Here is a 72,089-nt window from a genome sequence, read left to right as displayed (position 1 = left end):
CCCGCAGGACCGTATTACAAACTCAGATTACATGCTGAAAAAGTTCCCACATTGCTTAAAACGCGACTATCAAACCCCAGCTGCGACACCCTTGTTATATTTTAAACAAGTGCGGCGTCAAGATATTTCCTTTAAACGTTATATTCAGCCGCCCATGTGTGTTGATGGCCTTGGAATGGATGTAAAAACGTGATTTTATTAAACCATTAATACACTAACGGTAAACTGCATTCAGCTACCAGGGAATCAAATTTCGCGCCGTTCCGCTGCGCAGGGGTTACCGAACCCATAGACTGTGGCCGAACCACATATATAAGTTCAAACTTATACAAATACTATGTGTACATATTTTTCATTTTTCAGAACTGTGACCTCAACTTTACACATGAAACGTTTGTAAAAAGACATAATTTGAGCTAAGAGAGTGCCGAAACTAGCTAAATTGCTAATATACGTTAAGCTAGGCTAAACCAATAATTAGTAATTACGCTACATTTTTCTTTAAATAAAACTTACCTCTGAAACGCTGAGCTTCAGCTTCGGTGACATCTAAGCCCCACTCTTGTATTTTTGTTAAGAGTTCCTCGGTTGAAAGTGAACAGAGCACACCAGGACTTGCAAGTTCGTAATCCATCTCCGTCCGTTGATAAAACAAAATGGCACCTGCTGCATTTACAGAAAGTTCTAGAATCCACCAGCTATTCGTTGAGTTTCTTCTTCTACTTTTTGTTTGATGTTGTGAGGATGGGCTCAACTCGCACTCCGAGTTCAATAAGGGTGCTTTTTTGCGATTCATCCAAATAGTTATACTTTAAAAAAAAACCACTCTCTTAAAAAAATGTTTAAATGCATTTTTACTTTTTTTTCTTTCAAATAAATTCATTGTTCTTAAAGCAGCTTAAAAATAAGGGGGGTTCAGGAAATACAAAAACAACAACAGCAATGAAAATAATAAAAACACTAAAATAAAAACACTAAAATATATGCTTAAATCAATACAGTTGCAAATAAATTACTGTCAAAAAGAATTTTAAAAAAAACCTCTAATCAAAAGGAGCTTAATCAACCTGTACTTTATCTTTTGAAAGAATGGGTACAAATAAGTACTTTTCACAATTAAGGAACATGTATGTACCTTTCAGACGCTAAAAAAGGTACAGATAGTTACCCCGAGGTCCAATATTTGTCCTTAGACTGTATTAATGTCATTTTTGTACCTTGGGGCACAGTAATGTACCCCTTCCGTACCCCTATTTCTGACTGTGTAGACCGATCAATTTATCCTTACCATCTGGCTCTTTCTGTGGTCATACAACATCTGGATGGTGGACGCCAGACTCAGTAGTATTGTAAAATTATTTGATTTGAAACAATAAATAAACATTAGAGAAAAATCACAGCACCACCTTCGCCCTGAGGCATTTTTAGAAGGGTTATGAACAAACCAACACAAATGATTTATTTGCTGAAGAAAACCAGAGCTACAACATTTAATTATTGAGTAAAAGAAAACCAAACCCTGTCAAGTGGGAATTGTTGAATTGCAGTATCTAGTGGTTATTTTGTTCTTCCTTACATAAAAAAACAGATACTGGTCCAGATACCAGGACCAGTATCTGCTTTTGGATCTACTAAAGCCCTGTCCAACTCTCCTAGTCGCACTGTCTATCTCTTGGAATCTCCTCCATGCTCTTGAAACTGTACTGGGAGACACAGAAAATCTTCTGGCCATGGCCTTAATGTACCATTCAGGAGGCGTTGGACTAGTGTTGCAAGTTTTGTGTGGTCTGGGTATCACCTCATACTATGAGTAGTGACGTGGACCCTTGCCAAATGCAAAACTAGTGGGAACAAGTATTTTGAAAAGATGAGGAGGAGAAAAAATATCTATGGCCTCCACATATAAAAACCTATTTTGGGGTTGTCTTGTTGTTGCCCCTTTAGTGCACCCAGTGTTAATTTCTTTAACACAAAAGCAGATAAAATTGATTAACAACCCCCTCTGCTGCTTAACTGACCAGATCAAAATCACAGCACAGTCAACTCCAACGTAGCTCCAACATTATTGTTCATCACTTCAAAATTTGTTGCAGCATGCTTGATGCAAGCATTTCCATGAGGTGAGTGGAAACATTTCTCCAAGTGGTGAAGACGGCCACATAAAGGGCATCTACTGTCTGGAACTGTTGTCCATTTTTGTAAACTTCCCCTGCCATCCATCCCTAAAGGTTCTCAATTGGATTCAGATCAGGGGAACACGCAGGATGGTCCAAACAAGTGATGTTATTCTCCTGGAAGAAGTCCCTTGTCCTGTGGGCATTATGTGTTGTAGCGTTGTTCTATTGAAAAACCCAGTCGTTACCACATGGACGAGGGCCCTCAGTCGTGAGTGATGCTCTCTGCAACATCTCGACATAGACAGTGGCCGTTTGATGCCCCTGCACCTCCTGAAGCTCCATTGTTCCATTGAAGGAAAAAGCACCCCAGACAATTATGGCGCCCCCTCCACTGTGGCGAATAAAAAACATAAAAAAAATTGCATGCTCAAAAAATGCTTTCTCTCACTCCCATTTCCTCTTGTTGCATGTTGAAGCTCTATTTAGGACCGTCTTAAGATCCAACCATGCAAAATAGGATTTTTTTTTTGCCATTTTTCAAGTGGTGTTAAACTTTTGATTGGAAGTGTATATAGTATATAGTGTGCTGACATTCAGTGATTCTCACATTGCATGGCTTGTTCAGAACAATAGTCTTTGCTGAATTTGTGACATAATTCCAGAAATAGTATTTAACTGAACATGTGTTGAAGAAGGCAATCTGACATAAAAATAAAATAAGAATTCTTTTTCTGGTCTATAGTAAATTAACTGGCACTACCCACACCTTATGACATATATTTATGTAATCTTTGATAGGGATCCACAAATTAAATTGGGAAGGCCAGCCTAACCATACTAACTTTTTCCATCCCACTTTTTTTCTGGAAAATGTTTTTAAAAATTTAAAGGTACTGTTTTTGTCAGTAATGTTGTAATTCTGGCTCATAAAATATGAGTTTAACTGCCTCGCCTCTGAGATCAACCAGTCTGTATGGGGTAGGTGCTGGCTCTCTTGCAAAGAACTCATCTATGTAGGTTTGTTCATAATCCATTCTAAACATGCCTGGGTGTGGGTGATAGAGCACACCCATCCCCAGTGTTGGGGAGTAACGGAATACATGTACCGCCGTTACGTATTTAAAATACAAAATATGAGTAACTGTATTCCGTTACAGTTACCGTTTAAAAAGGTGTTATTTAGAATACAGTTACTTTGTTGAAATAAATGGATTACACTGCGGTACTTCCCTGTTTCATATTGTGGCGGGTCAGGCCTGTTTGGGTTTTGTTTGACAGCTATGTTCTGTTGTTCCAGGTGGCAGCATTACGGTTGCCATGGTTACAGGGTGATGCTCTCTCTCCCTGCGTGTTTCCTGGGTGAGAGAGGCCTTTTTGTTGTTGTTGTGCTAAACTAATAGGCAGAATGCTACTGGTATAGCTCTAAAGAATGTAGCATTATAGGCAGTGTAGTCCGTGCTGCAGGGAGAATGGACTGCCATACACGTTATGTGTCTGTGAGCGCAAGGAGGGAGAAAAAGGAAAAGTACGAGCTGTCATCGAGCAAAAACGGGAGCTGGATACATGTAAATATAATAATAACCACTGCAGCCAAGAAGAGTGCCTGACGAGCCCAGTTGTAAGTAAGCTATTAAGACTCGACTGTACACCGTGTTCGTGTTTTCCTTCGAAACAATAAGTTCCGTTGGAGCAGCCTTTCAACGCCTCTCTCTGTCTCTCGCTAGCAAAGTTGACCCACACAACAAAGTAAAGCTATTTTTCAGCTACGAGCCGACACAGAACCCACCATATTAGCCAGAGGTCCCTTTACTACGGTTCGGAGCCGCGGACCTTCAGTAACAGTAATAAATCACAGCAATAGTACATTCATGTAGTTGTAAACAGCATGATAATATATTAAGTAATCCAAAGTATTCAGAATACGTTACTCTCATTGAGTAATGTAACGGAATACATTACAGAATACATTTTGGGGCATGTATTCTGTATTCTGTAATGGAATACATTTTAAAAGTAACCTTCCCAACACTGCCCATCCCTATATTCTAACTGAAATCCAGTCTCTCTGGATGTCACATCTCTTTTTGCGAGCAGAATAACTGAGGCATTTATGAGATCCTGACTGGATGTCAGGGTCACTTTTTTCAGTGCTCCAGGAACAGTGAATATAAGTATCTCTCCTGCCCAAAAAGTACTGTAAAAATTTGTTAGTTTTTTGCATATTTGTCACTGTCACATATGATGCTGTGGTAATGCCAGTTAAATTAATTATTGCGTAATTACTAATAATTACTAATAAATAATTCACACAGGGACAGGTAGGTTGAGACAGCTTTTCGATATAAAACGGCATTTAGTATTTATTAGGGTTATCTTTGTCTAATATAAAAAATTGGTTAATGATCTAAAACTTGTATGACAAATGTTTTTGATTAGTCTTTGTAAGAGAATTTCTAGACTAATTTTTTGATGTCGACAAAATATTGCAACAGGAGTAAAAGGAGAAAATGTCATGTTATAAAAATGACACTATATTACAGCACATGATGTTTCATATTGGTTAAAGAAACTGTAATATACTGAGATATACTCTGTCAAACAGAAAATGATAAAGAATGAAAAACAGTTTTTACAACTGCATGGCAGAAAAAGTCATCATGCTAATTTTAGTGAAAGGTTGTTGTGACTCACATCACTTCGCTGCTCCATTGCTTCCTTCATCAACACTGCCTCAAAAACATAATGAGCACCTCAACAATTAGCTTAGTAAAAACTGCAGCAGAGTTCAAACCATTGTTGCCAAAGCAATGTGACAGGGTCAGAGTTCACTCACACAGACTCATTGTGTGTGTGACAACTGATGAGTTAGGTGGCCTTTGCTTCTTAGACGTGACCCTTGCAGTGATTCCTATTTTCTGAATTTGGAATTGTGTCCTCACAAGTGAATGTTAACGCACATTGTGACTTTGCCATAGCACACGTTTGTAAATGTAATGAGATGCCTTAACAGGCACTGCAATTCCAGGCAGACCCTTCAAGCCACATGCACACATATCTAATTTATACACGTCCTTTCTGTGCCATATGTTAGGATATGCTTCTGTGAGCAATACAGGTCAAGAGCTCATTGGCAGGCCAGGAACATTTACCACACATATTTGCTCGGCACATCCATCCTCTGCTACGCTTGGAGACTCCTTTGTCAATCCAATTATTCCTCATATTGCTGCAGGGAACGTTTGGTTTCCTTATCACAAGCAAACACGTGCATTGAATTTGCAGAAAGTTAAAGGCAGGAGCAGGAAGAATGTAAATATATAGAAACAATGGGCTTAGTAGCAAACCTCAGGCTAAGCTTTGGTTCAATTTGAGATGAACCATCGAGGATTACATGGTTTAATTTGTGGGATTGTGTGTGAGTTTTGCTGAAGGCTGTGAGTGCAGACCAGGTGGTCCAGCTTAATCCAAGGTTTCTTAACACACAGACTCACATAAATATTATAAAATAATCTATGATCTAGATCTTGAGTATATTATTTTTTCAGTGCCTCTGAGTTTGTTAGTCTCATCTCCATGTTCTGTCTTCAGCATCTTTGTGTCTGTTTACCTTCAGTCTCCCAAGTCCGTCCATGTCTGTTTCTCCAGTTGTGTACCCGTGTCTGGTTTGTTTGTGTTTCTGTATTTTCAGTCTTTGTCTCTGTCATTGCCTGGTTCTAGGGACCCAGGGCTCATGTATTTTAGTGTATGTTGTTTATGTTTATATTTTCCGTGTGGTGTTTTGGCTTTCTCTCCTTTTTTCTCCTGGTTTCTCCATGTGAGCTTCCGGAGGTTTTGGTTCGCTGAGGAGACTGAAGTGAAGTGTTTCTGCACTAGAGACAGCCACACCTGCCGCTCGTCCTCCTCTGCCAGCTGCAGCAGATTACGCTCTAAGCGGTATTAAAGACTGCAGCTGAGCTGAGGCCGACGCTGGACTTTTGTATAAACCTTCGAGATAATAGATTTCCTGCTAACCTTAATGTGTTTGTGTTACCAGGAATCTGGAGCGGAGTGTGTTTTGAAGTCACGGTGTGGGAATAGGAGTTTTTTGGAGTCGCCACTTTTCATCTTTCACGGACATCTGCACTGTGTGGGATTCAGGGAGAATCGCCACAGGACCACAGTGCCTGGATTTTGTATATAGTTGTGTGTTTTCCACCCCCTGTCAATAAATCCACTGTCCTTCAGTAAGAGTCTTGTTTGGGCCCTACTTTCACTGCAACTCCACGGTCTGCCGTCGCAGCCCGTGACAGTCTCAGTGTTGGCTTACCTTTAGTTTATAGTTTCATCTTAAGTTTGTAGTCAGTAATCTGTTTATATCTTGATCTATATTCATAGTTTTTAACATTTTGTAGTAACACATTTGTTTGTAACACTCCCCCCACCCCCCGCTTTTTTTTACCATCCAATTTATCCAACCTATCTCTGCAGCCTATCACAGGGATCATGGGATGAAAGGGAAATCTAGGACAGCTCCACTAAACTAACTAACATTTTGTTTTAATCAAATTTGTATTTTTATAGAACAAAACAATAACTGACACAAGAGGAGAAAAGAAGAAACACATACACAAATTCTTGTATGTATGCTCATTATGACCAATTTTTGAGACTCTCGTCACTGGTGACTGCATGACAAATACTCCTCCAGTATTCCTCATCTTAGGCTTTGACTTCCTCGACACCACAGTCCTAACTGCTTTATAATTATATACATATTGTCACAGATTAGTAGGCAGAGGACTCACTCGCAGGACTCTGAAGTTTAGAGAGAAGGTGAGGGTTTATTTGCAATGTGACACCAAGTGAGAATATATACATATATACAGTGGAACAGATAACACGGGGCTCCAGGGAGTAGGGCAGGGTCCGAAGGGAAGGTCCAAGACGGGGGTACACACACGCTCTTCTTCAACTTGATCCGTAACTCACTCCAAATGCCCACACCAAAAAGCTCACGCTCACTCACACACATCCACAGAAATCCAGACGGCAGGGAAGACGGGCAGGGAGTCTAGAAGGCCTGTACACAGAGAAAAAACAATGTCAGGAGGAAACTCTAGGAGATCAAAGGGAACACTTTCATGGGCTAGGCTACACTGACGCTAGGTAGTGTGACGATCCAGCGATGAAGCAGCCTCTCTTGCCATCTTAAGTAGTCTGCCAGGATCAGTGTGAATGAGCCACAGGTGCGTGTTCAGGGCGGGTTCAGAGGTGGGGAATCAAGGTCCAGTTCCGCCCTGGTGGGAGAGGCTAAGACAAAAAATACACACACCACGACCTCTCCAGATCTTGAGAACCATGACACATATATAGATATGAGAAAGGAAATGCACTTCATAATGCCAGAAGGTTTGCTGTTCTAAGATGCTTTTCAGAACAGGAAAGACCACTTTGCTTCTTTGTTAAAAAAAAACAACAAAACAAAAACTAAAACAAAAAACCAGTAAATTATTAACATAGTGCAAAACTAATGAGCCCAGTTCTTTCATTTGAGTGAGAGAGTGGTGGTTTGAGAACAGACTCACATGGATACTGAGAGAAGCTTTTTTAAATGTAAAAAAGCTGCTTTGTTACCTTGTCTCTATTTTTACTCATCTCTCGTTCCCATCTGTCTTTCTTTATTTAAGCTGTCCTCAGTTCTTCTTCACTCAGTTTTTGTTTCTTTATTTTTTATCTTATTTTTTTTTTATCATTTAGCATTTTCAAATTAACGAGACAGCTACTCTTCCTATCACACACACATACACAGACACAAAATATATCCTCCTATGGAGAAGAATTTGGATGTGAGGAATATTTCACAGTAAAAGCAAAAGATATTTTCCATTCAAGACACATGCGATGCACAATAAACGCATACACACGTACATATGGAACAGACTGATAACAAGGATGTATGCAGTGAAGCGGCAATGCTGATGCTCTTATCTCTGACAGGAAAATGCTAAAGGAACTTGAAAAGTGCTCGTGGGCTTGGTGAAGAAAGCCATGTATTCCATGCAATTAGTGAAAGGAATGCACATTTAGTACATAAACACCATCCACATTTCACAGTGTTCTTTCTTTTTAATGGCACCAACCTTGATTTAAAATACGAAATGAGAGGTGACACTGGAATGCCTACATGTACTACATGTTCACCATGCTTTTAGGATGTGAGAGTCATGAGAAATTAATGACAGACAAGCCAGGAGAGGAGAGGGAGGTCGATGTCATAGAGCACAGGTGTAGTGCTGGTACAGTGTTGCTGAGTACAGAGGCTGGCCTAATATTTTCCAGAATATTTTTTCTCTCTTTATCCTTTACTCTCCCCCATTTATCATTCAAGCACTTTCCCCAGTCTGTGCCACAAACCTCCCTAGCAAAAGAAAAATTAAACCTGCAGACGAAAGAAAAAGATGAGGAGTGACATCACTATGGATCAGTGGATCACTGCACTGTGATGCTGCAGTCATCACAGAGGTACATTATTGCAAGAAAACACTCTACTTCATTCAATATCTGCATGCTGGGCTTTATTGTTTCATTTGCATTAGAAGTATCACCTCAAAAATCTCTTAAATCACATTACACTGCACAGAAATTAAATCAGAGGCCACATGTTGCTATTTGCCCCTTTTGTGTTATTGTGTGAGGAAGCTGAGTGATAACCTCAGTGAATACAGCCATAAATAAAGTGAAGATGGCCTTAGGTACACTAAATTGAGATAAATGGAAAGATTAGAATGACACTAAATTTGAGAAGAGGAAAAATACGGAGGAAAGACGAAGTTTGTCAAATGTTTAGGCTTTTGGTTTATGTATTTGATAAAGCTCTCCATAAATTTACCAACCAATTTATCAACACGCTTCCAAAAACCTTTTTACTTTGAAGGCAAACTTTCTCTGCTTTCAGCTCTCAGTGTTCTTTTTAACTTTTACTTTAGTTGTTGGTGAACAAGATACTGATTTGCAGTGTTGAATTTCATTACATATCTTCATTCAATATGGCAAAGAACACAGCAGCTGCAGTGCTGCATAGATCCTTCCAGACAGTTGTGTGATTATATATTTTGTTTAGTACTGTGAATCAATTAATATTGTATAGTCATAATGAAAGGATGTGTTTACATATACAGATGTATATCCAGTACATGTAGTGGGGGGTGTTAGTGCATCTCAGTTTCAGGGGGAGAGCTAATCTGGGCAACAACTGTAAAATTACAGCATACAGTAAAAAATAATAACAGAACCACTTAAGCCTGTATAAATGATGTTCCTGATACAGCATTAAAGCATCCACATCAATATCATGTTAAGTGCATCTATATCACTCACTGAACATCCATCTATTTTCTTACTTGCTTCCAACTTAAGACATAGACAGGCATGGGACAGGGAACACCCTGGAAAGGTCTCTAGTCCATCACAGGGCTAACATGGAAAGATAGACGATGACTTCTTAGAGATGGCATTAGATTTTCAGCTGTGTCCTACACACAACAACATCAACCTCAGGACCCAGCATGTTTAATATAGGGGAGGTGTGATGAGCTGATCGAGCTCAGGTGTGTCAGCCTCCCCCGCAGCCTCGCTACAAACCACGCCCCGCCACAGTTATTGAAGAATCTACCAGTTTTAAATACTTTCTTATAAAATACCCTTAATGGCTTTAAAATAAACTTTATAACCGATGTCTGAATGAATTGAAGCTCGAAGTTACCCACAGTTTACCCATTTTTAGTCAGGCAAGCACTCTACCAGCAGCGCAGTGTAGCACACCACTCTGCAAAAACTGCTCATGACCAGTTTAAGCAACATGACAAAGAACTACAGCTCAGATTCCACACACCTGCGATTCCAGTCTTATTAGGTATCCAAAAGATTTTCAATAGCAAGTCTGTTCCATAGGGGCCTCACAGGGTCCAGATAACTTACAGTACCTTTTATTAAGTGTTGTTCGGTGTTTTGACTTTATATTGTAAGTAAATGTTTAATCCAAGAAGCATTTTTCACTAGCTGGGCCCAAGTCCTCATTTTATGTTTGGCAGCGTTTTGGAGATTAAGTATTGGAATTTCAGGAAAGGGACCACGCCTCCATACATGCTCTTTCTGGTTCTCATCTATACAGGTTCCCCCAGCCCTACAAGCTGTTCATTCTCATTTACGTGCCCCACCTTACCTCCCCTTTTCAATTCTTTAACTTCTTCACTTCTATTTAGTACATGGGGATCTGCAAGGCCTGGGAGCCGCCACCAGTCCCATTCGAGGCTTTCCTCAAACCGCAGCTCAATTAATGTCCAAGCCATTCACCTTTACCTACTAAAACGCTGTCAAACATAAAATTAGGGTGTGGGCCCAGCTAGTGGATTAGTACATAAAGGTGAAAGGCTTGGACGTGAATTGAGCTGTGGTTTGGGGAAGGCCTCGAAGGAGACTGGTGGCGGCACCCGGGCCTAGCAGATGCCCTTGTACCAAACAGAAGTGAAGAAGTTAAGTGTTTGGAGGCGTGGTCCCGCTCCTGAAATTCCAATACTTAATCTCCAATTATACTTGGAAAACCTCCTCAGAGCTCACAATTGAACCTGGTGGTGGAAACAGTCTGTTAGATGGGTCACATCACTCAAGGAAACCTGAAAACTGAAAGAACACCTTTCTGACCAGGTGAACATGGAACATGGAAAAATAATGTAGGGAATTAAATAGTAGAATATATCAAGATTTGCAACATTCTCACACTGCATCATCAAGTTGTAGTTCATAACATGCCAAAAGAGTGTAGTGTTAAAAGTTGAGTGCTTTTGAAATTTCATAGCAATTCCCTGATTAACTTCTACCCTGAACATGATTTATTAAAATCAACAGCTTTCATTTCGTGGGACCACGCATGCTTGAAGTAAAATCTGCAATCATTAAGCATCAAGAAAGTACTGAAACGTTTCACTGGATGAGTGTGAATTCAGCTGATGGCCCTAGACAGAAGAGCTCCAGAGTCCACCAGAGTAATCTTGGGCTCTCTTCCACAGGATGTCTTTTCTCTCACCCCAACCGGCCGCCCGTCCGGTTTCTTCCTGTTAAAAGGGAGTTTTTCCTTCGCACTGTCGCCAAAGTGCTTGCTCATCGGGGGCCATATGATTGTTGTTTTTTTTCCTCTGTATGTATTATTGTAGGGTCTACCTTACAATATAAAGAGCCTTGAGGCGACTGTTGTTGTGATTTGGTGCTGTATAAATACAACTGAATTGATTTGAAAGGTATTGATCATCAAGAAAACACATGTTTCTTAAAACAAACTAGTAAGGCAGTCAGTCCAGTTGTTGTGGAAATATTCAGTCTGGAACAAAGTGGTAAACATATTTCTATGAGGCCATGCTGCTACTGTTTAAACACAGAAACATGTTCAGGTTCACAAAACCACTGAGAAAACAAGCATGCCTAAGAAAATAAAGCTGCATGTGAACAGGAGATTGAAGAAGAGGCTTTGGTAACAGAATGATCCTGTACCAGGCTGGTAGTCATGTGACTGAGAGACTGAAGTCTTTGTGTGTATTTCTCTCTCTCTCTCCCTTTCTCTGAGCATGTGTCTGTGTCAGTTGCGATGAATAGCTGTGTCCTGCAGGGTGTTTCAGGGACAGACACTGTGATGATGGCAGAGCAGAAGTTGTTCAAATGAAAACTGACTGTGAGCCTAAAGTTCAGCAGCAGCACGGACTTCACAATGTATTTCACTTCAACATACTTAACTGTCACATTTATAAAAATACTATTAGTCAGTTAGTTATCTTCCCTTTAAAAAAAATTCCATCTCTTGAATTAGACTCAGCATTTAAGAAAATGCTTTCTCCCTTTGCTGTCCATGTGGATTGTCTCTTGCTTACATGGTTTTCTGGGAAAAGATTTGAAATTATTATTTTATATTTACAAATAGTCCCCAACAACCTCATGAAACTTAGATACTGTCATGAATTGTTAGGTGCGGGACTCAATCACATGACTCCAAAACTGGTAAAAAAAGTGAAGGGGTTTTCAGTTAATATCTCATCACTTTTCCCCCCTGCCTTTTTCCCTCTCCCTTCAAATGTGGAGCGTGTCAATTCAAATCAAGGCCGGCCCAGATCTTAGTCTAAAAATGCATACATCAGTAGATGTTAAGAAATAGCGATTCATGAGTTTCCAGCCTAGCGGATGGCAGTGTAAAATGTGAGCTTGACATTTAGATTACAAGTCAAGCATGAATTAAATCTCATTTGAAACACACGAGTCTCTATAGACCTACATGGTAATACCCATAAATATGAAGTTTTTGACCTTTCATGCTGCCATTTAGAGTACCTTATCATTAGTTAACAAAATCCTTGTCTACATTCCCCCCAGTGGGATTGCTTTATACTATTGTATTTTGCAAATTAAGGCTTTTTAATATAATATGCAAGAGATTGATGGAACAAAATGTTCATTGAGCACCATTTTGAAAATCAAATCAGTAACTTGAACAGCTGCTTTCTAGTAGGTGTCATGTAGGCATCTCCTGATCTTGAAGTCAAATGTTAAGAGGAGATTGTGCTCATTTCAGCCATGTGATCTCCATGAATTCATTAAAGTTCTGAATGAAATCTTTGTCAACTGTGTGACAAAGGGCTCACATTTTCAGTGTTGCTGGACAATCCTGTAGTGCTGCAATCTATGTACTGCATGTTACCAAATTATGTGGCTACAAACAAACAAAAACAAACAAACAAGCTTTATTCGTCACATACACAATCACGACAATGGATTGGTATTTATAAAAGAAGAGAAAAAATGTATTTATTTTTACCAGGCTGTGCTGGTAGTGCTTGTCAAGTGAACATAAAGGTATATCTGCAGTTTTGCCAGGAACACTATAGTCAAAAGAAGATTTAAAAAAAAAAGATCATGTTTATATTTTCAGTCATTTATATTTGGCAGTTTGGGTGCCAAATATAAATGTTTATGTGACAGACAAGTCTCTCAACTGAGAAACATTCTCCATCGCTTCTCTCATTCCCCTTTACCCCTTCCATCTTCACCCAATTAGATGGTATAGAGCAAGGATAGAAAGATGAGGCAATGAAAGGCTGAATAGATGGAGAGAGGAGGGAGGAGAGGCAAGGCGAGAGCACAGTAGGAGGTCAAGGGAAAAAGATCAAATGAAAGTGGAGCTCAGTATGGAGGGATTGATTAAAGAAGAGTAGGCTGCACATGAAAAAACATGTAATAAAACTGGACTGCATGGTCCTTTCACCAGCCTCCCATTTCAGCTGCCCCCTCCCTGCCTTTAAGCCTAAAATGATGCAACATGCAATCAATAATGAATGTGTAAATTTTACATTATTTATGCACCATCAGACTTATACATTCAGTTCTTTATATGAATCCTATATGGATGAATAACACACTCATTTACACCCAACAAAGAGCTAACATCATCTGAACATTAGGGTGAGGGGGTGAAAATAATTAAACACTGACTGAAATCGGCTCATATAGTAATTTACCAAGAGTAAGGGAGAAGAGACCTCCCCCACCCTCATTCAGATCTGGCGTTTGGAACTATTTTGGTCTTCATGTGAAGTATGAATTGATGGTAAGACAAAAGTAAAACAGTATGTTGGATGTGCCACGCAATGCTCAATTACATTGGTGGGAACTAGTGTGTTAGCGCAGTTAGCTCGTTAACGTGTTGACACTGTCCAGCCTCATGCACAGGGCGATCCGCGGTAGCTCGTTAACGGAGATTTGCCCTGTTGTGGTGTTAAAGTCATTTCAACGAGATTAACGCTGACAGCACTAGTGGGAACACGACGAATATAACTGCACATTTACGCCGACATCATCCTAGTGCAAAGACAAGTGGAAGCAGACAAAAACAACAAGCACGCATGCTACAAACTTTACCCGAGTCATTTAGACAGCCGTTAGCACATGATTCTCCTTATGGGAACCTGATATGTTTAATATGCTGCTGAGAATATAGCCCAGAAGAAGCGTATAGTATAGCTTTTATTTTGGAAAGAGCCATTTCTCTGTAATAAACTCTCTTTTCCAAAGATGAGTGATTTCTCGATCAGATAGATTTATTTTTTTTATTACTTTGTTGTTTCAGCAACATTACATTTAAAAACTGTACTTTTGAGTTAAAATATGAATGTATAATTTTAATAAATGACAATTAAAAAAGGCATGAACATTTTTTTGTATCGAAAAAATATCGAACCGTGACACCAAAGTATCGAACCGAACCGTGAATTTTGTGTATCGTTGCACCCCTAATATATATATGTGTGTGTGTGTGTGTATAGATAGATAGATAGATAGATAGATAGTGTAGAAATGTTTAGCTTATTTTAGCGTTTAGAAATGTGTTAACATAGAATGTAGAATTATTGTAGACATACTGACACTGCCCTCAATGTGATAAAGGCCTGACTGTCATGAACTTAGGAGTAGATTGTAGGAGACCCCTCCCCCAGTTGGACTGTGAAAGGTCTCAACATTTGACCTGGATAACTGTGGTCTGGAAGGGAAATGGGTTTTTTATGACCTCTAGGGAGTCACCTACACCCACAGTGTTTTAACTGTCACGCACACACATCCACACGCACACTCACTCATGTGCACACACATACATACAGGTATGCGTACACAGTCACACACGAGCACTCACATAGACACAGACACAGAGTTTGCAGCACACCGTAGGGGGGTTTTATGATGGGGACACCTCTATAAAGCTGGCTGTAACTAACAAAGGGGTGAAGATTTTGCAGAGGGACACACCGGCTTCGTCTTCCCTTCTAGAAGTGCATGCTTAAATGAAGATGAATAAAGATGAATAAAAGTTTTGTGAAAATGACTACTGAGTTCCGGTGCCGTCTCTGGAAGTTTCGACAAATAAAAGAACAGGGGTAAAACTGATTTCGTAACAATAGATAGATAGATGAGCAAGAACTAAACTCTAACCTTTTGAGATAAAGATCATCATTAGTTAAGGCTCTAATTCTAACTCAGCCCATGCTATACAATTGTTGTTTTTAACAAGTTTTATTCCAAATCTGAATAACTGGAGAACAAAAAAAAAATTAAAGGAACACTTTGAAAACACATCAGATCTCAATAGGAAAAATCATGCAGGCTATCTGTACTGATATGGACAGGGTAATGTGTGAACAAAAGGATGTCATATTGTTTGATGGAAATGAAAATGATCAACCTACAAAAGTTGAATTCAAAGACACTTTGAAAATAAAAGTGAAAAAATTATGTGGTGGGCTAGTCCATTTTTCTCACGTTTGCAGCAACTCAGAATTGTACTGAGTAGTCTGTATGCCCCCCAAGTAACTGTATGCATGGCTGACAACAATGGATGGAACATGTTTTCCACCTTCTAGCATACCTGAATAGATAAACCTGCTTTGTGTGTATCAAAAAATAATTCCACTACACATCAGTACATTTCTTCCTCATACTCTAATCCGTCATTGCAACCATGGCAGTGTTCCCAACTAATCCTGATTACTAAGTGCTCATTTTTGTGTTTATTTTGAAAATTAAACGACTAAAGCACTAAATGTTACAAAGGTATTAATTTATATAAATATGATTTGTGTGTGTGTGTACTGTCATGATACATACCATACTGTAATCCAAGGTGTCTTTTGAACAAATTGTAAGATGTAATGGTGCTATGATCTCCTAAACTGAGCAGCAAATGTATTTGGTTCCTGCCCACACTAGTAATTCCAAGTCTACCAAATACAAGCCAATTACACCTAAAACATCTCATATCTTCCAACAGACTGTATCTGCCATCACATTTGTGATTTATGTGAGGAAAATCCACAGCAGAATTCCAGAGAGATTCCAGTCATGACCAAAAGACAGTGGCATGAATTTGTGTTTCATGCTCTTTGTGTTTATTTGATATAGCAACAAATAATCACAAGTATTTCATATGTTTCAAAAACCTTTAGTGGCACAGAAATGAAAATTCAATTTTGGCATTCATGCCACAGGGAAAAATTTTGGCTATGGCTGTACATCAACCAGAGTGAATAGGGGAGGGGGAAAGTGGTTGAAAAACTGGTGTGTGTATTGATTGCACTCAACGAGAAGCACAAGACCGTCTGACCTGACAGAGGAGGAGGAGGAGAAGTCAAAGGCATCTCCTTTGCCTTCAGAACTCAATTCATGTCCTATCAACCTTAACCTGATATCATCAGCTACCTTCCTCAGTGGTGATTAAACATAGACATGATTGAGTATTTCCTCAAACAACAACACATGCTGTACAACTCTTCTGGAGATTTGCTGCAGTATCAATCAAAATACAATCTAAATATTAAATATAAGCCACTAAATAAATAAATAATTTTTGATTACTGTGTCTTCCCTGTCAGTGTCTATATGAAACCATATATACTATAAATTAGATTTTTTAAATTCAAAAATGACAATGTTGAGTAAAAAGAGCCATTAATAATCATTTTTCTAATTTCACAAAAATGGCTAAGTTGTGTTGGTTGGCCACACCTGTATCTGACGTCTCTGACTAACAACACAACTTGTTGTCCAAATGGGTGTAGAATGAAATTCAATATATTAAATTTGCCTCATAGTTTTTCTTCTTCACATAGTTCTCTAAAGGCTTACAGACACAAACTCACTCTTTACATGCACTTTTAACACACAGACATGCCTACACAAATACTCAAAGATGAGCACACACCAAATCTCATAGAAAGCACTTGTTTAGGAAAAGCATTAAAAAAGTGCTTTTGTGAATGGGGCAAGTTGTATACAGCACTTTGAGAGCTCAGTTATTGCAGTCAATTTACCATGATAGCTGCTTGGAATACAGTTTGAAGAAACATCAGATCATAACTTTACTATCATCAAAGAATATGATGAGAAACATTCCAATATAACTACAAACCCTAATATTGAGTCTCGGCAGCAGACAACATATCAGCAGATATCAGCAACATATTAGCAACAGCTCGACACAAAGATCTACACACTGCAACAATTATATAAATATGTCTCTAACAAAAATATTTCTCCTATATTGTTCTCACACGGTTGCATATTTCCTTTTTTTTTTTTTAAATCCTGTCCTTCCTGTCAGTTTTAGCAATTACAATTGTCATCTGAATGCATTGTGGTGCCAAACACACTTTGCTTTTCCAAGAACAATATATAAAATCTCTATAGACTCCTCTTGTTCATGTGAATCTTTTTTCTGTTTATTTCTTGCACTACTTCCAAACACTTTGTTCTTCAATTTGTGCCTTTTCTATTGTGTGCCTTTCTCTTCCTTTATATATATTCTTCTAGTTTGTATATATTCCACTTGACTGCACATATTTTTTATTTATTCCTGCTGTCTGATCATTTAGATTTTATTCTTGCAGAGCTGGTGTGGAGCAACCATAATTTCATTATACACGTACAATAACAATAAACTGATATTCTATTCTATTATTCATTTAAATTTGTTTTATTTCAGTTATTACATTATATGTGGCAAATGGCTAATGCAGGACAGACGGGGGGGGGGGGGGGGGGGGGAAGAAAAAATAGTGGAAAATTGTCACGATCCTGGCTCGTTGACCCAGCGTTTTGTGTTCATTAATTCTTATTTTGTATTAGTTCTTAGGGTTTGGTTCTTGTGTTTAGTGCTTTAGTGTTTTATCAGTCCTACCTGTGTCTTTCCTCTGTGCTCTGTTCGTGTCCCCGAGTTTGTGTTGTAAAACAGTCTAGCTGTTTCCTGTTTTACTTTGAAGGTTTGTGTCTCGGTTTGTGTCTCGTTGTGTCTAATTAGGTTAGACACAAGGACCCTCCTGTGTGTCATTCCCTCATTACCTTGTGTGTATTTATAGTGTGTGCCTTGCCACGTCGTCTGCATTACTGTGTGTTTCTCTGCCCTGCTTTCTCCGTGTCTTTCCTGTGTAATTCAGTTCAATTGAATTTAATTTATATAGCGCCAAATCACAACAACAGTCGCCTCAAGGCGCATTACATTGTAAGGTAGACCCTACAATAATACATACAAATGAGCACAACTAGAAAAGCAAACTGTGTTGCCAACTTCTGCACCTGTCAGAAAAAGCAAACATAAAACACCTGGAACACAAAAATTAATAAATGCACAGAAACATGAATCAACAGTCTTCTTGTGTGTACTTGATCGTACACAAATGTACAAACCGGATTCCAAAAAAGTTGGGACACCAAACAAATTGTGAATAAAAACTGAATGCAATGATGTGGAGATGGCAAATGTTAATATTTTATTCAGAATAGAAGGTAGATGACAGATCAAAAGTTCAATCCGAGAAAATGTATCCTTTGAAAGGAAAAATATGTTGATTCAAAATTTCACGGTGTCAACAAATCCCAAAAAAGTTGGGACAAGTAGCAATAAGAGGCTGGAAAAAGTAAATTTGAGCATAACGAAGAGCTGGAAGACCAATTAACACTAATTAGGTTAATTGGCAACATGATTGGGTATAAAAAGAGCTTCTCAGAGTGGCAGTGTCTCTCAAAAGCCAAGATGGGTAGAGGATCACCAATTCCCACAATGTTGCGCAGAAAGATAGTGGAGCAATATCAGAAAGGTGTTACCCAGCGAAAGATTGCAAAGACTTTGCAGTTATCATCATCAACTGTGCATAACATCATCCGAAGATTCAGAGAATCTGGAACAATCTCTTTGCGTAAGGGTCAAGGGCGTAAACCCATACTGGATGCCCGTGATCGCCGGGCCCTTAAACGACACTGCACCACAAACAGGAATGCTACTGTAAAGGAAATCACAGAATGGGCTCAGGAATACTTCCAGAAACCATTGTCAGTGAACACAATCCACCGTGCCATCCGCCGTTGCCAGCTGAAACTCTACAGTGCAAAGAAGAAGCCATTTCTAAGCAAGATCCACAAGCTCAGGCGTTTTCACTGGGCCAGGGATCATTTAAAATGGAGTGTGGCAAAATGGAAGACTGTTCTGTGGTCAGACGAGTCACGATTTGAAGTTCTTTTTGGAAATGTGGGACGCCATGTCATCCGGACCAAAGAGGACAAGGACAACCCAAGTTGTTATCAACGCTCAGTTCAGAAGCCTGCATCTCTGATGGTATGGGGTTGCATGAGTGCGTGTGGCATGGGCAGCTTGCATGTCTGGAAAGGCACCATCAATGCAGAAAAATACATTCAGGTTCTAGAACAACATATGCTCCCATCCAGACGTCATCTCTTCCAGGGAAGACCCTGCATTTTTCAACAAGATAATGCCAGACCACATTCTGCATCAATCACAACATCTTGGCTGCGTAGGAGAAGGATCCGGGTACTGAAATGGCCAGTCTGCAGTCCAGATCTTTTACCTATAGAGAACATTTGGCGCATCATAAAGAGGAAGGTGCGACAAAGGAGGCCCAAGACGATTGAACAGTTAGAGGCCTGTATTAGACAAGAATGGGAGAGCATTCCTATTTCTAAACTTGAGAAACTGGTCTCCTCCGTCCCCAGACGTCTGTTGAGTGTTGTAAGAAGAAGGGGAGATGCCACACAGTGGTGAAAATGGCCTCGTCCCAACTTTTTTGGGATTTGTTGACACCATGACATTTTGAATCACCATATTTTTCCCTTAAAATGATAACTTTTCTCAGTTTAAACTTTTGTTCCATGATTTATGTTCTATTCTGAATAAAATATTGACATTTGCCATCTCCACATCATTGCATTCAGTTTTTATTCACAATTTGTTTGGTGTCCCAGCTTTTTTGGAATCCGGTTTGTACTTGATAACGAGGGGGAGCAGCAATAACACTCTCCAGGAGCCAGAGGCAGACAGAGAAGGATCCAGGAGAACCCAGACAACTACGCCATCCGTTATCTGGCACCTCAACACCCACTCACATCTTGCGTCAGGTGACCAAAATTAGTAACAGAATGAGATGGGGCAAGGTCCCACAGTGGTTTCACCTGAAATCTGGTGATAATGACCCATGCCTTTATTCACAACTTGGCTCATGTTGCATAATTAATTAATCTGCAGGATTTTCAGGCTATAATCAGCACAGATGTTTCTGTGTACACTGCAAGCCACTTGATTATGACTTTCTATAAGCCCTGCCTGCTAGCATTTTATACCCTGCTGTTATGTGCTGGGTTTTATCAGGGGCAGCTTTGCAAAGGATGCACCTGAGAACTTTCCTCGGCTGTATCCCAATTCAGGGTCTGCAGCCTTAAAGTACGCAGCCTCAACGATCCTCAAGGGCCGCGTACTTAAAGACCGCTAAGGCCGGAAGTGCGAAGCTTGTGAAATGGGACAGTCTAGCCTCGGTTGCGCTGCCCAGGTTGCCTAGCAACCATGATACTAACAGCTGGAAATGTTTCATACAGCTTTGTTTGACAGAAATGAAGGAGAAAATCTTTTGTTCATTTGTTTGTTTGTTTCTACATGAGCTCTGATCATTCTCTGTAAGATTAAGGTCAGCTATTGAACTGCGTATATTTTGAAGTAAAGGCTTTAAAACCAAGTTAGTACAAACGTCACTAATGTCACATAACTTTGCCGACATGTGGCCAACAGTAATGTTTTAATGTTCTTCATTATTAAACATTTGCACGTAAATAAGTGACATAATATTCAGTACTTACTTAAAGTTTACTCTTCGGGCGCCCCTCATCCGCCGTTTTTTTTCGGCAAAATTATCCACACCCACCGCCGCGCTGTGCATTCTGGGATATGTTGGGCCACGAAGTCTACACCGCCACATCCTTAAAATTCAGGGAAATTAAGGACGCATTTGAGGGCCGCATTTCGAGGGAGGGATACAGCCCTCGTCTGGTAGACCCCAGCCATGTAGAGGACGTGGCTCCATATCTGTAGCCAATCAAGTCAATTATCTCAATGAGAGGCTTCAGGCCTATGCTGCTTTATTCTCCTGCATTCTGTCTCTCCGGTATACATTTCAAGGGACTGGCCAAGGCTGTGAGTCATAAAAGCAATCGTATGAAGGTGATTGGTAATATATCTCTCATGTGAGCCCCTCCATGATTGACCAGCTTATAACAGAATGCTCATATTTAGCTTGATTCAGTTATTTTTATATTAGTCCTGTCAGCGTTAATCTCGTTAAAATGAGGTTAACGCCATAACCGCATTAACACAGCATATCTCCGTTAGCGACTTAGCGCTAGATTTGCCGCATTACTGCAGCCAAAGCTGACAGTACCAAAGTCTAGTGGTCCTAGTTTCAGTAATTATGCAAATGTAGTGCTTATTAGGTTGGAGAAACCTGCAGTCAGGTGTGACTGAAGAAGTCATTTGGATGAGTGACGAAATGTTTCTCCCACTGAAAATGCTAGGTTCAGGTGAACAAATTCAACTGACAATTAAAAAAAGACAATAACTAAATAAATACTAATGAAAGAGGGGAAAAAATGATGAAATGTATTGACATGTCAACAAGCTAAAAATGTTCTGAAGACATGAGATCCAGTCAGAATGTATTAAGTTGTGTAGAAGGCGGACACTTTTGAAATTAATGTAATCAGAAGTAATGTCTTGGTTCAGTATGTTTAGACGCATAGATGTGCATGTTCTACTCTCAACAAACAGGGTGGGAAGGGTGAGCCTCCTGTCGTTCCTGTTTCTCATAAAATGCCAACTCTTGGGAGGAAAAGAAGATTAACAATATGAACACACGTAGCACTTGATGTCAAGAAAGCAACTCTCAACTGAATCAACTAAAAGAACTTATATGCCTAAATTATGACTTAAACTAAAGTTTGACGTGTGCCATCTGGCTTCATAGATAGATAAAGTTAGGCATTTTCTGCACAGGAATGAAAATGCATATCCCTTTTAATGATACTGCCCTAGGGAAGCATGCACATAGAATTGGCCCCAGGACAGAACCCTGTGCAACTCCATAATTAACCTTGTAATTAACTCACACCGTGTGTGAAGAAGACTTTTTGGCATTTTTGTAACTGAACGTTCCTAAAGGCATACATGCAACAAGTACTGTTTTGTCACTATCAGCTTGGGCAAAGACAATTGCCATTACAGCAATAAAAGGGGAAGACAACTCAGCAGAGATTTACTTGACATACGGCAAGGCAGATGGACTGCACAGGGAACACTGAAAGACAAAAGCACAAATGGAGACATGATAGACAGATCAGAAAATTAACAATAACTGAAGACTTAACAATTGAATATACAAATGAAGATCAGACTTGAATAATGAGGGTAGAAAATAAATGATAACAATATATATATATATATATATATATAAATAACATTAGATAAAATGTGTTTAGAGGTTTTATTTTTCTCATGTTGTGTATAGGGTCACCAACACCAAGAAAATGTATTTGCTTCAGGGAATTCTCTTCATTCATTCTGATCGGGATCTACACTCCACCTTAAGCCTGGGTGTCAAAGGATAAAATACAGCTCGCTGATCAGATAACAAACACGGAGAAAAAAAAACACCCAGCCTCACTCATCATTATTCTAGCACAAATCTCTACAGCACAAACCTGTAGAGACAATACCAAACAATACGATACAATTCTTTACTAATGCTTAATAGAGTGACATTCTTATAAAGTGTGACCAGTGAAAATATTAACTTTCCAGATGAATAAAACATGGAACAAAACTTAAACATAAAACATTTCTCAAATCTAAAAACATTGTGAGATCTGAACATACATGTGATTGTCGAGTATTAGCAGAGCAATGCTTAAGAAATGCATTCGATTTTTCAAATGATTTAGTAATAAAGAAAATTCTTTATGAACATTCACTTGTTCATAGTACTCTCACCTTGAGAAATTACCTCTTTTTAGCCTCTTGATTTAGATGAATTTTAAAGGGTTTAGGTGAGTCTTTGGCCATTTTAACTCATTAATGTTTTAGAACCAGTTAGAATGAATGGTTGAAAAAGATGTATCGGTCAGGGATTTATTAAATGTGTTCCTTGGTAGCTCTAATAGCATACCGTGGAACTGTAGAGAAGCTAACAATAACAACAGAGGAAAATTACTTGACATGGCAGATGGCTACTAAGCTGGGAAAGCTCCAGTTTAAATTTCAAAACATTCCACACAAATCTTGCATATGTGGTTATGTAAAACACTGTCCTCTCCGGGAATTAAATCAAACAGAAAGTACTCTCTTTGAGTTTCACTCTTCTCCGATTATGAATGAAGAGCAACTGCAGGAGATTTTTATGTGAACTACGCTCACACATTTTCAGATCAAATGAACTCATCAAGCCCACATAACTAAGCTCTAAGTAGAGATAGTATTCTGAGCCTTCTTATGCGTATCCATGCACATGTTACACGCCAAGCAATCTCCAAGCTTTTATTCATGCAGCTATTCATGCATCTACATATCTTTTGGCAATTACTTATTTTTGTTTATATAGCCATATCTTTCATTTATTGCAATTTTTAAGTGTTAAAATGAACAAAAAGGTCTTGAAATGCACGCTCTCTAATTTATAAATCATTTTCAAACTCAGCTGCCACACCTCATGAATAAAAATGTGATGTTAGGATGGATGACAGAGACAGCTTGACAATGTTGTTTAACTCACTGCATTTTTAATGCAGAAATTTCTGGTTTGAGCCTATACATAAATTATAAGATTCATCTATCATACATAAAGTAAATAATTGAGCAAAGGAAACTATAATTGCATCTTGTGTGACTGGGCAAAGGCTCAAACTGATATGATGTATGTGTTTAAAGTGAGCCAGTGGAGGAGAAGAGAACTCCAAAGGCCATCCCCAAAATGTCAACCAGCTTGGCTCACTGATGAAAGATAATGAGGAGATGGCATTAGTAAACTGCAGTTGTGGAGAGAAGAAAAGTGAAAGTGTGGTTGGGTTGATGGCTAAATCGATATGTATTTTTCACTTGCATAAATGAGATAAAGAAATGATATGGCGATATAGCTACATTTACTATGGAATACCACTTGTCAAGTCAACGTGCATGGTACAGCAAAGATGGTCATCCAGTTCTGAGCTTTATAAAATATGGCTTAAATCGCTTTTCAAATAAGGTCCTTATGCATAATTATGTGTTTTTGTAGTGAGAAAGACAAAGAAGCAGCAGCAGACAGTCAGACTGAGGAAACTGAAACAATAGTGGGGAAGCCAAAAGTAAAACAGCTTGAGTGACGACACTGATGTCAGAACATTTCATTTATACACACACACACACACACACACACACACACACACACACACACACCCACACACACACACACACACACACACACACACACGATATATCAACCCAATGTATTACAACTACCACTGCTACTACTACTACTAATAATAATGATAATAGCAGTAAAACTAGTATTCAGTTTACACGTGTGTATTTAGGTTTTCCTAAGCACCCAGGCCTTTTTCAATTGTTTGCACAGATGAAATGAAACAGAGTAAAAAAAAAAAATTCTTCAAAGTCTTCAAATAAAACATTCCTCTGCAGATGAGCTGTTAGCTGTTTTACAACTACTCTTTCAAGAATATTTGCAATAAGGTTGGAGATTGGCCTATAATTAGGTAAGACAGCCGGGTCAAGTGATGGATAAGTAGTAGATTACTTACTGTCACCTTAAAGGCCTGTTTTACATAGCTCATTAATAGAGATTGATTGATCACATTTAAGATTAAGCATTAATTAATCGTAGGACTTCTTTTAGTATCCTTGCAGAATGCGGTCTAAGAGACACACTGATGGTTTGGAGGAAGTTATTATTTAAGTTAACTCAAAAGGATCAATTGGAGAGAAAGAATATGTCATTGTCCTGGGTCATTTGACCCAGCATTTTGTGTTCATTATTATTATTATTGTTATGTATTCTGGTTGTGGTTTTCTAGTTCTTTGGTTTCGGGTTCTGTTCTTCCTCGGTCAAGGGTTTAGTCATCCCTGCCTCTGTGTTTCCTCTGTTCTTTGTCTGTACCATGTCTCTGAGTCCAGTCTGTGTATTTCCTGTTTTACTTTAAAGGTCCGTGTCTGATGTCAGTGTGTTCAGTTTCATATCCTCCCTGTTTCGTCATGTTAATTAGGTTCAGCCGTGTCTCCCTCCTGTGTGTAGTTTCCTCGTTTCCCTCTGTGTATTTATAGTGTGTGTCCTCTCGTGCTCATCGCTGGTCTGTCTGTGTCTCTCTGGTTTAAGGTTTCCAGTCTGTTTTACTAGCTTCTCCAGTTTAGGTTTCCTTTAGGTTCTGCACATGTCGTCACCACTTCTGTTTGTATCCTCACCGTGTAAATAAAGCTCACTCGCATCCAAGGCAGTGCTAGCATTTGGGTTCTCTCTCACACACTCTACAAGTCTGTTGCTGCAGCTGTGACAGTGTATAAATAAATACATCTTTATCCTTGTCACCCACTTTGTCATGGTCCAGTGTCCCTGAGCAGTTATAAATTATATTGTGATATATGTGATTCTATGCTACCGTTCGGTGTTCCACTTATTATATGTATAGGGAGGTGTGTGTGTGTGTGTGTGTTCGTGGTTGTGGCTGTAGCCAGGAGGCCGGGTTACAGGCATCGTCAGGCCTGTGGATGACTGGCCATGCCCGAGGAGGATGCCACACACCTGCAGCGGATCAGCGTCGGCGGAGGGAGCTACTTAATGGTGTGGTGAGTCTCACGCAATGATCCCACCGACGCGGGATCATTGCGTGAGACTCCACATTAGCTTTCAGCTCAGTTGAGTTAGTGTGTGTGTGCCCGCAGTTGTAAAGTGTCCTAACGGCTGCTTCTATGGTTTCCCCAGGAGAAGTGTGTAACGCCAGACAGCACCCAGCACGGGGAGTGCTGAGACACGGGAGCAGAGAGCACAAAGACACAGACTTTTCAGAGAAGACACGACACAGGAGTGAAGGGAGAGCACGGGGATTTATTGTCTGTTTTCGCACAGTAAATAAACGCACAGTAAATAAACGCACTGCTTACACACAGAGCTCCGCGCCTGGGTCCTCCTTCCCCACAGGAGAATATAGTGCTGTGGAAGGCAAATGCTTTCCACAGCACTATATGATTTCTATGAAATTATTAAAAATCGTAAATGCTGGGTGCCGGTTTAGCTCAGTGAAATGAGCAGGCACCCATATGCCATACACCTGAGAGTGGACTGCCCAGGTTTGAGTCAGCCCTGTGGCTCTTTGCTTTCCTGTCACTCTTCACCTGTACACCTGTCCAATAAAGCCAGAAAAGGCCAATAATTTTTTTTAATTTTTTTTTTTTTAGAACTAAATGTTGACGATAAACTATATAAAAAAAATCAGGTATACAATTCTGTGAAGTGTCTCTGGTTTTGTATTTATGTTAAAATTTCACAGTTAGTCTTAAGGAAAACTGTCAAATTCAACAATGAATTTATAACAGATTATTAAATATGCTCTTGAAAAGGCTAACTGGAGCAAGGTCAAGACAAACCTGGAAAAGCATTTTTGCATCGGTAATTCTCTGGGAGTCTGTCAAAGATAGACATAATATTTAGTGGAGGACAGGTGGTTGAAAACGGTGGTCGAGAAAAGGCAATTTCCTTGCATTTAGCATAGGATATACGTTGTGAATCTAAAATGCTTTGTGTGTGTGTGTGTGTGTCTGTGTGTGTGCCGGAGTGAAGACAGAAGACAAATTTAAGGCCATGAGGCACTGTCTCTGTGTCAAGCAAGTGTCTATAGGACTGTTCAAAGAAAGCTCCTCACAACTGATCAGAGACATTTGTATCCACACAATGAATATAAAGAAGCTTGTGTATCCACACACACACAATTAAAATGAGATCAAGACTCTTTTCTACCCCTCAAGCCAAGGTCAAGACTTAATCATTTTTACCTCAGCACTCCAATTTCCTGTTTTTGCCCTCTGAGGCTACACTAATTTCTTGTTGCTTATTACGTATCACTTGTTCCTGAACCCTCAACCAATCCCACTCTCTTTCTGTCTCACACATTCTGAAAGCAGAGCTTAGTCTGACTGACAGTATCACTGTGGTGTGTCTATTTAAAGTACCTGAGGTGAGTGAGTTATCTGAGTGGGTCTCTGCTGGGGCATTGGTGCTAATGAGCATTTGGTGATTACTGAAAATACTCATTCACCTCCGCACAGGAACACCAACACACATGCACACAAAGAAAAAACCCCATACAGCATGTAAGGCTGTCAGTCAGGAGTTAGTTGTGGTCAGAGGGCTTTCAGGATACAGTTCAATTAAATTGTTGCTAAATGATGCTAGTGCTTATCACATGTACTATCATCCATGTTGATATAAAATTGTACTTGGTGCTGGTGGAGGTTCAGCTATCAGAATGGCTTTGCATGTGACTGACTCAAATTTAAAACTGTAGCTCTTTATTTGTAATGAAATGGTGCTTATCAAATATGCTATCATCCATGCAAGTACAAATATGTGCTTTTTAAGCACTGAGATCTACCCAAGACATTTTGGAAGAACAGAGGAAAAGAGCATTATCTAATTGAAGTTATTTGTATGCTTGAACAAATGCTTCTTATTTATCCAATTTAATGATCAAAGCCAGAGACTCGGCACATCCTGTCTTAATCATGGTTTTATTCTATAGTTTAAAAGGTGCACTTCATTTGGAAATTGGCCATTTCTCCCATTAGATCACAAAGTTAAATCTGCAAGGAAAATTAATTCAGTTCAGTTTTATTGAGATATTATTGCTATTATTGAGAAGTTTTTGGCAGTTTTCAATTGAAAAGTCTACAAAATCTGGAGGGAAGTGACAGGAGGAGATTTTATTTTTTTATGACATTAATAGAGCTGTGGACTGTGAATTGGTTCAACATCAAGATAAGACTGTCAAAGCAGAAGTCTGACCTATGATGACAATGATGAGTTGTCAAAGGAAGAACATTCAACCGCAAGTTTAGTTTTTTGCAACATTTTTGAGTGACCTAAAATCAACAATAATAACACCAAGGAAATCAAAACAAAACAAAGGAAATAAATTTTAAAAACTGGATATGCCGATTAAACCAGCATTAATTGTTTTATGTAGTCTTGTCTATTAGTAGGAAAGGGGAGTGAAAAGAGAAAAGCAGGAAGAAGCATTTGTGTAGCTATAGGGTGATGTTTCCTGCCTGTTGACTTATAGCTTATCAACTGTAATGACAGCTCAGGGGTCAACGCGGACAAAAAAATATTATGGTTTGATTGGGCTTTGTGAGCTCATGAACATTTGAAGTAATGATAAAACGTAGAAATTACTGTCTTAAAACACTGCAGACAAAATATAACAGCTGCTTGGCTATTTGTAGTTTCTGTAGAAAAGTTACATCTAAAAATGATATTACAGTTGATATAATCAAAAATGTGGGTTGTAATTACAAAACCAGTTTTACAATTGTATTTTGACTCCTGGTTTATGGATGTAGCCACATCCTTTTGGCCATTACCGTCTATTGGTGTTGGTGAAACTGGAGGTGATGGCTGAATGCGGCTCTGACAGAGAAACCTGGGGACACTGCTTAACTGGGACCATATATACTTTACTAAATGAACATCATGTTATGTCAAAGAGCTTGCCAATTCCTGGCCATTAGAAGATGCAAGGTTAAGGCACTTTAACATTGGCTTCACTTTCCAGGCCCAGAAACTTTGTCAGTTTTAATTTCAGTTGAGGATTTAGATGTATGTGAGCCATTTTGACTTTATTGTTTTGATTGGCAACTATTCACTCAAAAATGCACATAAACTAAGTGGAATTAAGTAGATTTGTACTAAAATTCAATTCAGTTTTAATTATAGAGAGACAGAGAAGGAAGACAGGATAAAAGATATGCTGTAGAACCAGATATTGACCAGAGAGCCAGAGATTAATAACAAGTATGACTCACTGCAGAGAGGTTTATTAACACATAGTGAGCGAGAAAGGTGACTGAAACAAAAATACTCAGTGCATCAGTGGGAATCTCCCAGCAGCCTATACCTATTGCAGCAGAAGTAAGGGAGGATTCAGGGTCACCTGATTTAAGCCTAATCTTAAAAGTAGGGATGGTGTCTGTCTCCCGAATCCAAACTGGGAAGTCTCTGCCTCCCATTAAATACTCTAGGACCAAAAGTAAGCCTGCAGTGCCAGAGAGAAGTGCTCTAATGGGGTGATATGGTACTATAAGGTCATTAAGATAAGATGGGGCCTGATTATGTAAGACCTTGTATGTGACAAGCAGGATTTTGAATTCAATTCTGGATTTAACAGGGAGCCAATGAAAAGAAGCCAATATAAATGTGCTCTCTCTTTCTAGTCACTGTCAGTACTCTTGCTGCAGCATTTTGATTTAACTGAAGGCTTTTCAGGGAGTTTTTAGAACACCCTGATAATAATAAATTACAGTAGTCGAGCCTAGAAGTAATTGTGAGGCCTTGTGAGTTTAGATACAGCCATGAAACCATTATCAAGAGAAATAATGCACATTTACAAACACACAAAGCATCAAAGTTTATTTGAGAGCCAGTGAAGGCAAGCGAAATAAAACCTTGCCACAGGGCATGACTGTATTAAAATCCACATATAAAGTGTGCATATACATACACAAACAGTAAAGATGGAGGAAGCCAGCCCAAATGTACGTTATACTCGCACACCCACATAGTGAAACACATACAACAAAGAATGGATTCTGTCAGAATGTACAATCTATTCTGCAACCGTGGCCTGAGGCAAGGCCGTTAAGAAGACAAATGTAGGGAAAGAGTAAGTAAAAAAAAAAGTAAGTAAAAAAAGCATCACCCTCACACCCTTTATAACACACACAGAGCAATCTTCTACACATTAGTTGGGTCCATGGTCCAGTGCCTCCCTCCACCGCATCCAGAAGTTGTTGTTTATCTTGTTGAGACATAATCCCTCCTTTTTAAGGGCCAGGTAAAAAACATGGTTTTGGATCCTTCATAAAAGTGGGTGAATTTTTTATTCCTCATCCATATGGATACTAGTGAGGCTTAAAACTTGAGGCATCTCTGCTTTTTACTGACAAGTGTACCAACACAGGCACACTTCTCAGCTGTATCCTGCAACCTCATTTTACCTCAGCCACTCCTGGCAAAATCTGGCCAAGAAGTAGGTTTTATTAAAGACCGCTCTTTTACTCACATAACTTTCTCTTTGTTTTGTACAAGGAGCCTTAACATCCTAAGACCCGAACTATTTCATGGCATGCATTTTTAATTTCTCTTTGCAATGAGATTTTTTTTTATGTGATTTTTGTTTCTGAGAAAAATGAGATCCACATATGAGGACATTTGCTTTAAATTTCGGTAGAACAGTGGCAGCATAACGTCCTCGTAAGTGGATATCAGGCCCTTGTAGATCGAAATTTAGTATTTGGTCTAGACAGCCGAAAATGTGATGTCCACATATGTGGACGCCGGGTCCTAGGAGGTTAAAGGTGCTTCTTTAACGATTTTGCATATAACAAGATGTGCAAAGATTGGCTCCCATTTTCAGAATCAGAATACTTTAATGATCCCCAAGGAAATTATGTGGGTTACAGCTGCTCCAAGAAAATTTAACAGTAACAGGCTAAACTAATTATACACAACAATACAAATTTTAAGAAATAGCTCTAATATATATACAAATATATATGACTGACATTTAATTCTCTCCTGTAAAACTTTGTCATTTGTTACTTTACTGTAGAGCATGTGCAAAAGGGTGTAACTATTGCAGCGTGTACTGTGCATTTGTACATGTGCATTAGATTGAGGAGTTGTACAGAGAGATAGCCAGAGGCAGGAATGATTTCCTGTGTCGTTCAGTGGTGCATTTTGGTTTTCTTCTGTACTATTGCCATACATGATTGCCAGTATGTAGAAGTAATAGTAATCCATAACGCTTTAATATTTCAGTGCAGCAGTTGATTAAATCTGCTTGTTGTTTGTGAAATAATAATACCATTTCCCATACACAGCCTAACAGTCTTTTGTCTCTCCTTCTTCTTCTTCATATTCTTTTGTTCTACTTCTGCGTATTGTGGAATGTAGCGAGAGAAGAAAACAGAAAGAAAGAAAATCTTTTGTGGTGGCATTTTTTCTCTCATTCCTCCCAGGCATATTTATAACAGAGTGGAGCTTTGAAAGCAAATTAGGCTCTTTTTAAGAATAACGAGGCACAAGTTTTGTATTCCAAGGTCACATCTAATTTGATATGGGAGCAGTTTTAAATATTCATCTATGACCCCAGGTCTTCTTCTCTCTAGCAGTGGGTACCAACAGCCACTATCAATGACAGCAGCTAACAATGCTGGCTTCAGGCAGTCAGACTGGGAAACGGAGGAATAAACGCGCCATTTGACTTGTGTTCCGTTGAGGAGAAAAATCCCCTTTGCATTTGAACAGGTGATATTTATCCACTCACTGAATATTTTTTTTGCCTCACTGAAGTAGTAATTTGCATATAAATTTGAGAAGCTGCTTCACAGCCAATTAAAAACTTGCCCAAGGAGTGTGTTCTTTTATTAATAGTTTACTATTAGCAAGAGGATTTTACAGGTTCTGGCTGGCTCTTGGTGGATGCATAAACGTCACAAAGGGTTTAGAACATCCAATGTGGATCTCAGAAGTAACATCATCTTGCTATAAGCCCTGCTGAATTATTGGAATTGCTCCTTCATTAGCTTAAGCTTTTCTATCTGTTCTATCAGTCTGTCTCTATCCTGGTATATGGTGAATTTGGGTACAACTTTACTCAACTCAAATTCAAGTTCGAATTTCTTTTCTTCTTTAGTTTATTAATTCTCCATCCGTTGATCGATCAATCAATCAGTGTAAAGTACTGAGATTTATACAGCACTTTTCCAGACATACTGAGAGCTCAAAGTGCTTTAGACTACATGTCACATTTATTAGAAAAAGAAGTGAAGTCCAGATCTCAACTGGTTTAAAATGCTGTGGTGAGACCTTAAGAGAGCTGTGCATAAATGAATGCTTATAATTCTCACTGAACTGAAGCAAAGTTGTATATTGGGTTAACACTCCTCTAAAACAGTGGGAGACATACTAAGTGTGATTCTACAAGCTTTTCAGTCGTATGCAAGGCATGGCTGGTAATCTGGTATACCAGGTATTTATTTACATTGGATCACCCAATCAAATCTCTTAATGCTACTGCCCCATTCTCTAGCTTCACGCACCTTCACGCAGCTGTAGAAAAAAAGTATATATACTGTGCAAAATTTTTAGGCAGGTGAGGTGAGAACAAATCCTATAAAGAAAGAATGCTTTCAAGAATGGAAGTGTTAATCATTTATTTTCATCAGTCAGCAAAATGCAGTGAATGAACAAAAGGGAAATCTAAATCAAATCAATATTTGGTGTGACCACCCTTTGCCTTCAAAACAGCATCAACTCAGCTGGTAGGTTGTTCCAAACAGATCTTCTGTGGATGTAGGCTTCCTCACATCCATCTGTCTCTTCATTAATCCCAGACACACTCGATGATGATGAGATCAGGGCTCTGTGGGGGCCATACCATCACTTCCAGTAATTCTTGTTCTTCTTCACACTGAAGATGGTTCTTAATGACTTTGGCTGTATGTTTGGAGTTGTTGTCCTGCTGCAGAATACATTTTACAACAAATTGCATGTCTTTGGACTGTGGGAGGAAGCTGGAGTACTTGGTGAGAAACCCACGCAAACACACCATAAGTCCTCAAACCAGGTGCTGGATTTGAACTCAGGACCTTCTTGCTGGAACATCTGAATGTTTTCATTTTAACTTTTATTAATGTTGCTGTTGTTTTGTTGTTTCTCTGTTGAGTCTGGTTAGTTGTTGTTTTTCATTGCTGTTTCTTTGTTGACCCATTTCAGTCCAGTTTCAATTTAATTTTATGTATATGGTGCTAAATTACAAGATCAGTTGCCTCAAGATTTATGATGTGAAGTGACTACTAAAGTACAACAGAGAAAATCTTAACAATGAAAAAAAAAACAATGAGCAAACACTTGGAGACAGTGGGAGGAAAAACTCCATTTTAACAGAAACCTCCAGCAGAACCATGTCTCAACCTTTCTCTTCATATTCTTCAACCTGTCTCATTATCAGGCTGTGCACAAAACTCCATTACAGTGTCTCCTGGCTTAGAAACACCACACTTTGGTTTATTATAAATGGACTCCAACACACAAGGCATAATTTTGCCCATGACTTGCTCTGAAACAGAACTCTCCATCTCATTTACAGCGAGGTCAGGTAAACAACAACATACAGTCTTGAAATCAGCTGAAAGGGAAGCACTAACATTCACAAAGTGAAAAACATGGAAGTTAGACTGTGGTGGATCACTAGAGGGCTCCACTCACACCCAGTGTTGAGGAAGTGTGTTCCTGTGTTTTGTGGCGCGATATGTGCAGTTGATGTTGGAGACGAATGAAGAAGGAGTGAGAACTGAGAGCTCTGTGTCGTTGATGCTTACCTCCACATTGGTGACCCCTGACTTGAGCATGCAACGGGCCGCAGATAACGCAGACTCTGCTATGGATGCATCAGCGGCCGCCGGACCTCCGCCTCCTGTTGCAGCTACGTTCGCTGTGGCGCTGAAACTGCCGGACTTTTGGCTCCATGACCCCCCGTCATGGTTCGTACACGTGGAGGCTCAGTTCGCCCTTCGCGGCATTTCGGCTGACGACACGAAGTGTCACCATGTGGTGGCCTCGCTCGACCCGCTGGCCACCCGTCGCGGGATGACGCTCCTCCGGGACCCACCCGCCCAAGGGAAATACGCCGCCCTTAAAGAGCTGCGTCTTCGGCGCTATGCCCTCTCTGACGCTGAACGAGCCAAAAAGCTCCTCAACCTGTCAGGCTTGGGTGGCGGTACCGCGCTCGAGCTCATGGAGAACATGCTATCGTTGCTCGGGCCGGATGACGGGGGATTCCTCTTCGCCCACCTTTTCCTCCGCCAACTACCGGCCGCGTGAGAGCTGTCCTCGCAAACTCCCCACTTCTGCCTGCGAAGGATTATCGCTCCCTGGCTGAAGAAGCGGATCGCATTCTCCTGGCTAGCCGCACTTTCGACGTTCACGCCCTGGCTACGGACTCGCCGGCAGCACCTTCCACGCCTCCACCTGCCTCCCCCGGAGCATCCGCCCCCTTGCTGACGGCAGGGATTGCTACATGCCGGCACCGCGGAAAGAGCATCTGCTTCTACCATCAGCGTTTTGGCGACAGAGCGCGTCGCTGCCTGCCGCCTTGCGCTTTCACGGTCCAGGGAAACGGACCCGCCAGCGCGCCGTAGCAGCCGCGACAGCTGGCAATACAGAAAGGCTGCTCTTCATAGAGGACTCGCGCTCCGGGAGACGTTTTCTCGTGGACTCCGGCTCCCAGAAGAGCCTCCTTCCCCTAGTGCTGCCGACGGACTAGCAGCGAACTGTGGGCCGCAGCTCATTGCAGCTAATGGCTCTCCCATCAAAACGTTTGGGGAAAGGTTGGTGACTGTTTGTTTTCATGGCCGGGATTTCCAGTGGAACTTTGTTGTTGCCGCTAGCTCTGTACCTATTTTAGGTGCTGATTTTCTGTGTGCTCATGGACTGCTTGTCGATGTTGCTAACAGACGTTTAATTGATGCTCTCTCGTTTTCTTCGCTACTCCACTCACACCCAGTGTTAGGGTTAGTGTGTTCCTTTTTTTTGTGGCGCGATATGTGCAGTTGATGTTGGAGACGAATAAAGGAGTGCGAACTGAGAGCTCTGTGTCGTCGATGCTTACCTCCACAAGACTCTAATTTACCTAGTAGACCTCGTGATGACACCCCACGCTCTGTCCTGCTGCAGGGTGTAACAGTCACAATGGTGTGGTGTCTCTTTAATGTAACATAAGTCAAGGGGTTATGAGGTCATTAGTGTGCACCACTGCCCTCTCTGTGATTTATGGGAACAACATGCTTGCACGTGAGTACATGGAGAAAGACGGACTTTATATGTTTTACCCCTCCAGAAACCTTTGCAACGTTACAGGTTGTATGAACACTGTCTGTCATGTTTGATAAGCAGCTGCCGTTCAACCGGGCTTTGTATGGTTGATGAAGAAAATGTGCATTAAAGGATACACAGTGGAATTCCCAGTACCAGTGTGATCGTGTATTCTTCCTATTATCCAGCTAAGGTTTCTACCGCCTCCTCTCAACCACTGAACACAACCCGACGTTACAAGGGGAGGGGTGGCACAGGGAGCTGTGAGGGCGACGCGAAGGTGTGCCAAGAGAGGCAGGTGCGTGTGATCAGCCTAATGATCTTTTTCCTCTCTCTGTGCTTTTAGTGACAGCGGAGTTGGAGGAGCAGTTGGTTGCAGCAGCTAAGGAGTGCCTGTTTCCTGAGTGCTCTGTACCAAAGCAACAGAATCAGCTGCTGAGTGTTAAATAAAGCCTGCTTGAGCATGGAAAGACTGTTTGTGTTGGGTCCATTCTTCACAGTGACATGTGAATCTGAATGTTATGTTGATACAGTGTGTAAATAGTTAAAAAGAAAAAGCCCACCAAACTGTTCTATTTCAGTGCTAATTGCACTTTTATGAGAATGTTTTACTCCTGCTTTATTGAAGCTTTTATCAGCCGGAATTGCTTCCTTTACGTTAAAAACCTAAGGGTATTGCAAAGGTGTGATGCAAAGTGGCAGGCACCACTTTAGGTGAACACTCTAGAATTTGAGGGTTTTAAGCAAGGCTCGGTCAATTCTTGATGAGTTATAATAATAATAATAGTAATAATAGTAATAATAATAATAATGTTCTGGCTCCTTAAGAGTCACCACTCACGTTATGTAGTGTTATATAAGTTCATGCAATCTTTATTTGTTTCTGGCACACTGTTCATTTTATTTTGACATTCTACCGAAAGTGCTACTTCTCATTACTTCCTGTCTAACGGGAGAAGGACAGTTTGCTACTCCTGTGCCTGCCTATGCTGCCTCTTAAGCCAGCACAGTCTGTAAGTTGGCAGTGATGTTGTGTTTTACCAGTGAATGTTTAGCACTAACTGCCGTGTGTTGTTTGTGATATTTTGAGAAAGTAAATTCACTCAATGATGTGCTTTATTAGTCATTAGCCTAGACGCTAATTAGCGCTAGCAAACCGCTAACGTTAGCTCGTTAGCTTGTTTCCTTCTGCTTTGCTTTGCATAGTAACAGGTCATAGCGTCTTCTAATTGTAAGAATGTTTGCTTATGTCAGCTCATACGGGATATTTTGTGTTTGTTTACAGTTTTACCATTCATCCATTCATGTATTTCAACAAAGCCATGCTATGCATCCAATCAAATAAATCCACCAGAAAGGAACAACGATGTGATTTTTCTACATGGGATGATGGTTGTCTGTCTGCCTAGTTAAGTGCGAGGGCAGAATAGTAAAAACACTGGCGAAACGCCTACTTCAGGAGGCAGTCTCCCAGACATCTGACCCGGACGCGACTATGCTGTCAGCAGAGGAGGAGCAGCTGGAGGTACGGTCCACCTGCTCTGGATGAACATCCAGATCCCGCAGCTCACTCGCCAAAGCAGCAGTCGAAGCACGGGCAAAGGCCGAAGCAGCACGCGTCAGAGCAGAGTTTACACGACAGGAGATTGAGGTGAAAATGAGGCAAGGAGAGTTAAGTGCTACATTAGAAGCACTAAAAGAAGAAAAGGAAGCAGAAGCTGCGCTCGCTGAAGCCAATGTATTTGAAGCAGCAATAGCAGAGGAGGTAAGCGGGGAAATCTCGTGAGTCAGAAAAACAATATGGGGAATCACGACAGGGTCAAGAGAACTCACAACCAGCGCTGAACTCTCACGCTCTACTCCAGCTTCCAGCTTCAACCCAGTCATACAGACTACAGAGTTATCTTGGATATTCTTCACCAGAGCATCGCAGAGAAGACTTGCCGGACCCTAAACACTTTACACCGATAAAACAATGTGACATCAGTCCAATCCCCGATCCAGCCACTTCACATCAATATGTCCCACAGGTAAATCAACAGGACATCAAATATGAGATTGGCAGCCATCTGACACCAGCTGCTGATACCCAAGAAAAATGTGGCCAAAGGTATGTAAGTACCACACCTCAACCTATGAGCTTTTTCCCTTACACTCCACCTTTCCAGCCAATGCAATTCAACAACGGGAACAGTGACTTTGCTAATCTCGCTAAGTTTCTGGCAAAAAGAGAATTGGTGGCAGATGGTCTGACAAAGTTTACAGACAGAGCAGAGGACTACTGGGCATGGAGAGCTTCTTTCTGTAACGCTATTGAAGGGTTAAGCTTAAAGCCTAGCGAACAGTTAGATTTGCTCACCCGGTGGCTTGGAGAAGAGTCGTCTAAGCATGCCAAACGTATACGCTCTGTCCATCTCAACAATCAAGCAGAGGGCCTACGTCGAGTTTGGACATGGCTACAAGAATGTTATGGCACCCCAGAGGCTATTGAGAAGTCGCTCCTTGACAGACTTGAACGCTTTCCTAGAGTGTCAAACAAAGACCCCCAGAATCTCAGAGAACTTGGCAACCTGCTTTCTGAAATTGATGCAGCCAAATCAGACGGCTCTTTACCTGGGCTAGTGTATTTGGACACATCACGTGGCATTTCCCCGATAGTTGATAAGTTGCCAACAAATCTTCAAGACAGGTGGATGTCAGAGGGGACTAAATACAAGCAGAGACACAATGTATATTTCCCCCCATTCTCATTCTTCTGTCGCTTCATACAAGATGAAGCGAAAATGAGAAATGACCCCAGTTTTAAGTCTACTGTATCAGGTCCCACATCCTATCCAACAACTCACGACAACCACTATACAAGATTTGTCAAGTCAAGACCGCCTATTGCCGTCCACAAAACAGAGGTAAACAAAACTCACAAACCAAGCTTAGGCAGCACGAGTGAGTTCACAAACAAACTGTGTCCCATCCACAAGAAACCGCACCCGTTAAGGAAGTGTAGAGGTTTCAGGGAAAAGATACTAGATGAGCGTAAGGCATACCTCAGAGAACACAACATCTGTTTTAGGTGCTGCGATTCCTCAGCTCACCAAGCTAAAGACTGTAAGGAAGAGATTACTTGCCTAGAGTGCAACAGCAACAAACACGTTGCAGCGCTGCATGCAGGTCCAGCTCCATGGACACAAAACACAAAAGCTCAAAACATTGCCCCAGACCAGGACAGGGAGGAGCATGGCGGGGAGAGTAGCCTAGACTTGGAGACTAGCTCAGCATGCACTCAAGTTTGTGAGGACTTAGGTGGGGGGCGTTCCTGCTCCAAAATATGCCAAGCCTACATTTATCCAAAGGGGCATCCAGACAAAAAAGTCAAGGTTTACGCTATCATGGATGACCAGAGCAATAGGTCATTAGCGAAGTCAAATCTTTTCGACACCTTTGGCATCCCAATGAGCAACCTAGCGCCATACACACTTAAGACATGTACAGGGGTTTCCACCACAAATGGCCGCTTAGCTGAGAACCTCTTTATACAGTCCGTTGATGGCCAGTTTAGCTCTCCTCTGCCTTCTTTGCTCGAGTATGACTCACTCCCAGACAACAAGAATGAAATCCCAACGCAAGAGATTGCTTTAGCCCATCAACACCTCAAACACCTAGCAGATCATATGCAGCCCCTAGACCCTGAGGCCGAGATTATGTTGCTGTTAGGCCGAGACATAATACAAATGCACAAAGTGTATGAACGAGTGAATGGACCAGTCAATGCTCCATTTGCCCAGAGACTTGCACTTGGGTGGGTTATTGTAGGTGATGTATGCCTAGGAGGACCCCATAAGCCAGCCATCATAGGCACATACAGAACGAGTGTTCTAGAGAACAGGCGTCCAAGTCTCCTAACACCCTGTCAAAACAGCTTTCATGTCAAAGAGCAGTCACACAACAAATCCTGGGACGCTCACAGTTCATGTCAAATAGGGAAACACATATAAATAAATATTATAATAAATAATAATAATAATAATAATAATAATAATAATAATAATAATGGATTGCATTTATATAGCGCTTTTCAAGGCACCCAAAACGCTTTACAATTCCACTATTCATTCACTCTCTCATTCACACACCGGTGGAGGCAAGCTACAGTTGTAGCCACAGCTGCCCTGGGGCAGACTGACAGAAGCGAGGCTGCCATATCACGCCATCGGCCCCTCTGGCCATCACCAGTAGGCGGTAGGTGAAGTGTCTTGCCCAAGAACACAACGGCCAAGACTGTCCGAGCCGGGACTCGAACCGGCAACCTTCTGGTTACAACTGCCACCTCTTGAGCCACGATTGCCCAATAGACGAAACTGTATAATAGTGATCATTGTAGAAAAATAGAATTGTAATTTTACAGTCAAAATTGTTCAAAGTATGAAAGTATCAAAGACACTCAAGTCTCTCAATGTTACAGAGAATCAGAAAGGTAGAAAAAGCTGGAGGGAGTTGATTCAACTTCTTTGTTTCTGTGGAAGTGAAATCATAGAAGCTTATGAATATGGAACTATGTAATTAATGATTCTAGCTTTTGGTTGGACTTTAGAGGGAAGACATAAGTTATGTGATTTATTTTTTCAGAAAAAATATATTTTTTCTACCTTTTGCTCTCACCTTGTTCAGAAAATTTCCGATTAGATTTTTTTTCTTTCAAGTTTCTGAGTTTTGTCTTTGCCGTCTCTTACATTACTCCTCAGATTCTGCCACATGCCAGAAATCCTTCCAGGTCTCCATTTTTTAATATGAACAGTGGCCCTAAAATAGCAACATATGAACCAATAGCGGAAATACAAAAATGCAATGTAAATCCACATCAGAAATACATTTGCACATATATGATGGAATAGTAGGCACTAAGAGGCTGTGTTTGCGCAGATTTCGCAGCACAAGGCAATTTTAGTTTTCATTTTGGCATAAAATTGCACTGTTTGCATTTATCACAAACATACAGGAGTTTCTTTGCCTCTTAATGGCTTAGATTAACAATGTCAAAGGAAATCTAAGTGCTATATTTTGTTCTGTGTGTTGCTAGACATCTTGTTGTCAGTCCAGCTATGTAGAAACTCCTTGAATATATAGTGCTATCATTAAAGATACGGAACGATTTACTGTCTGAAAAGAGCGCTAGATGACATCCCTGTGTACTCAGCAGTGTGTCAGCTCCACAGAGTTTGACAGATCAACTAGATTTGAGATCATAAAAATATTTAACTGTTACACTTGGATGTATTATTCAAAATGAAAGCATAAATATGCAAACATAAATTCTGTATATACATGCATTTATACATGCATCCGAGAGTTTACACTGATGCAGTGTTATCTTCTCATGCATCTGGCAGCAGAGCCAGGGCTGATTTGTGAGCTTCACAACTTTATCTGGCGCATGCAAACAGTTTTTTCAACCTTTTGGTCTGCCATAATATACACACATATTTATAATGTATGTGACAACAACTAGTCACCAATCAACTCTAGAATACAATCACAACATAGTGCATGGTTAAGACCTTGCTTTGGTTGAAAAGGACAGATGAGGAGGAAAGTGACTAATGCTGCATTCTCTGATAAGCAGAAGCTCAGGATCCTGCTTATTATACAGTCTTATAGGCTTCAGCTGAAGTCAATGACAGACATGTAAAGGAACTGTTCATGTGTGATTGCAGCTTCTGCTGTGGTATGATTTTTTCTTTTTTTGAATCCAAAGTTGTTGCAGTGCAAGAACTTATGACAATAATACTGCATGATTTAACCTTGTCCAGTACGATGCTGGCCTTGGCTGTACACAAAGCCACCTCCATGAAGAAAAAGTCCTAAACCTAAACCATATTGAAGTACCCAATAATGCATGAATTGATAGAGAGATATATATATTATTTAATTATTTAATAATTACATTTAATTCTTTTCATTTGACTTAAAAAGCATTGACATATAAGACTAAAACATTGCCTCCTGATAGTATACCTTAAAATGTAGGAAAAACTGAAAATATGTACATATAACTATTTGGTACCATGCATGTAGCTTTATGGCCCCTGAAAAATTACACATAGTTACCTTGTGGTGCAATAATTGTCCCTCGAGGTACATTTGTGTAGATTGTAAGGACTACTGTATAGTTATAACTGCAAGTGTACCTAAATAACATATTGGAGTAGATTTCTAGGGTATAGTATGTTGCACAAACACTATTTTAGGCTGAAACAAGAGATTTAATCATTTTCCTTTTCATCCAATTGTAATCACCACTTAATAAGAAAATCTATGTATGCACTGGGAGAACATGCACAGACACAACTGCATAGAAAAAAACCCTTCTTGTAATAAAACCATAAAAATAGCTACCTTCTGAAACATTTTTGAAGGAATTGTCTGATACATAACATGACCTCATTCACACAAGTATGAGCTTGTTTAGGCTCATACTTGTGTCAAACAGGTGTGAGGACAACTATATATCAGTGCAGCCATGCTCCCATTCAAGAAGCCAGGTGGCTTTTTTCTTTAAAGAATTGTTAAGAAGGCATGAACGTTACCTATATCCATATAATTAAAGAGTGTATTGATCCAGTCTATACTTTTTAATGCTGTGAATTTTTTTACATTGGTGTCTGGGGATAATGTCTTTCATTGGTCCTTAGGAAATTTAGCAGTTTTTACCACCTACCTGTTGACTCTGGGTTAGCACTTGGGTGGGTATGTGACAAGAAAGTGTTGCCACAGAATTAAATAGCACAGTCACACCAAATGCAATAGAGTTGTAGTGGTGTTTCAGAACACTGCAGTGCTCTTTATCTTGCTACCACAAGCACTCAAATACATGCTGGAAGAAGATCCTGTTTCTTTAAATGCATGCTTTTTTCCTCTTCTTTTACCATCAAGGTAGGTTTTCTTCTTGTGTTTTCCCACAGATTTATTTCTTAAACACCATAAAAATAATATTTCAAGAAAAAGTGGAATTCAACCACTTCAAATTACTGTCTCTAAAGTGAACCACCCACAATATTCACATCATGAGCAGAGAAATTCCAAAAGATCAAAGAAGAAGCTGAGAATGGTAGAAGTATGTCGATATATATTTTGAAAGCATTTATGCTATTTCTGTACATAAAGCACAGGGACAAGGTTGTTCTTTTGTGTGACAACCCTTGCAAACTGATAGCAGATAATGAACTTTGAGGTCTTACGGAAGTTCAACAAAAACATGTAATATGCTGTGGATTGAGAGGAAAGAAAAGAATATGAGTGCCTCTGCTCTGCTTTTCTTTTGTTCTCTCGCTGCATCCTATAGATGCTATACTATACCTCTGAGCTTTTAATCCTTTGTGTGCTGAAAAATATGACTAATAGTGCCCCCTAGAGACAATTTGGAGAAATATACCCCCATTCAAATCTGCTCAAGGGAACCTGTCTATGTGTTTGAGCTGCTGCACTGCAGTTAAACCTGCTTTTAAGCATCAGATAAATATTTTCCATCAGAACAAGACCAAAAGAAGCAAAAGGACTCTGGAGAGGGCAAGTCATTCACAGTATTTTCTTCCCTGCTCCAGGCTCTTAAAATATCCCAAATGTCTCTGCATGAAACATTAACTCACAACAACAAAGCCATACCCACTCACAAAGCTCCATCTGTCACCTATTGAAGGTCTTTCTCTCTTTGTGTCTCATAATTACATAAATACACATAAACATAAATACACACTTTACTTCTTACTAAAGCCCCCCGAACCCTAAACTAAACTGTGCAGAAGATGAAAAGGGCCCCAACACTCAGATGCTAATATGAAGTCATTAGATGTGTTTGGTTAAGAGTTTATTCAGTAGGATTTGGCAATTTTACAGTCAGTGAGCATGCAAATAGGCAGGTTGTATTTCTGAGAAGGGACAGAGAGGCAGGAGGGGGTGTCTCTGGTGGTATGCATTAACAGTGACTAACACACACACACACACACGCACTCATGCACAGCAGTATAACTGGTACATCCTCTTGATAGGTCAACCATCCAGAACTCAATCAGCAAACACACTTGCACACACCCTGGGGCTCCTTACATCTCACAATCATATTCAAATTGTTTACGCTCACAATCTATCCATGTTAATGAGTGTGTGGTGAAACATACTGATTGTTTCACCAGCATGCAGATGAGAAGAGGTATGCTATATGTACCCATGTGTCCATCTGTGCCTTTGTGGGGACTAATTTGAGAATCTGAATGAGTGAATTTTGGAAAGTGAGAACAATTTTTGATAAATGGGGATATGTTTTTGAAGAAAACTTTGAAAAGTAGGGAATCAACATTTTTATAAAATGAGCACTTGAACTCAAAGTTAGAAAGGAGTTTACTTTAATCTGATAGAAATCTTTGAGCGGGGAAAACAGGATGAGTTTGAAAATTAACCTCGTGTAATCCACCAGGTCATTGGCAACCTATTTAGGGTTACAGGTAGTGGTAAGGTTCAGTTAACTTCAAACCCTTTTAAAATATTTTTTGCCTATTTTGGGGACTCGGATAGAAAAGCTTAGAAAAGAAATTGCAATGCCCAAATACTGCCTCAGTTCATCGCCACAGTAAAATTTTTTTTAACTAAATCAATCAAGAAAAAACTGAACTTCAGACTGAGAGTTATAGAATTTAAGTAAATTGGTATTTGGGTGAATGAAGATCTGGTTATAATCACAGATCTGATTTATCAGACCGGCTATGAATGCACTCTCGGTTGCTGTTCATTATTCTGCCCTTCGCTGGTGGTGTTTAAAATCATCTTGTATGAAAACGTTGCGTGGTTGTTCCGGTTCTGAAACACATAAAAGGCCTTTAACAAGACATGTGAAACACATGGGAGACAGGATAAGATGAAAACTCACTCACTCAAATACAACCAAAAGAGAAACAAACAAACAAACAAACAAAAAATACCCTCAAACAATCTAAAAACACAACTACACATAATAATAATAAAAAAAATAAATCATAAATATAAATCCAAAGGGAAGTGACATTTTTCATTTTTCTGTTATTGAATGCACATTTTCACCTTTTCCTTCTGAACAAATAGCATCCAGAGGTCCGTGTTTTCTGTTTTTGCACAGCAGGTCCACTTTAAATTAAGTGTTTTTGCCTTTGTGGCAGTGACGTCATATGATGTGGGTATTTTATCTATATGATCAGTTTAGATTTGCTTGCATGGCAATATCAGCTGAAACAAAGAACAATATGAAGGCTTACATTTATTATCCATGTCACATGTTTCTTTCTCAGGAGACAAACCACGGTCCACCTGCCAAACAGATGCTACCTTTCTCTATTTCTACTCTCCTTTCATCTCTGTCTTCCTGATTTACTCCCTCTGCAGTTTAGTGGCATTTTCTATCTCCACTGAGGTTTCTGCATCAAATGAAATCCCCCATCTAATCTGGCACCCACTGAATAAACAAGAGATACACAACACAGGTGGGCAGTAAAAAATGTTGTCTTTGCAGGATAATGACAGAAAACTGGACTGGGGTCCACATGCCTGTGAAGGAAACAATACTATACCTGATGCAATGTTATGACCAAACAACAATGGTAATTTCTGAGTCAAAATTGGGCTGAAGTTGTGCATTTGTGAGCGCAGAAACCTGGAGGCAAAGCTGAGCGAGGTGGGAGTCCTGCTGCAGATCAGACAACTGGGAGAAGACACCAGTGAAGGCGTTTAATATCTGCCTGTGTGTGCACAGGGGAGGCAGATATGATCTTATATTACATTTAAAATATGATATAATACAATACAAGAAATTACACAGGCTTATCTGGTTACACGGGTGCAATTTCTTCCAACACCAATCATCCAATTTATGAACTGTGAGGGTTGCCAGTGGATATTTTTACTATTGACTATTCTCTTGATTTTTATTCATCTTTCAATGTCACTGTTTGGATGAAAATAGCAATACTGTATTGGGACCCACTACTTTGGTGGCTTAAACTATATAACTATAGAATATTATGAAAAGAAACTGCAGCAATGTTCCCTCTAAGCTGTGCGCGTGCGCAATTGCGCACTGCTGGCACGGTCTCTGCGCACAGAAAATCTGTGTTACGCACAGAAAAAAAAATCTAACCTGAATTGAAATTAAAATTAAAACTTTAACAATTCTGTTTTGCAGTGCTAGTCAGTAAGTGACTGGCTGCTCCCATATGGGATTAGAATGATGCCACTTTATCCCATAGTCCAGCCAATGATGCGATTCACATTTGTATGTACTCAGCTAATCAACGTCGTTGACAGGTTATGACAGCGTCCTTATGTGCCGACACCGGTGTTTTAGCAAGCAAAGCGGCGTGGCTGATGTGGGGCGAAGCCACGTTAATGACAACGTGTACAACCATTGGAGATGTGAGCAGGACAGACGGAACAATTGACGGAAAAAGTGTGGACTTTATACCAGTTTTTAAATTGTGTTGATAGGCCACGTAAAACCAGAGTTATGATAAAAATATGCAATGTTTGGTTTTCTTCCTGAATACTATCGTTGTTTATATTTACTGCAGGAAGAAACGGTAAAAACGGCGTTTTATAAGGAAAATGCTCAAAAGCACTCACCGCCTGTGAGCAAAAACAACGCCTGTATTTTGCAGACAGGGAGTTACAGGACTGTCTCCCAGACCACAGACTCATACTCACAACACAAGTCAGAGCTTTATAAAAGAAAAAAAAAGTTGTTTTTCAAAATTGGAGTTCAAGTTATTTTTACTTCCAGTAGTATTAACATACTACACAGGTCATGAACAAGATTTATTTAAATTTTCATTGTAAGTGGGCTAAAGCAGTTAATTAAAAGTAGTCTAACATAAATGTAAATGCTGTAATTTGCTTATTTTAATAAACCATGTAACTTGGATGGATTTGATGCTGGCGTGACCACAGTGCACACGCCTGCTGTTGCTCACAGTGGTCCAAGGGACCGCTCAGGAAGTTTGTGTGTTCGCTCACATATGAAAAATTAGAGGGAACATTGAACTGCACCATATATAATATTGTCTTCAGAAAAAAATAACTTAATAGGTGTTCTCTGATTTAGTTAAATGTTTCTGCATCTCATTATTTATAAACCTTTGTGGTTTAGAGAAGATGTATCCTCATTCTTTAATATTTAACTGATCTGCTTTGTAGTTCTGGTTATCATTAAAATGATTGTTTATTAACTTAATTTCTTGGGAATGCAGGTCATTGCTGATGAACAACTGCCGTGAAGTTTTGTAAAGATGCTCTTGCCTCCCAGTGGAAGTCGTTAGAGGAACTCAATTTAAATGGCCCCATCCACCTGGGATAGACTCAGCCTCACTGTGACCTGAATCAGATACGTGGAAGATAATGGCAAAATAATTAAGACAAATTAACTCACCAGACCGGTTTGAAGCCAATCAGGGGCCTTTCTGTGTGAAGTTTACATATTTTCCCCAGGGTTGAAGAGAGTTTCTGGGCACTCCGGCTTCCTCACACAGCCTAAAGACTTGTATGGGCATGGGGTTAGGTAATTGGTGATTCTAAATTGACCACAGGTGTGAGGCTGTTTATATGTGTGTTTTAGCCCAGCAAAAGATTGGCAACCTGTCCAGGGTGTACCCTGCTGTGTTGAGCTATCACAGCTGGGATATGCTGCAGCTCTACCACAATCAACATGATGAATGGACAGAGTTTTTCACTCTAGGGCAAGGTTCTTCAACAGTTCTCAAGAGCTCCGTCCTGCAGCTTTTAGATGCATCCCTATTCCAACACAGCTGAATCAAATGGTTGAATTACCTCTTCAGCATGCCCTCATGTTTGGCCTGATAACAAGCCATTCATTTGATTCAGGTGTGTTGGAACAGGGACGCATCTAAAAGCTGCAGGACAGTAGCTCTTGAAGACTGGAGTTGGTGACCCCTGTTCTGGGGAATGGCAGCGCACAAGAAGGGGGAGACACTATTATTGTCACGATAATCAAATGTGCTCGATAGCTCTGCTTGTGATTTCTTTCACCACAAACTAAACATGGAGCAAGTCTTCTTTTTTTCTTTTTTTTAACACAGGGGGCCTTACAAGGTAGTCGAGAGTATGACAATAAATTAATATAAAATTTCAGAATTTTTAGATTTGTTGGCTGCATATCTATGATGCAACTCTCCCATTCTTTGACAATAGGTTCCCTATTGGTTTGATAATCTGGTGACTGTGGAGGTCCTGTAAGTACAGTGAACTTGTATTCAAGAAAGCCGTTTGACATGATTTGAATATTGTAATTTGGCATGCTATCATGTTGAAAGCAGCCCCGAGAACATGGTTGCACTGTCCTTATAAAAGGATAAACATGGTTATTCATTTTATGTAAAAAGCTCTCATGCTGTTTAAATAAATTCTGACCCTAGCATTTGATTGTCTCAGCAGAAATTGAAACTCATCAGCCCAGAAAAGGATTTTTACAGTCTTCTATTGTCTAATTTTGATGAGCCTCAGTTTCTGTTTATAGCTGATAGTAGGTGCACTGAGTGTGGTCTTCTGCTGTTGTTGGCCATCAGCTTTAAGGTTCAATGTGATGTGTTATCAGTGATGCTCTTCTACATGCCTCAGATGTAACAATTGATTTGGACGCTCCACTGTGACCTTGGCATCGACATGGCATTTTTTCTTTTTTTTTTTTCTTTTTTTTTTTGCCTGTCCCGTTTGGCTCTTTTGCCATCAGAATTATTGTCTAAAGGCGAAGAAAGATGCCCAACGGATTTTCTTTACCAAATTGACCATCCCAGCTTTGCCGTAATGGTCCATTTGATTCACCTTTTATTCTTTATTTTATTTTCACTTGCTGAATACGGGACAGACTTGACTGGGGGAAAGAAAAGGGAGAAAGAAAGAGGGAAAGAAAAACAGTTGAGAAGAGGGACGGGGGAGAAGGGCAAAAAACAAAAACCAACAGAATAAGCAGAAAAAAATAAATAAATAAATAAATAAATAAATAAATACATATATCGATCACCTGGATCACCTGTTGAGAAAGAAAAAAGAAAACAAGCAGAAGAAAACGAGAGTAATACAATAAACCACATCACAATGATATATGGGAATATGACAGTAAATACTAAATATTAAACATTATTGTGCAGCACGTAAGATCGACAGCACAGTGTGCATTGAGGTAGGAGCCAAAAAGGGTGTAGTTTGTGTGTGTGATCACCCGTGTGTACACCTGTGAGCATGGACGCGCTTGTTTTCTTAAAAGGTTCCCTCATGTAATGATCTGCTAGAGGGTGTGGGGGGCCACTGCCCCGTCCTCCAGGGCATGAAGCAGGTATGGAGGAGATCAAAACTCCAGACATCCAGAGGCCCCCAGAACACAAGAGACCAAGGAAGACCAACAGAGGGGCAGCCGTGCCACCGTCCCAGAAAGAGCTGAGGAGAGTCCCAGATGAGGGGTCACCCAGCAGCCACGGAGCAGAAGCCAGGGGGGGCTGCAGTGACGTGCCCGTGAGCTCCGCCGGCAGCCAGCTGTGCCTGCCATGGCATTTTTTCTTTACCCCAAAATTGACAGGGCTCTGGGCTAGGACCAATTCTATTTACAATATACATGCTTTCCCTAGACCGTATCATTGGAAGGCATAGCATATATTTTTATTACAATGCAGATGATGTTTTACCTGCCCATGAAGCCAGGTAACTCGCACCAATTTGATTAAACTGCATAAATGTCTTAAAAACATTACAACCTGGCAGACCTCTAATTTCCTTCTTTTAACTTCATATAAAACTGTGGTTACTGTACCTGTTATCTAATCAGATGGTATAACAGCTGTGTACTTCTAGGCTATTGAAAATGTACTTTAGAATCGGTTTTAGTAACAAGGAAGAAAATAATTTCTTCCTTGTTACTAAAAAAAGAGCTGAGAGGATTTGTACAAAAGGAAATGGTTGGTACAATGGACGGATGCAAGGTTTTTCAAACAGCATGCATCATTCATAATGCACGGCACATTTTCAGATGTTAATTTTAGTAATATGTCAGCATCTTTTGTTAAAAACATGTTTTCATATTATTCTAAGTGTTTTTCTTCGTGTTGTCTGAAGTGTAATGTTGATAATTCACGAAGCGAGGCAAGGGTTTAGGGGAAGTTAAGGGTTTTTTACGCTGTAAAAATAAGTTTTCTTCCCACGCAGGGTGTAACTACAGGGGTCCAACAAGGAATGGCCACGCATCATACTGATGTCTTTGGAAATTTATTTCTCTCTCACTCTTATTGTCTTCAGACACCGTGAAAACTGAAGAAACACAAAGTTTACAACATAAATGTTTTGAGCTTATCAGTCTCTCATATCAGTGTCCATAAACAGTCTTGTGCAAGCAGAACAGAAAAAATGCACAATAATGGATATAACAAAAATGCCCTCTCATTACCAGTGTAGAACACGTATGCAACATTATACAAACAATATACATGAAACCATATCGTGTGCACCTCTTGGACCACATGCAGAATAACATTAACGCTGAGGCTGTAGATGCATCTGTAGCCATGTATCCATGCTAGCTCCACGATGCCATGGTTGCGCTCTCAACCAAACTCTGGTCATGTGACAATTACAAACTTTACCTCATACAAGCTTTACAGAACTTTACATATTTAACAAACCCATATTTTGTAATCACATATTTTAGACATGTTTTTTAATTAATGTTACACTTTTATCATCTTATCTTGTAAATAAATGAACTAAATTAAGCATGAATCTATCACAGAAACATGAAATAACCAACTTTATTTTAACTGTCTCAGGGACAGTTACACAGAGAACAGCGGACGTTAATGTTTTTGTCACTTTTTACGGAATCAAACTCAAAGTAAGGTCAGTACTTCCAAGCTTTAAATGCTGCACGCTCATACTCTCTCCCGCACTCGATATTATCCATTGTTGATCTGCACACAGCTGTTGCCAGGAACGTCGCACTCGCTTACGTCATTGTCATGAGACACTCTCGCAAAAAAATCACAGTTTTAGTAACGCAGCGTGCTTATGGGAAAGTAACAGTAGTCTAATTACTGTTTTAGCAACAATAATCCCTTACTTTACTCGTTACTTGAAAAAAGTAATCAGATTACAGTAGCGTGTTACTTGTAACACATTACTGCCTATCTCTGGTTATGACACCATGATAATGGCTTGCCAAATTTTAAGAGTAATCATCTTTTGTCTTTGTTGCATTTTAGGCTTGGGAATATTTTAAACAGATTTCATGGACTCTGATGAATGAGAGAACTTACCCATAACCTAGCAGTTATGAAAGCTTCTGTAATAGGAGCTACAGTAATGTAGGCAGGCAGAGCTTCTACTGTTCTACTGTCCATAGGAGCCATTAAAGTTTATTGAACATACATAGTGACTCCTGCCACCTTGATTCCATTTCAAGCTGCCTAATAAAATCAGGGTGATCCTGGGTAGTCCCTTGTTAGTGCCTATCATTTCCAGTCCTTCTCTTCTCCTTCTCAACCTCATGCTCAGCTAACATAACCCCTCATATTATCCTCATGTTCACTAGTCTAGAGGGACCAACCCTGATTTCTACATAAAGACAAGAAGACGCATCTCACCAGCTGCACTCTCAGGAAACAAAGGTATATCCGTGGCAAGACTTTAAAGACAGATGAGAGGTTACTGAGATTCAGAGCAGGTTATAGGACCCAACGGAAGGCTTAGGAAAATCCTCTGTCTCTGAGCAAATGACCACCCCCACACACACACACCACCACCACCACCACCCCACATGTGCAGGCTTCAACTGAAAACAGCATGTGGTTTTATCAAAGGGACTTTGATCAAATGCAAAATCACTTTGAGTTTTTCCAGCACAGACAACATCATAAACTTTAAAAGTTTTTTTTCTGCAGTTGAATAGAAATTTACATGAAGAAATTATTTCTAAAACTGAGCTTTTCACTTTTATCTGCAGCTGACAATAACATGGCTGGGAGCCCTCTTTCAGTTTTTGTTTTTTGTTTTTAATCTGACACAGTTTTCTGGATCTGGTGTATATCATTCATTCCAGAAATGTCATTACTTGCGTAATTTAGAAGCATCTACAAACAATGTAATTGTTCTTCAGTTTGACGGGTGAAAAATTGCCTTTGCGATTCATCTTCATCAAAAAGGTGGTTTACACTAGTTGGTAGATTCTGCAAGTCATCATACTTTTATGTCTTTAAGCATCACCCAGCAACTTTTGATGTGTTGGAGTTATGTTTAGAAGCTGTTATTTTAGTTACAACTCTGTATTTTTGTATTGTTTTGAGAGCTACATATGGAAAAAACAGATGATCTGTGTTCTAGAGAGTTTTTACATTACAGCAGCAAGATATAAGCCTTAAAAGGATCAAAAGGTAACATTGAAAATGCAGCCCAAAGGGGAGACATGACTTCAGGTATTCATTTTACAGATGTCTGGTGTAACCTGGGAGTAAAAGAGATAATAATTGTGAGGACATTAACCTGTGCTGACTACACTGTGCTCAGCTGTTGTTATAAATAATTCAGGGCCATGTCATTTTAAATAACCCTGCATGAAGTGTATTCTGAGAAAACCCTGCTTAAATAAATTCAGTTCCCTGCTTAAAATTTCAAGATGTATTTAATACACAGTGATCGAAAGACAAAAGGGCAGAATGAAGATAAGTGCATAAAATGTATTTTTACAATTAGAATTCTAATGATATCAACTTCCTGGAACAGTGGTTTTGATTGTGTGTCGAGGTGGTCTGAGGGGTTATGACTAAAATGTGACAACACCACCTAGGAGAATGTCACCCCTAGGAAATATAACGAGTCTTTTAAACCAACCAGAAAAGATTACACAGGTTTGAGTATACACTACTGAGGGAGATTGGCTCCAGTATTAATATACCTTTAATAATTGCATTTGTTAAAACCAAAAAAAGAAAGAAAAAGAATAATGCATGATAAAAGTTGACTGTGGCACATCCTATCCTGTAGTAGTGTCCTAAATTCAATAAACCCACCATATATTGAACTGGACTTACCAATAGCTGAGGACCGTGATAGAAGAAAATCACACATATGTTACACTGCTGAAATGATGGGCCAACTCATCTCCTGTGCAACATATTTATTTTTACAGAAAACTGTAAAAACAGAAAAATATGACAATCATATCACAATCAACGGAACAGAGGCTATAGCTGGTAGCAGCACCAGAATTAAGAATACTGTATCCAACTGCCAGTAATAGTGTAGCAGCCTTCTCCACAATGGCTGGAAATAAGTGAATCGGCCACTCTGTTCTCACTTCCATCTTGTAATCCTTTCCTTTCACAAATCACCCATGACACTTATCTCCGCCTACTCCACTCTGCCTGCACTTATTTCCACTCTCTTGCGCTACTTTTGAATAGTTGAAGCCTGTTTTTTTAAACTCGTCAACCTTCACTATCTCTACGCTTTGCATATTCACCTTTCCCTCTTACTCACGCATGTATTCTGTCGTGCTTTGCCTTGCTGGCTTTCATTCCTCTTCACTTCAGAGAATACCTCCATCCCTGCAGGCTCTCTTCCACCTGCTCACTGCTTTCACTAGGATGTAGTGCAAAACAATATAGTCTGTAAACATCATGGTTCACAGGGACTCCTGTCTGACCTCGTCAGTCAACCTGTCTATCACCACCACAAACAGGAAGAGGTTCACTTTGAACCCATCTGTCACTCCTACTGCACATCTTACAACTGCCACACTGTCATTATATACAGTGGGGCAAAAAAGTATTTAGTCAGCCACCGATTGTGCAAGTTCCCCCACTTAAAATGATGACAGAGGTCAGTAGTTTGCACCAGAGGTACACTTCAACTGTGAGAGACAGAATGTGAAAAAAAAATCCATGAATTCACATGGTAGGATTTGTAAAGAATTTATTCGTAAATCAGGGTGGAAAATAAGTATTTGGTCAATAACAAAAATACAACTCAATACTTTGTAACATAACCTTTGTTGGCAATAACAGAGGTCAAACGTTTACTATAGGTCTTTACCAGGTTTGCACACACAGTAGCTGGTATTTTGGCCCATTCCTCCATGCAGATCTTCTAAAGAGCAGTGATGTTTTGGGGCTGTCGCCGAGCAACACGGACTTTCAACTCCCGCCACAGATTTTCTATGGGGTTGAGGTCTGGAGACTGGCTAGGCCACTCCAGGACTTTCAAATGCTTCTTACGGAGCCACTCCTTTGTTGCCCGGGCGGTGTGTTTTGGATCATTGTCATGTTGGAAGACCCAGCCTCGTTTCATCTTCAAAGTTCTCACTGATGGAAGGAGGTTTTGGCTCAAAATCTCACGATACTTGGCCCCATTCATTCTGTCCTTAACACGGATCAGTCGTCCTGTCCCCTTGGCAGAAAAACAGCCCCATAGCATGATGTTTCCACCCCCATGCTTCACAGTAGGTATGGTGTTCTTGGGATGCAACTCAGTATTCTTCTTCCTCCAAACACGACGAGTTGAGTTTATACCAAAAAGTTCTACTTTGGTTTCATCTGACCACATGACATTCTCCCAATCCTCTGCTGTATCATCCATGTGCTCTCTGGCAAACTTCAGACGGGCCTGGACATGCACTGGCTTCAGCAGCGGAACACGTCTGGCACTGCGGGATTTGATTCCCTGCCGTTGTAGTGTGTTACTGATGGTGACCTTTGTTACTTTGGTCCCAGCTCTCTGCAGGTCATTCACCAGGTCCCCCCGTGTGGTTCTGGGATCTTTGCTCACCGTTCTCATGATCATTTTGACCCCACGGGATGAGATCTTGCGTGGAGCCCCAGATCGAGGGAGATTATCAGTGGTCTTGTATGTCTTCCATTTTCTGATGATTGCTCCCACAGTTGATTTTTTCACACCAAGCTGCTTGCCTATTGTAGATTCACTCTTCCCAGTCTGGTGCAGGTCTACAATTCTTTTCCTGGTGTCCTTCGAAAGCTCTTTGGTCTTGGCCATGGCGGAGTTTGGAGTCTGACTGGTTGAGGCTGTGGACAGGTGTCTTTTATACAGATGATGAGGTCAAACAGGTGCCATTCATACAGGTAACGAGTGGGGGACAGAAAAGCTTCTTACAGAAGACGTTACAGGTCTGTGAGAGCCAGGGATTTTCCTTGTTTGAGGTGACCAAATACTTATTTTCCACCCTGATTTACGAATAAATTCTTTACAAATCCTACCATGTGAATTCATGGATTGTTTTTTCACATTCTGTCTCTCACAGTTGAAGTGTACCTCTGGTGCAAATTACTGACCTCTGTCATCATTTTAAGTGGGGGAACTTGCACAATCGGTGGCTGACTAAATACTTTTTTGCCCCACTGTATGTCCTCCACCACCCTCACATACTTCTCTGCTACTCCTTCCTTATGCAGCATCACAGTTTCTCTCTTGGCATCCTATCATATGCTTTCACTAGATCCACAAAAACACAACGTAACTCCTTCTAACCTTCTCTATACATCTCCATTAATGCTCAAAGCAAACATCACATCTGTAGTGCTCTTTCTCAGCATGTAGGAGTACTTCTACTCACTGATACTCACTGATACTCAGCTCTCTTCTTAACTTAGCATTAATAGTTCTTTCCCATATCTTGATGGTATGACTCAAGATTGTGTTAAACAATCTGGCCTTCTATCCTCTCTCTTAGACATCTTCATTCCTTCACAGGTATGTGATCTGGACAAACCACCTTCCCATTCATCATCCTCTTCAAAGCACATCCTTTCCAGCTTGATCTCTTTGCCTAGCCAGTCAGTATAACTCCTATTCTCATTTTGTAGTGTCCATCCTCACATAAAACTCACTGGAAGCGTTTCCCTTTTCCTATATCATCTCTTTCTTTTCTTGGCTTCCCAGTACTCCTGTTTACTTTTTCATCTCCTTGACTATACCACCTTTTCTGCAGCAAGAGTACTGACAGGGAATAGAAAGAGAGAACATATTTCTCCCATATTCACTTCTCTTCATTGGCTCCCTGTTAATTCCAGAATTGAATTTAAATTCCTGCTCCTTACAAACAAGTTCTTGAATAACCAGGCCCCATCTTATCTTAATGACCTTATAATACCATATAATCCCATTAGAGGACATTGCTCTCAGACTGCAGGCTTACTTGTGGTTCCTAGAGTATTTAGAAGTAAGTGGGAGGCAGAGCCTTCAGCCTTCAGGCAACTGTTGTTGTGATTTGGTGCTAAATAAATAAAATTGAACTGAATGGAACTCAACCCTGGTCTCAACGAATGGAAATGTCATTCTGTATGATCTACATGTCTGACTTGGCCCAGATTATACACTGGATGCCCTTCCAGATACAAGCCTCTAAATTTATTCAGCCTTGACAACAGCACTAAGAGTACACTCAAAGCCAGTGTTGACTTCAGGTATTGCATGGGCTTGAATCCTGTGACGAGGGGATGACTTTTTCTACTTTTAATTAGCTCAAACAATTTAGGGTTCTTTTCTCACAGAGCCAATAGAAATCTAGTTCATTCTCTCACTACAGCAGCTCAGCAGATGTGCTTTGTTCTGCAAACCAACTAATTCTGTTGACTTGATGATGAAACCCACAGAGCTGAGATCAGCTGCTGCCATATGATACACTTGGTTTAGCTCCTTACCTTGGGACTAGTTGGGCTCCAAACTGGAGCAGTTATAATGAGGCATATGTTTTGTTGGCATTTAAATTTAACATGCAATTTTTCTGCATTTATGTCCTATCCTGGCAGGTTGGCAGATGCATCTGCTTCTTGGAGAAAACACATAGTATCGATTAGCTGAATCACCTGTGACAGTTAAACGAAAGGCTTTCCACAGCTAATATTTGCCTGACTGTGGACAAAACTGAATCAACCCGCCTTTTTCTTTTTTTTTTAATGTTTCAAGATGATTTATAAACTTTGTTGATGTTATTCTATTCTAATAACAACGCTGCACTCACCTGGTTCAAATTGCCTTGTGTAAAATCTTGTGATCCATGAAATACCACAATTAAAATGTTAAAAATGATTTTGACTAAAAGTTAAACAAAAACATTGTTTTTGTGAAAAGATTTGAGATAACTTTGCAGTAAAAACCTGATTGTGACATAGTGAGAACTGAAGCAGAAATGGTGACAAATTACAGGGAAAACCAGAGAATGGGAAAAAAAAATAGAGGTAGCCACTCTAATGTCACCCATATGTTTCTGGACTCTCCCCTGTTTAGTTTTTAATTCATGATCTCTAAAACAAGCGTGGAGGAAGGCTTGTTAGCTAGCTGAATCTGGAAACACTATGGCTGCAACACAAAGACACACATAATGCTGCAGCAGGCTAACAAAGGAAAATCATCAGCAGTGTAATGTACTAGTGGAATATTTGTGTTTCATCTTTCAACCTCTATGACTTTCTTCTAAAAAGTTATTCCCTTGTATGAAAAGAGTGTGTGTGCTAACATAGAAGTCAACTAATTGTAAGCTGTGTTCAAGGTCATGGCGCACTTTGTGTGTCTTTGCTATCAGACGGGTGACTGTGGCAGTGGGAAGAAATCTCCCCACAGTGTGAATAGACAAAGATTTTATTCACCAATAAGTATAAATGAGCTGTTATTTTTTTCTTTCGGTATCAATGCTGGTGCAAAGACTGTTAAGCTATTGATCCTGGTGCAAAGGTTTCTTTCAATAAATCTCAGAAAATCTGTTTGGTTTTGAAATGTATTTTCCAAAATAATGGTGGTGTTCATTCATCAACCTGTAAATGCTGTTAAAAATGTTCTGTGTAGAGTTCATGATGTGCATGATTGGTTTATAATTACTTAAACAATTTCATGAATATATATAGTTTGTGTTAAAATGTCTTTATTTGAAATGTACATGTGTAAAGTGTAACGGTGTGTTCACACCGAACGCGATGGACGCGAACAAAAACGCCCCAAACGCCCCTACTTTGACGCGTGCACATTCGCGTCTCAACGCGTGTCCAAGAAAAATCCATCGCGCTTCAAAATATGATATTTTGACGCGCGTGAACCGGAAATGTGGGAGGGATGTGGGAGGAAGTTGTGCCAGACCGGTATCTTTGCAAGATGGCAGCTGTCGAGTTAGCGCTTGAAGAGAGAGTCTCCGTTCTCTATGTACTGTGGAGAGCAGAGCAGCGGCGTAAAAGACGCCCTCGCCGTACCTGGGTCCATCAGGTCCTCCAGAGGCGTGAGCAGTTTGGTGAGTTTCACCATTTGCTCCAGGAGCTGCGCCTGGATGACGGCCGATTTCAGCGATATCACCGTCTTTCACTCGGCCAGTTTGAGGACCTGCTTTCCCGCGTCGGTCCCAGAATCGCCCGCCTAGACACCAACTACAGGCGCTCAATCCCACCTGCAGAGCGCCTGTCCATCTGCCTGAGGTTAGTAAAAGTATTTAATATGGTAGTCCTTTATTGATACCTGTGCTAATATATGCTAAACTATCCATTTATACACTGCTAACATGGATGTGCTATGCTAACAGTGAATGCTCTCGGTTTTTACTGAAAGCAAACTGTGGTACGGAGACGACTGTTTATAATATTTCTAGTGATACTCAGAAGGTCTCATCAAGTCCCGATTTAATTCGATTTATGCTGTTATCAGTGTTTGAATGATAGCATGGCTGTGGTGTCATATCAATGTATGCGCTCGGTGTTTGCTGATATCAAACTGTAGCATTAGGACCACTGAGTTAACCTTTGTAGTGATACTCACTCCTTTTTATTTAGACCTGGTTTAATTCTGGGATAGTTGAATATTTGTATATAATCCCCGCAGACTGTTTTAGATTATATCTAATATATATCATGTAATTATCCTTATAATTACAAAAGGTTTTATGTAAGATTTATGTTTTGCAATTTGTAATTTTGGAATTTCAATAATGTATTTTGTAACTGCAGTACACATAATACTCATTTTAAACAATTTTGTCCAGGTTCCTTGCCAGCAAACAACTCCTCCAGAGAGGCTGTCCTGGTGAGGGAGAAATTCATGGCTCACTTCTCAGCGGAGGGAGCTGTGTCTTGGCAACCAAAGGAGTAGCCTGTTTGAAGTCCGAGTGACTTCCCCACAACGGCTCTTTTAAGAGCCACCCACAAACCTCTAAAGAGTGTTCCTGTCCTTTTAATTTTTTCTTAATAAATGGAGCTCTACTCCAAAATAAACTAACCTCTTTTTACTCTCTTAAGTAACTTGTCTTCACTATGTTCCTATATACAGTGTGGTGCAAAAGTTTGGGCAACCTTATTAATAGTCATTATTTTCCTGTATGAATCGCTGTTACAATGAAAAATGTCAGTTAAATATATCATATAGGAGACACACACATTGATATACACTAAATATTTATTTCATTTCTCTTTTTTTGTGTCGCCAATTTATGCACCTGCTTGATTTAAACACTTATTGCACACTTTCTGTAAACTGCATTTCACTTCTCAAATATCACTGTGTGTGTCTCCTATATGATATATTTAACTGACTATTTTTATTGTGACAACCAGTGATTTGTACAAGAAAATAATTACTTTTCACAATGTTGCCCAAACTTTTGCATCCCACTGTATTAGTATGTTTTGTCATTAGTATAATATGAAATAAATTCTACTTGTGTCAAGTCGGGTGCCAATATTTGCTGTGTAGTAGAACAGAGACATTTTGTCATTATAAATGTTTATTTGAAAAAATATAAATTCATTAACAAAAACATTTATCATAAATATATGAAATGTAACTATTTACAGAGAGACAGGAATAAAAAGGACCCAGCTTGGAGTGGAAGAGCCTCAGGGAGAAGGAGGAGAAAAATAAGAACATTGTTTCTGCCCTGGAGAGCTGCTGCCTCATCAGAAAACTACTGATCATTAGGGTCCAATGTTTCCAAATTTAACACAGCTGTGCTGTTTTCAAAAACTAATTTATAAATTTGAAATTTCACGAATTCTCGTGTCTGAGGCGGCATGCTCTCCAGAGCAGGAACAAGGCCGAGGAGGAAATGTTCAGTTGGAGACGGGCGTGGCCTCTTTAGGGACTCCAGGATGGCCAGCTCCACCGCCGATGGACCGTCCTGGGACCCGTCCCTCGCCCGCCTTCGAGCTGTCCTCCTCTGTGGGCCTGTAAAACACAGCACAAAACAACACAAAGTAATGAGAAGGCTGCTACTAGATTTTCATTTTCAAAATTGAAAAAAAAACATGATATAAACAGATTGGTTGTAGATATTTAGTAAAGGTGATCACAAGGGAATTCAAGCAAGTAAAAAGCTGTCAGTGCTTGATGTTCATACCTGTGGGTGCAGCAGCAGGAGCTGAGGGACCAGGGACTGGGGAGCCAGGAGAAGAGACAGCTGAGGACTCTGCTGCATGATTACTTGACTCTATCAAGACAATATTAGATGTTAACAGGTTGAAGACAATAGTCATAGAGAATATTATATTATTATATACTTATTATTATTATTATATACAGTGGTCTCTCATTTATTGCAGCACATGAACAGTAGTCACAGTTCTCACAAGTTGATTCTCAAAGTGAAAACCTTTGTCGATTTTAAAACGTAAAAGTATTATGCCGTGCTTTTTCTCCGTCTGCGGCGCCACTTTTGTGCGCCTTTTTTGCTCCCGGTGCAGGTGTGTATTTCCGAATGAGGCTCATAGTTATGAGTGTTTTTGTGCTGTTTTTTTCTATTGGACGTGATGGTTATCAAAACCAAACATGATAAGTTTGGCAAGCGCAGGAGACACGACATGGAGGAGATTTGTCATTTGGGCTGCAGAATGCAATGCGCATTGTTGAAAGCTGTACGGTGCAATAAAAAAAATCAGCGAAAAGGCGAGGCAGTGACGGATGAACAGCGGGACTACTGTATACTGTTTATTAATAAACAAAATATGTTCCTGTATGACAACACGCATAAATTAACTGCCTACATTAACTCAATGTAAACATACCTTCTGACTGACACTCCCCTGCTGCCTCTTCGGGCTGTCCCTGGTCCTCGGGGGAGAAGTTCTCCACGGTCCGCACCATATTACCGCTAGTCTCCCGCGGGGTGAGGAAGGGGTCCAGAAACCCCATGACCGCGAAGAACTTCCATCTTCTCCCCGATCCTGCTGCAGACCCACTCCTCTTCTCCTTCTCTGCCTTCTTCTCCTTATTATAAGTGTCCCTGAGGCTCTTCCACTTTCTCCTGCAGATGTCCTCTGAATAAACGCATTATCTTGTTAGCGGAAAGGTATTTGTACATCAGTGGGAAAATAGCGGGACAGTAGGCAGGCTTGCTAGCTTTTGCGCGGGTTCATCGGGTTAGTCTGAAAATTAAAAAGAAGGAATGAACTTACCAGGTTGCCCGATCTCCTCACTTATGTGTCTCCAAGCTAGGTCCTTTTTATTCCTGTCTCGGTAAAAGTAGTAGCTAGCATCGTATAGCTCCGGGTGATTAGCCACGGCACTGATTAGCTTTTCCTCCATACTGAATGAAGAATGAAGGGCTTTGGCTGGATCTGCCCCTTTGACCTAGGTCAGAGCCACGTCACCAGGCTCCTGATTGGTTGTCGCGGCGCGATTTGACGCTGGAGTTCAGATTTTTCCAACTCGAGCGGTAGACGCGAAACGCGCGTATGCACAAAATGCAACACAAAAACTCACGCGCGTGGTTTTATTCGCGAGTCAAACGCGCCAGACGCGCTACACTGACGCGCGTTTCACGCGTTTTGGCGTTTTCGCGACGCAAATCTGCTTCCGAATTTTCGCGGGACCCGCAATCGCGCGTCATCGCGCTTTTCCATTGACTTTACATGTAAACCTGACGCTCTATTCGCGTCCATCGCGTTCGGTGTGAACACACCGTAAGAGCTAGTGTCTCGTGACAATACCCTTAACGAGAGTACACAAGACTTTTCATGGACTGTGAGGGAGCAGATGTCTCTCATGAAGCGTGTTAAGCGAAAGGTTTACTAAAAGAAAACCTTTTAGTAACACAAGGACTTAAGGACTTATTTTCAGGACAAGCAGTCAACGAGGTATTTGTCATTTGAGAAATTTTTTTATTTGTGTTTGGACTTAATATGTGTACTGTAACTTTGCTAATTGGATTGTACTGTTCACTCGTAACCAGTTCTCACAGCGTATCGGCGTATTGGCATACTGGCAATGGTGAAGCTAAGGAGGAGAGAAAGCCGAAGTAATAAACGGCCATTTCAAAGAACCGACCTCCGTCTGTGTTGTCGTGAAGAGAGCTACAAACAAATAAAAAACAAAAAACAAAAATGGCTCCCAATTGTTCCCCATTCTTTTAGTGTAAAGAAGTTGTCTCAGTTATTTCAGTTACCTATTTGTTAATTCACAGTGAACACAATGTAACACAGTGCCCTGGGCTGCAAAATACCTACTTTTTGCAGTTCCTACATACTGGCCAGCAAGCATCACTGATATCACAAATTAAAGTTTTATCTCCATTTCAAAGAAGTCTGCAAAGTATATGTATTTAAGATTCATAGAGCATATTGGGTCAGTTGAGGGTCATTAATCAAATATATATATATATATATACATATACATACCAAGGGCTCAGAGAAGAGCTCGAGAGGATGTGGAGGGTAACGGTGGTCCCCGTGGTAATCGGAGCACTAGGTGCGGTGACTCCCAAGCTAGGCGAGTGGCTCCAGCAGATCCCGGGAATAACATCGGAGATCTCTGTCCAGAAGAGCGCAGTCCTGGGAACAGCTAAGATACTGCACAGGACCCTCAAGCTCCCAGGCTTCTGGTAGAGGACCCGAGCTTGAAGGATTAACCGCCCGCAGGGGCGTGCTGGGTGTTTTGTATATATATATATATGTATGTATATATATGTATGTATATGTATATGTATGTATGTATATATATATGTATGTATATATATATATATATATGTATGTATATATATATATATATGTATGTATATGTACTGGATATATAGAGAGCCATATAGTTTAAATATGAATCCCATAAAACGGATGCAAGACATATGGGAGTATGGAAAAAACAGAGACTGATGTGAGAGCTTGTCTTTGATTACAGGACAGGAGAGGAAGGGGAGGAGGGAGGAGTTGGCAGTGAAGCTCTTTGTCTGTCTCCACTCAGTTTTCTCTCCTTCCCCATGCGAACCAGATCTGCCCTTGTAGCTTTTCCATCGTCTGTCTTCTGCCCTCACATTGCCAATCGTCCCTCGTGCTGCCTCAGCTGCTCAACAGATGGCCAGTTGGCTCATTAACTTTAATAAATCTAACATCAATTAGACTGGAGGTAATGGGAATGCCGTGGAGGTGATTGCAAGGTAGTGGCACCCCATATGAAAAGCCCCCCTCCTCTTAATGAATAGCTCTCATCAGACCCGATATATGTATTCAAGTGCCAAAAGTGTGGTATTAAAACATTGCAGTGCCATCACAGATTGAGGGATGGACAGATGAGTGAAGGACATAGGAGGCAATTTCTTTCTGATACGTCATATCACATGAGCCGACCTTGATGGATTCATTATCTCCATCTGTGCTCGCACACCTTCTCTTTGTCCTCCTCTTTGTTCTTCTTTTCTTTGCCTTCTCCTGTCATTTACCCATGAAATGTCTCAGGCCCAGCCCTCTCTGACACACATCTGTCTATTGCTGGTAACAAGCTCCTTTCCTAACTTCTCTCATAGTACATCTTTCAGGCAGCCTATCTTCTGCTGCTTGTTGTCTCTCTCCTTGAACTTTTTACTTCATTACTCCTTCCTGACCTTTGCTGCTGCTTGGACAAATGAGACTCTGCCTTTATGAATAACTCTGCTTTTCTATCCCTTTCAAAGATGGGTGATATGCGAAGAGTGAAAAGGGGGAGGCTTGACCCCTTGACCCCTACAATGACCAAATTCTGTTATTGTATTTGTGGTTTATCATGGGTCCCATTAGTGAGGGTTGGGGGTGTTACTGTATCTTTCCTCTGTAATGGAACGTTTCCGTCCTGATAAAATTTGTCTTTATCACCGACTGAAAGGTTTAACAAAGAGGTAACTGGTGGAAATCATATGCTATGGACTTCCAATTATGACATTTCAAGTTACCTATGGGAAATTTTGACTAACATGTTGATGATAGTGCTGTCCACCACTATCACCAAAACACCTAATCAGTGAAAGACTGGTGATTGTCACTCTTGTTGCAATCCAATAGTGGAAATTCATTCAATTCAGTTCAGTTCACCTGAGCCCTGAGCTGTAGCTCAGGTGGCAGAGCGGATCAGCCACTAACCAGAAGGTCGGTGGTTCAATCCCAGGCTGCCCAAATATCCTTGGGCAAGATACTAACCCCATGTTGCTCTCCGATGCATCCATCGGAGTGTGAATGTTAGATACTTAGCACTTAAGCTTAGAAGTGCATGTGTGATTGGGTGAATGAATTAGCTGTATAAAGCGCTTTGAGTGCTCGAACAGAGTAGAAAAGCGCTATATAAGAACCAGTCCATTTACCATTTACCATTTATATAACAGCAGTCACCTCAAGGCGCTTAATATTGTAAATGGTTAATCACCACTCAAAGCATTTTTATACAACTTGCGTCATTCAGTCATTCATATAAGCACTTTTTTCTATGCTGCATTAAGGTGAGCCCAACCCGACGCCTACGGGTCTTTTTGTGGGTGGTGGTTCCTTCCTGAGTCCATGTCACCTCTTTGGGCTGCGACTGACTGCAGTCCATGGCCTAAAACCTGACCACCAGGTGTTCTCCCATTAGCCCCTCATACCAGGCAGGATAAACTAGTCTTTTGACTTCTTTTTTTTTCTTTTTTTGAAGACACACACCAGGGAGTTAAATAAAGCAGGTTATTTCAACTGACAAAGCTAAAAAATAATTCATATTTTTTTTCTGAAAAAGCCTGTGGGTAGAGTACGGGTAGGATTAGAGTTACTATCTATATGATAAAATAAAAAAGAACACATCGACTCTTGTGATTTCACTGAATATAACATTAGACATGTTTATCTAACAAGGGGCAAATTTTCTATTAATCTTGACATGTATAGAGAAGTAGTCTTTCTTTCTTTCTTTCTTTCTTTCTTTCTTTCTTTCTTTCTTTCTTTCTTAGCTGATGTTTAACTTTGGAAATCACAACTGTTGTCTTCACAAAAAACACAGCATCTGAAAATGTCCAGCATTTTGAGAGGACAAGTTGAATGACCAGGTTTGTCGTTTAAGTTGCCTCCATATGTGATGGAAAATCAAAACATGCCTCAGCCCTAGACGCCAGCATTTGTTGTTCAAAGAATTGAGAGGTCACTGTTTCATGCAGCAAGGCATATTGAAGCTGAGACTAATCACATCCATGCAAGGACATACGAGTCATTCTGCTCTGCTTAGACCAACCAAAGTGATTTCAAATTGTTGTCCCTTGATGTAAAAGGGATGTTGATGAAAGTATAGAGCGGCAGTTTTCATGAAATCCAACCCTTATATGGGACAAAGTCACAGCGAATGCCAAATTGAATGAGAAAATGTGTGTGTGGAGAAAGAAAATAAGGGCACCAAAGATCGAGAGATGAAGGAAAATTAGAATGACTGAAGGAAGTGACGGGTGCTGCAGATGAGAGTTGGAGGACGAAGAGAGGGAAAGCAGCAGATCAAATTCTATGGTTGAGTTATTCATTTTCACAGCTCTTTAAAATAGCCAAACAGTTTACATTCACACACCACAAAGCATTAACCTTTCACGAGCCACGGGGACTCATTGTCCATGGTGCTGCCAAGAAACAGTTTGTATGCCTGATGAAATGATGCAGGGAAATAATGCATTCAGGAGACAAGACAAAGCAATGGAGAGGAAGGAGTTCAAAGAAGGCAGATTAAATGAGGTAGAGGAGGAGGAAAAAAGAGTGATTTGGTGGAAAATCTTTTGCTTGGGATAACAGATTGGCTGATGCATGAGATTGAGGGAGGGTAGGGAGGCTTGGTGATGCTGCCCTCCATGGTCTGTACTTTTAGGTGAGGAGGCAGTGTGCGAGGAAAAGGAGAGGAACACTGGAAGCTTATAGTAAAGGGAAGGTGTTAAGAGGAGACGAAGAGGGCTTTATTACAATTTTATGGCGGGGTGCCGATGTCCATGCTATTTACTGCATGACAGCCTCCCATATCTCCATCAATCTCCTTCAAAAGGTGGGAAATGACAGAAGAGGGAAGGAAGCAGAGACACTGTGTGTATTGGTACATCTTAGTAAGAAAAAAGGAGAAAGGAAAGGAAGAACATCCCAGAAACAGAAAATAAGCACAAACTACAGTTCACATGGAGAGACCCACAGACGGGTGTGAGGTTAGTGAGTTATCGTCAGAAACTGACCGGAGGATAATGAGGTCTGATACAATATGCATCTGACGAAATAGAGCAAAACAAAGAGTTAGTCCCATTTTTATTGAGGCTCATGAGACATCAACAAGGCTAAAGAATTTTAGAATTCCTGAGCCTGTTCCCTCCTTTAACAGTAGAACTACGAAACTGTTCGACGGCACCTTTCCCTTTATAAAATCTTTAGCTCCCAGTGTTTGACTTGTCCTACAAGTGTAGCATGTTGTGGCCCCTTTGGTTAAAATGTCAGGATAATGCCATCTTGGGACCTTCTTACCTATAATAATAATGGATTGCATTTATATAGCGCTTTTCGAGACCAGTTCCACTATTCATTCACTCTCACATTAACACACTGGTGGAGGCAAGCTACAGTTGTAGACACAGCTGCCCTGGGGAAGGCTGAAAGAAGCAAGGCTGCCATATCGCACCATCAGCCCCTCTGGCCATCACCAGTAGGTGAAGTGTCTTGCCCAAGGACACAACAAGCGAGACTGACCGAGCCGGGGCTCGAACCGGCAACCTTCCGATTACAAGACAAACTGCCAACTCTTGAGCCACGATTGTCCCTATGCCACCAACTCTTAAAATATTCCCCTATAGAGAAGACTCATTTTCAAGCTATTAATCTTGCGGGTTTAGATAAACAGACTCTGTTGCTATGGCAACTCCTTTTGCTACTCTCATGCGTGATAGAGCTATGTCATTAGTCAACGAGCTACATGCTCAACATCCCAGAAATGGCTTCATGCATCGATTGGCCCAGGACGTGTGCACTGAGTAGAGACGAGTGTGCAGCTGTGACCTTCACAGAGGGCAGCAGAATGACCTGCGCGGTGCAGGCACAATGCAAACGGATACAAAAGATCTCTAAAACATCTGGCATGCTGTTTATCTGTGTTTGCTTCATCTGTGCCACGTGGTCATCTGTTTTTGTTTTCTTCTTTGAAGCATCTTGTAGCCTCAATAAGAAGATCTGTATCTCTCTCAAACTTATCTGATTAGCATTGTTTCACTTCCCAAATGCCTTCAATGCTTGTTCCCTCCTGGAGAACACGGCGGGTTTGGGCCCAGCGCTGGAAAAATAGCTGCAGGGCAGGATGGCTGCTGTGTTTGCTTAGGATTACTCCTCACCCCCTACCCACCCCAGTTGCTTGTCACATGCTCCATAATGTTGTGCTGTGGACATTTATGTGCTTCTGTGCAGAGGAATTTTTCTGTATTATCCTTTTGTGTTACACATTTCGATGTTTTTTCTCCCCCTTGCTACCTAGCCTCCCCAATGTGATGTTTGTGTATTGTATGTACGGTTGGCAAGGTCTGTCATCTCGGTTGTGGGCAACTGCAACTGACAAATAAAGGCTATCTCTTCATCTCTTATCATCATCACTTGTTGAGTGGCATAAAGAGACCACAAAGCAAATCTGGGGCTGACACACTGTCTGACACTGTCTTTATACAAATGATTTACAAATGAAAGCATAACATTTATGATTCAATTAGTTACCTGAAATCAAAACTTGAAATACTTAATCTGGTAATATTTTTTTGAAAATTACCAAGATGCTTCATTTTCACTAATTAGCAATGTTCATTCATACAGTTTTAAGTGGAGCTTGTTTGTGTTAGCTGATAACTAAGCACTAAACCTAAAGTAACCATATTTAAATAAAAGTTACTTCTTGTTTCAAAAAAACCGACATGACAGCAGTCCAGCCTTCTTATACAGGCTACAGTTCTGACTAAAGATTCAAGGCTGGACTAGTTTAATATTTAGATAAAATTGAGGAAATGTGGAACAATAAATCTTTATATGCTGTGCTAAGGTTTTTGTCAAGCCTAGTGACAAACTTCTAGATGTCATGTGAGGGCAGCTGGATCTGAAACGCTCAACTATGCTTTTAGAAAAGAAAAATAGAAAAACTTCTGAAAAAGTTGTTTACTTTTCTTTATATAGAGATGGTAAAAAGGGTAGAAAATGTAGCAAAGTGAACAAAAATGGAGGATTTGAAAAGTTGTGAAAATATGTTACTGTGTAACTTGATTGCAATATAGAAGTGCAGTCAATAACCCTGTTGTGTACCTTTAATACATTTTATTAAAGGTACACTATAAGAGCACCAGGTCAGATGCTACAGAGCATGTGGAAGTATTGAACAAAGGTTGTGAATACTTATGTACACTTTGTTTTTTATTTTTAATAAATACACAAAAATGTTCTCTACTTTATCTTCATAGCATATTGTGTGCAGAATTTTGTGGTGAAAAATGATATTGGACATTTTTGGAAAAAGGCTGTAATATGATAAAATGTGAAATAAATGAAGCGCTGTGAATACTTTCTGTATGCACTGTACATATTAGGCCTAAATGTCTATAGAACACCACCATTGATAATTTTGTTAAACATCACAAATCACTAACATTTCAAAATTTTACAGAGAAATATGATCTTTTGGACAGTAGATTTCTCCAACTATAGTCAGATATAATTATAATTCTGCCCAGCTCAAGTCCTGGATTAGTCATCAGACCCTGGTGACCTGTAACTCACTGGGCCTTTTCAATCTCCATTCATTAATTATAGAGTTCTTACTTGTAGAAAGAATAATGTCACTCTGGTTCCTATATTCAACAGATTAGTTAAAGTTTCTAAACTCAAATCAAGAGCTAACGACCAGCATGTTAGAACCAAATCACACTAGTTATTAGACCAGATACAATTACAGTGGCAGTGACAAAGTGCAAGAGGGGTATGAGGGAAATGGAGTGATAGCTGAGAGAAATATAGAGGGAGGCAGAGAGAGCATGAGAGTTGAAGATAAAGAGACTGCATAAAAATGACCCCTTTTAACTAATTAGCAGTGCTGCTAAGGGCCCTTTGAGAATTACCCCTGCTGCACCATGGCCCTATAGGTGCTGAGATCAACTCTGTGGCCACGGGGGCTCATAAGCAATGTGTGTCATTGGCGAACACCATCAGTCATAGAACAAAGGAGGCACCCAGGTCAAAGGCAGCAATACACTCCTGCATTTTGCTGCTCCACTCCTCTTCATTTCTGTCCCTGTCTCCCCCCCCCCCCCATACATTTCCTTTTCTATTAACCCTTTCCTCCTCATCCCTTCGTCTTCATCCCTTCTCCCCCTTCGTATATCTCCCAATCTAGCGATCCTGTTCCTTTGTGTGTGAGTCAATTAGCCGGCCCTTTAGTTTTGATTTATAGAGCATGGGCCGCCTATGGCCTAATGGATGGCTGTGAATTTAATATGCAATGCTTTTGTGTGTGTGCATGTGTGTGTAAGACAGGGAGATAAATTAAGGACCAGGAGACACAATAGAGGTCACAGAGGTATCACTTGCTATACTGACTGTGTTTAAATTGGTGCTGGTCGGTCCCCCTCTTGAAAAAAAAATCTGCCTGTAACCCTGACATAATAGATTATGAACAATAATGGAGTGACTGGAGTGCTTGTTTAAAGTCTCTCAATATCATTAGCATGTGGAAATAATTAGTCCTTTCATAATGAGTGAAACCTGCAATTGTTATTTGTGCGAACAAAGGGCATCACCGGGCTGCAGAGATGATTCATCGGCTCATATTTTCATCCTCTTTGTTGCTGAGTTCAGAGATTAACAGCACAGCCTGCCTTGGGGTAGCAGGAAGGAGAGGTCAGGATAGGTGCTAGTATACATCACAATCATCACCCTTATCATCATCGTCATCTGATTTTTGTAATTCACACGCTATGACCGGAGGCTATTTGCTCCAATACAAATCAAGAGGCCCTGTGTTTACAGCAGGGTCATGAACTCTGAAGGCCAGATTTCACACTGTCTGAAAGGGGGCCTGTTAGTCCCTTTCTGCCCACACACACTGACAGCATATCATCACTGTCAGGTGGAAACTTTTCATCTTCACAATGCCAATGCTCGCTTTTTTGGAACAAACATTTTCCTCCTTTTAGAAAGGGGAAAAGATCTTGGAGATTTTTCTACACAGCACAGAGACATTTGATGATTTATCACTCATTCGGTGTCAGATTAAATTCATTTATATTTTAGCTTGACATATCTCACCCAACATAACTGCAGCAGACAAGCACCCCCCCCCCCCCCCCCCCCCGCCCATCCCATGGCAATAGTGCTTTCCAACAGTAGGGGCCTTTCACAGAAGAACAGCTCGAGTAACATGACAAAAAGCCCAAGGCATTGACCCAGCCAGGGAAATTCCCCAGATCCCAATTCGATCAAGCATCTGTGGCATGTGCTTGAACAAGCCCAATCCACTGAGGCTCCACCCTAGAATTTAATGGATCTGCTGCCAATTTCTCTGTTTCAGACACTACAGGAGCTGCTCAGAGATCCCGCCTTCATCTCCTAACAGTCCTAACAGCTGTTTTGGAGGGCATATTAGGTGCAAGATTTTAATTCTGTGGATGGTCAGTGTGCATATCAAAAGTGTACTAAAATGGTAATATAATAATGCAGTAACATAGTAACAGTCAAAAGTTGGAGCACACTCATGGTAGTTCTAAAACATAGCGTGTGCCAAGAAATGTATAATAATAACAGGAATATGCTTTGAGAAAGGTTTATTTGTAGGAGGCCAAATTTGTAACAATATTCCATCAAAATTATTCTTTTCTTTTGTTTTCATCTTTTAGGTGAGTCATCCATGCATCCATCCAACTTTCTTTTTTCTAGAGAAGCAGAGATGTGCAGACCCCAGTGACCTCATTCAGTGGTGTAGCAATGCATGCTCAAGGCAGCTAAGAGACAACAGCTAGCTATTCTGTAGGTGTTCAAGGGGTTAGAGTCGTTTGCCCATATCAGCTCACCTAGCTCATTTCCATGTGAGGAACTAAGCGCCTCTACTCTCCCATATGACCAAGCCTCTTCTGAATGGCTGAGATCAACCCCAGGGGAAGACATGTTTTCAGGCTGAGGCTGGTTTTCAGGGCATTAAAATGTAATACTGTAACAATAATGGTTTGATAAACAAACAGTGCTGCTTTTTAGACTGAATGTTACACTGTCATTATTCGACTGACGTAATGTTGCTGATGTGATCAGGATGCCTATGGGTGTTCAGTCAGGTGTGCAGTCAGTGTTTTGCATTTTAGCTTGAGAATTTTCATACTGTCTTTGTGATAGCCTTTGCTGAGCTGTTATGGATTTTTTCCCCACAATGATGATCACTTTTTTAACACAAAATGACTCCTGTAAAAGACACCAACCATAAATACTTCTCCCAGTATTTCCATGGTTGACATTAAAGTTATTAACTAATCTTTGTAATCAAATATGTTGTTTTGCAACATACAATGAAACCGTCAGGGCCAAAAAATACATTTCCCTAAAACTTACAGGTAAAGGATATTTTTATGTCTCGCCAACAAATTATAGGTATGGCTCTGCAATTTAGTGTAATAATTTATTTCTAGAATGAAACTCCATCGAGGAATCTGAGAACTTTTAATGATCATAAGATCACATACTGGCTGATATTACATCGATTTTAAAATCAAGGTAAAAGATGAGTCGGTGCTCACATGGGATTTATACGGTATGCATGTATATAACTGTGGTGGCTGCCCTGGAGGGCCACTGATAATACTCAGTCTAAATGACCTCATTAAGAGACCTTTGTTTTTTACCTTTTTCATCTCAGTGAGACATCTACAAAGCTGCCACTTCTTTCATCAGAGGTGATGAAAAATGTCTTTTTCCACACACAGTGGCTGCAGAGTACGTGCGTTCTTGGACGTGAGCAGAGATTATTAACAGTTTAATGGCTAACAAAGCCTGACAGGTGCTTCACTCACTGAGATTAAGGACCAGTGGGTTAACGACCCTGTGGGTGAGATTGTCATAACTCACAATAAGACCATTAAAGTGATATTACTGAGAAAGACTTTGGCTGATATGGACTGAACTTCCCAACAAGGTGGCACTAGATGGAGGGTTCCTGTCATCCCCCCCCCCCCCCCCTTCACTGTAGCGCTGTAGAAATGTGTTTCAAATAAAGACTATCAGAAAGACACAAAGGGAGACAAGGAAGCTTTTGTTCTTTAAACATAAAAGACAATATGGGAAAACTGTCAACATACAACACTCCTAATTATATACTAGGTTTTATTTTGGAGAAGTATTATTTAGACAGTTACATTTGATTGGCTGCTAAAGGTGCACACGGCTAGTCAAAATGAAGAACAAAGACAAAGGGAGGCACATTCTTGTACTCAGAGAAAGACCGGTTAGCCAGTAAAAGTTGCAGGACAATAGAGACAAAGCTCTGACAGGTACCTCTGTAGTTCACTGCTCCCCTCTGGTGGTCAGGACGGGATGCTGCAGTGCTTAGTAAGAAACAGAACAAAGAAAGCAGAGATGAACAATAGAGTTGACAGCAGGCAGCAGTAACAAAGATACTGCTGATCTGTGGCTCTGATAGTAACCATTAAACAGCAAAGACAAGGAGAGTGCCAACAAGTGTG

At 40.4% G+C, this 72,089-nt stretch overlaps 3 protein-coding genes across 3 annotated transcripts in view; 1 reads left to right on the top strand and 2 right to left on the bottom strand.

Annotated features, from left to right (window-relative positions):
* The window catches only part of LOC146499078 (uncharacterized), a 2,004-nt gene extending 1,193 nt beyond the window's left edge, over positions 1 to 811 (bottom strand). The window contains exon 1 of the mRNA XM_085138348.1: positions 517 to 811. Coding sequence (XP_084994474.1) covers positions 517 to 796 — 280 coding nt within the window. The 5' untranslated portion in view covers positions 797 to 811. The remainder of the gene's footprint in view (positions 1 to 516) is intronic.
* A 35,147-nt stretch (positions 812 to 35,958) lies between these two features.
* LOC146499077 (uncharacterized) lies at positions 35,959 to 48,434 on the top strand. The gene is made up of 2 exons (XM_085138346.1): positions 35,959 to 36,153; positions 36,426 to 48,434. Exon 2 carries the CDS (start codon positions 37,276 to 37,278, stop codon positions 39,130 to 39,132), a length of 1,857 nt encoding a protein of 618 aa, XP_084994472.1. The 5' UTR covers positions 35,959 to 36,153; positions 36,426 to 37,275; the 3' UTR covers positions 39,133 to 48,434.
* A 10,512-nt stretch (positions 48,435 to 58,946) lies between these two features.
* LOC146499076 (uncharacterized) lies at positions 58,947 to 61,091 on the bottom strand. The gene is made up of 4 exons (XM_085138349.1): positions 60,580 to 61,091; positions 60,190 to 60,441; positions 59,526 to 59,615; positions 58,947 to 59,353 (listed from the first exon to the last, which is right to left on the bottom strand). Exons 1-4 carry the CDS (start codon positions 60,707 to 60,709, stop codon positions 59,094 to 59,096), a joined length of 732 nt encoding a protein of 243 aa, XP_084994475.1. The 5' UTR covers positions 60,710 to 61,091; the 3' UTR covers positions 58,947 to 59,093.
* Between the last annotated feature and the right edge of the window lie 10,998 nt (positions 61,092 to 72,089).

Source organism: Neolamprologus multifasciatus, chromosome 17, assembly GCF_963576455.1.
Source record: "Neolamprologus multifasciatus chromosome 17, fNeoMul1.2, whole genome shotgun sequence".
NCBI lineage: Eukaryota > Metazoa > Chordata > Actinopteri > Cichliformes > Cichlidae > Neolamprologus > Neolamprologus multifasciatus.
The sequence above is the reverse complement of the archived record's forward strand: the minus strand, read 5'-3'. Positions and strand labels throughout refer to the sequence as shown.

What these genes read in the sequence shown, in the direction of transcription:
- LOC146499077 (XM_085138346.1), top strand. Translation starts at nt 37,276, where the DNA reads ATGAGCTTTTTCCCTTACACTCCACCTTTCCAGCCAATGCAATTCAAC.
- LOC146499076 (XM_085138349.1), bottom strand. Translation starts at nt 60,709, where the DNA reads ATGGAGGAAAAGCTAATCAGTGCCGTGGCTAATCACCCGGAGCTATAC. An exon ending in TGAGGAGATCGGGCAACCTG is followed by an intron (nt 60,442 to 60,579) that starts GTAAGTTCATTC and finishes GCGTTTATTCAG; the next exon opens with AGGACATCTGCAGGAGAAAG. An exon ending in TCCTGCTGCTGCACCCACAG is followed by an intron (nt 59,354 to 59,525) that starts GTATGAACATCA and finishes TGTGTTTTACAG; the next exon opens with GCCCACAGAGGAGGACAGCT.